This window comes from Corvus kubaryi, unplaced genomic scaffold (assembly GCF_017639235.1).
Source record: "Corvus kubaryi isolate FWS band 111438036 unplaced genomic scaffold, C.kubaryi_AGA036_p1.0 37398, whole genome shotgun sequence".
NCBI classification, from domain to species: Eukaryota; Metazoa; Chordata; class Aves; order Passeriformes; family Corvidae; genus Corvus; species Corvus kubaryi.
The window spans coordinates 41,156,107-41,217,102 of NW_024581137.1; the positions used below are offsets into that span (position 1 = coordinate 41,156,107).

A 60,996-nucleotide genomic window follows, 5' to 3' on the forward strand; every position below is an offset into this window, starting at 1 on the left:
CGGGGCCCCGGCGAGCGGCAGCGGGCGGCGGCAGCGGGGCTCTCCCGCCCGCCGGCCTGCGTTGCGCATGGAGGTCTCCAAGAGGGGGCCCGTCTGCCGGGCGCCCCCGCGGGCGAGGGCGGCGCCGCCCCTGTGCGGTGGCCGCGCCGGGGGGGGCCCAGGAGGGGGCCCCGCGAGGAGCCGTCGCGTCGCGCCACGGGGCCACGTCTGGCGGCGACCACGCCGGAAGGAGCGGGGCTCCCCCCGGACGGCCCCTGGGGCGGCGTCGCCGGCTCCGGAGGCAGCGCTCCACTCTCCGTCTGCGGGCGCAATGCCTGACCGGGCGGCCCGGAGCCGGCCCCCAGGGGACCCACGGGAGCGCCCGCCCCCTGCCTGCCCCGGTCCCCGCGTCCCCAGCCTCCGCCTGCCGCCCCGGATGGGCGCGGACCCCCGTTTTCCCCGTGCACCTGCTCTGCGCAACCTGGAACGCCGAGCGGCTTGGAGAAGGCAGGGGAGGCCCGGTCCCGCCGCGTCAGCCCCGCTGTGGCGCCCCGCAGGACAGCACCGGGGTGCCAAGAGGCTCTTCCCGGCCCAGCCCGGCCCCGCCCGGACGGACCACGGCCGCCCCGGGCCCTCTGATCCTCGCCGCCCCGGGATTTCCGGTTGGAACGGCGCGGCCCGAGCCTCCGGGTCCGCCTTCGGAGGGTGCCCGCTCCCCGAGGACTGGCAGCGTGGCGGGGTCGCACGGGGGGGGAGCATCCGCCGCCAGCGCCCCGCGCCCCGACGGGGCCTCGAGCCCTCTGCCGCCCCGGGGCGCGGTGAGAGGACCGGGCGGAGGGGACTCCTCGTCGGAGGAGTTCCGCACTGCCCGGGCGGACGAAGGCGGCTTCCCGTACTGGGGAATGTCTCCGCCGAGCGCCCCGACGGCTGCACAGGTCCCCAAGTTCACCGGGGGCCGGGACAGATTCAGAGCGGCCGCTCCTCGCCCCAGCCTCCCGCGGTCCGGCCCTGGACAGAAAGATGTCTCGGGCAAGAGCCACGGCTGGGACCCGGGCAGACGGCTCCCCAGCGGATGGCGGATGCCGGGCGCCCCCGGGGCGAGGTGGGCACCCCCGACGGCGCCGACCCCCACTCGGGCGAGACTACGGGGAACTGCCCCTTGCCGCTGAAGCGAGAAGTGGCCCGAGGCTCGTTGGGGCGAGTGGGGAGAGCCCCTGTGGTCTCAACTCGGCTCGGAGAGCCTCTCTGGTGCCTGATCGCCGCCGGTGGGCTCGGAAGGGTAGAGTTTTGGGAAAAGGGGGAAAACACGGTGCCTTCGGGACGTGTCTGGACCGATCGTGCCCTCCGGCGTGGGGAGCACGGAATCGGGGATGCGCGAAGCACTGTGGCCCCCCCCTCGGCGGAGCGCAGCCCGCGACACTGACCTTCCCGCGGGGGCGACCGGGACGCGCCTTTCACGGAATTAGCCGCGCAGACGTCTCGCTATAACTTTTGTTCCCCGCCACCGCCCGGACACACCGCACCCGCTCCGCCGCCAGGCCGTCCCGTCCCGTCCCCGACGGCTCTCCCCGTGCCCTGCCCCGACAATGCGTGAAATGCATCACTGTCACCGGTCGCGGGTGACAGATGAGGCGAAGGCGCGGACCCCTCGCCAAGGTCAAGTTGAAGATGCCGGTGGCGGTGCGGTCGCCGCCGGTTGAAGCTGAACAAGGCCCTCGCGGGGGCCCTTTCCGACGTTATATTTGCACCTCCCCCGCTTCCCCTTTGCCAGCCCTTTCTCCGGGGACCTGCGGGGCCGAGGCGCGGTCCGAGGGGCTCGGGTGCTGCTCGGTGCTGCGCGAGGGGGGGTGGTGGTGGCGCGGAATGCCGGAGCTCCGGGCCCTGCGGGTCCGGGTCGAGCCCAGCCGGGCCGTGCTGGACTGGGCCGGGGCGCGGAGCCCCGGTAGCCGTCACAAGCGCGGTCACCGCCTTGAAATAAACTGCAAAACGCTTCGGGGTGAGTTTTACCCCGCGTTCAGCAGAAGTTTTCCAAACGGAGTCTGGTTAAACAAACACTTCACCCTGCTCCCGGCTCCCTCTCTCCCTCGCCTTGTGATGATTGATATTTTTTATTCAGCCAACTTTTATTTACCTTGCAAAAATGTTAGGGACAAATGTGATAAATTACAGATATGCAAATTTCTTTGAATGGCGTTGTAAGTGTGTCTCGCTGGAGCTGAATAAGTCCTTGCAAGTCGGTCTGCGCGCACTCAGGACCCCAGGGAGCTGATCAAAGCACCCTTTCTCTTTCATCCCCAGTATTCTCCTCCAAACTATTTCGATACAATATGTTTCCATGATGCACTTAATGTGCTAGGGACACAGAACTCATTACAACCTAGCTAGTTCTGCCGACCCCTTTGTTCAGAGGCATAAAGTTAAAAAAAAAAGGAGGGGTGGAGGGAGGGTAGCGCTGCTAGTTGCCAGCTTTCTGAAATGTTAAAGCATGCGTCATTTTTCACCAGGTCTCGTCTTGATATCCTCAAAAGACAAACTATGAAACCGGCCTCAGCCCTTTCTGGCATTAATTACGCTGCTGTCCAGCCGATCTGTTTTTCCTATTATATGCATTTCTCAGCAGGGATTTTTTTTTTTTTTTTTTTTTTTTGCAAGACTAATGCAGCTGCAAGTCGAAGTATGAATACGTTGTATCGGTATAGAAAAAAAATAAGTGGAAAGGCTGAAAAAGGTGTCAAAATCAATGCTGATGTTTTTCTTGCTTGCCCCACGTTTGAGACAGTGGCTTTGGAAAAGGGTTTTGAATCGCCCTGTAATGTTAACTGGTTTTGCCTCGAATTATAAGCTTCTTAGAAGGGAACAATCTCAGCCGAGGGCTGCTGAAAGCAGGTTACATGTTTACTGAATGCCGATGCGCCCAACAAATCTTTTTCGCTGGAGAAACGCTTCAAAATATTTGGGGAAATCGCTGGAAATTAGAAACCCCGAGTTCAGGGCGATCCATTTCAAACCCATGGCGAGGTGGCGGCTGTTTGGGGAAATGACTCCAGCGGGATGACAGTAAGAAATAAACTCTATTTCAGCGGATGGCGCGTTTGTTTACGGGGTTGATTGGTTGACGGAAATGGCTGGCAGCCAGTTCTGGGAAAGATTCCAGACCTGACTCCGATTAACCCTCTCTGGTGAAACTCTGCTGGAAACCAACTCACCAGCAATTGCCATTAATCTACTTACTAATTAAGCCAATTCATTTCTAAAGGAGAAAAATTCCTTTCTTTGGCCAAACTGATGGGAGGAAATTTGAAAGAAGCGCCAAACTGTGTAACTGTAATTCAGCCAAGGACTGCTAAAACAAGGTGTTGATATATAGCTGGAGATTTAAAACAAGTTTCTAGGGCAACAATCCTTTGGAGACGGTGGTATATAGTGCATAGTAGATGAAGCTCGAATAATGGTGGACTGCAGTGTGCAATTGTACGGACATTGGTTGGAACCAGGACTGCTTTTCCCAATTAAGCCGCTCAAGGCTTTTACTCCTAATAATTTATCTGTCCCGTTCTAACGTTTCAGCCTTGGGTGACAGCTACAAAGAGCATGTGTGCCGGACCCAGAGAACATGGTCATAGAATCACAGAAAATACTGTACTGGAAGGGACCCACAAGGGTCATAGAAGTCCAGCTCCTGTTTCTGAACAGGGCAACCCCAAGAATCACACCATGTGCCTGACACCATTGTCCAAACGCTTTTTGAGCTCTGGCAGGCTTGGTGCCGTGACCACTTCCTTGGTTGCGGAACTTGACGTCCAACGTTCGCGTGGCGTTGGCGAGGACACTCCATCTCCCCTCGTCCCAGGGTCCGGGTCAGCCCAAGGAGACACAGGGACACCCTCTGCCCTCGCAGTACTCTGCGCCTGCGAGGGCCCGCCAGGGCTTCTCACGGCAACGTGGCGTCACGGCGGTGCCGCTCCGAGGCTCTCAGTGCTACTGAGGTATCACCTTTAGGCGAGCAAAGCTTAGCTCGGTCTGGGCGAGGGAAGAGAAGTCCCGGGGTGACTCGGCCGCTGGCCGCGGCCGCGGTGAGCTGGCTCGGGGGGCGGGGTGCTCTTTTCAGAGCAAGCCGCCAGCCCTTGCGCTGCTGGCAGCGGGGCACCTGCAAGGTGAGGGGGAGAGGTCATGAGGAGGAGCTTCACCCTTCGACTCGGCACCTGCAGGAGAAGGAGCAGCCCCCGGCTCCCTGTCCTGTTTGTCGGCCCTGCCGCCAGCATCCCTGCCCGCCCCCGCCCTCGGGGTCTGGCTCGACCACAGTCAAGGGCACCCGCCGCCCCGGGCAGACCCGGGGCCCCTTCATCCTTCGCTTTTGCCTCTCAAACAGCCGTGTCCCTCCGCTGTTCTCTCTCTTGCACCTTTCTCTGTCCCGCACCTCTCGCACAGCAGCTCCGCCACTGCCCCCCGTGTGGTCCCTTCTGTGCCCCCGGTGACGAGCAGCGCTGACATTCCCAAAGCAGTGCTGAGGGTGTGGGGCCTATGACGGGCACGCAGCGGGGAAGGGAAGGTGCCCAGCCCCAGGCCACGGCGCTCCTCCGGACCCGCGCCGCCGGCACTCCCAGCCGCCGGGCTGGGTGCATTAAGGGCGCAGCCCTCGGGGTGTATGGCGTAAGAGACGACACACTGAAGGAAGGATAGTTTAAAATCAGTGTAACCGATCCTTCCTTTTTCGTTGCTATTGTTGTTGGTTTACTTTGGTTTTGTTTCTTTTCAGGTGCGGGTAATCGCATGAGGAACAAATTCGGCGTTCGGCGGAGCCGTCTCCGGACAAGGAGGCGGTGGCCAAAGAGCTCGGCGGGAAGTAGGAGGATGCTGAGCCCTGGACGTGAACAAACCGCCCTCCCAGAAAGCAGCAGCTTCGTGTCATTGCACTAAAATGACAAGATCTCATGAAATACACGGTACCACCAAGTGATGACAGCAGAACTATGGACGCAAGCTGGAGACGAATGGGGAAACATTTCCTCCAGCAGCTGATGGCAAAACTTAGCAGGTGCTGTAGGTAGTGTGCTATGTCTTCGTATCTCAAGCAAACACTCAACTTCTTCATTTAAGTCTCTCTCTGAGATCATAAAAAATAGGATGCAAAAAGACTAATGACATTTCACAGGTAATGCAATTTAGAAAGAAACACTTCCATGTTTTCTTTTCCAACAATGTGCATTTTTGTAAACTGCTATAAATTGCAATTCAAAAGCCCTGATCTCGCCATCCCCAATCATTTTTTATACTGATCAAATGAATGCAGATACTCCCATTTGGGAGGGGCGACATGACATTTCACTTGGCAGTTCTAAACAGGTCACAGACCTTTCACAGACCCTAAGGCAGTGGGAGGGAGCTCTTTACGAAACCGTGTAACCAAATCAAACCAATGGTTACCCCTTTTCAATACCATTGGAATGGTTTGCACAATGCTATTCACATAGCAGCAGAGAAACTGAAAGGATGGTCATCCAATGGAAATTTCTTTTCTTTTGTTTAAACTTGTGGAGCTCCAAAAAAAAAAAAAAACAAAAAAACAAAAAAACCCCACCAAAACCCAAAACCAAACCCCAAAACCCCCCTGGAAAACAATTACTTTTTGTATGACAAAAAGCCAAACACTTCTACGTACAGACGTACGTGTACACCAGGGCCTTCAGTGCGCCTGGATGTTTATACAGATATAGTCACGCATCTGTGTGTGGGGATGTACATTTATTGGAGATGTTGCTTTGTTTGAAGCCATAGGCACAAAGACACAACATGGCTGCCCTGGAGATGACCTATTGCTTTCAAGTTGCTTGAACACATCAGAATTTCTATTGTTGAGGTTGATTAATTGTAACTGATAAGTTACCATGAATAAAGATTGTTTTTCTGTTTAATGTGGTGGGCCTGATTTGGTAAATGCTTCATTCATGTAGCCTTGCAGTGCAGCATATGGGCAAGATTCATTCAGTATCGCAAACATATACAATTTATTATGCCTGTATGGTCACAACCAAAAGGCCTTTCTATTTTAATGACAAAGTTTGAATGAAAAATTCCATTTAAAGAGTCACTAACATTAAGTGCGGCTTCGTAATTTATTCCTGTTGCCGGCTGCCGGGGAATTGAGCCCTTGGAAAAGCGAAGGCGCAGCGGGCAGGGCCGGCTCCGGGGCCAAGCAGCCGCTCCCCGCAGGCCTCGGCCGCCCCACGCGTGTCCAGGCCGCTCCTCGCGTCACGCGCTGCTGATAAACTCATCGCCCCCGGCCTCCAGCGCCTCCTCTCCGGCCAAAACCGCCCACGGGCCCACGAACGCCTCTGCCTGAAGCAGGAGGTGTCAGTGCCCACCCGGCGCTGCCCACGCCGCCGGAGGAGTCTCACGCCGAGGGCCGCGGTGCCCTCCCTGCGCTCGGGTGTCCCGAACCACGGCACGGGCGGGCGGCCGGAGCTCAGCGGGGGCTCTCCGCATCCCCGCGGAGCGCACCCCGGCCCCCGTGGCGGCAGGGAGGCGGCGGGATGCCCGTGCGTGCTGAGGGTCTCCCGCCGGGTGCCCTCCCCGGCCGTGGGTGCCACCCCGGGGGCGCTTACACGGCAAGGGCATGGGAGGAACAAAAGACTCCGTCTCCAGTATTGGCTCACCCAGGGCCTTGTGTTGATACTCAAGTGAAGTTAAGCACCACTGTGGCGCAGGGGATCTTTGCACCCTAACCTTTCTCCTTCCCCGTCTCTTTCTGGCTAATCACTGGTCTAAAAGTTTTCAACACAGGCGACTTTCAGCATTGGCCTCGCGTCTACTTAAAAAGCCCCTGTCGTTTTCTGCATTACCTATTCCCAAGGAAACAGGTCAAAACAACAACACAGCCTCACCCAGCAGGGGAAAAAGATCAAACTTGAAATGGAGATGTGATGAAGACATGTCACATCTAGGAACTTGGGTGTGGTGCAAATCACTACATTTCAGTCTACAGGTAGGGGGTTAGGTCCTGTTCCTGTCTATTTGAGGGGATTTGTAAAACAACATTTCACAAAATCAGCATGTTTGACAGATAAAGTAGAGCTTCTGCAATATCACAAATAAACATTTAAATATGGGGGTGAAATTTACGAAAAATCCCTTGAAAGAGCCCTTTCAAGCGTTTTTTAAAAAAATATGACCTCTTAACCTCTTCCTCCTCGATTGACAGAGTAATTTGAAACAGAAACAATGTAATCTATCAAAATAAGTTGTGTTACTTCTGTAAATCAGATATTTATGTTTGAGCTTTCCCCTACTGGCAAGCTGTAAAGACCCACTGTTATTCCAAGGCTTTATCTCTGAGATTCTTGTCTTTTCTGCTCATTAAGAGTCTGTCTATAGATTACAAAGTCAATAGATGCAAACACCAGACTGTGAGAAAACTCTCCCTGGGTACATAAAAATCAACAGCACTGGATGCTATACAATGGAAAGCATAGATGTTTGTAGGTGTTCGGTTTTATCATCTTTAAACAAGAAGGAAAGTAAATATTGTGGCAAAACTTCACCTTCCAGTGTTGCACACTTCCTTCTGCCATTTCTAAAGGTGGATCTCTGCAGCATCATTTCGAATTGGCAGATGTAAGTTTAGTTGAAAGACAGTTTACAGCTGTTTTGAGTTTTCTACCCCTATCTACAGTGCTAATTATGAATCCAAATAGCAGGTGGTGCACCTGGACGGGATGACTTTACAGCTACTTTTACGGATTATTCTGTAAAGGCATGACTGAACCTAGTGGAGCTCTTTCACATCATTAAAAGACTGAAGGATCCTGGGCCATGGACAGGCTCCTTCAGTTCTTTAGAGGTGCTTTGAGGTGCAGATTTTCAGTATTTCCTACAATATTGAGTCCAAGTTACTAGATGAACTTTTTTTCCTTTTTTTAATGCTGCAATGTGTGCATTCTCTATATTCCTCTGTGCTCGCATGCTAAAATGAGACTAAAGTAAAAAATATCCACAGACAAAACTCTCAGCTTCAACCCAATCCACACGAAGGGGAAATTATCTATGAGGAAGCTGATGCACACAGTCGGATGGATTTTGCCAAGCTTTTAATAATCGAGTATTACTGTCAATAACACTCTTTTAAATACCTACAAGTAGTGCTTGGGGTCACCTTTAAAAGCTGGCAAAAAAGCAAAGCGATTTCCCAAGCTTCCTGTGGGTACCAGGAGGTCTGCAGTGGGCGCTGCTGGAGAGGAGCCCGCCCGGCACTGCGGCTGCGGCACCGCCCGCGGGCGGGGGCGCGGAGCGGCTCCGCGGTGCTGAGCGGCCGTGCCGGGGGCGCGGGGCTGCGGCCCGGAGTGCGGGGGCGGCGGCTGGAAGCGGGGTTGGAGGTGGGTCGCAGCCCACGAGTGTCTCCTTCCCCCTGCTGCCAAGGGCTCCCATGGTACCTTCACGCCAGCTCACTGTTTCGTGTTGAAAGAGCAATTAAGTTTCAGACCTAGGCGCAATCAACATTCCCCGTTTCGCCCAGCAGCAGGGCAGACCCGGCATCTTCCCTCACGCGAAGTTAACTTTGGGAGGAAGGTAGGAAACTTTAAGTCAGTTTGTGTAACTGCCTAGGCCCGGTGCTTTACAGTTGGCACCTCATTTAATTCAGCTGAATTAACTTTTCCTGCCTACACTATTGCCATGCACTACCCACTCAGGTGCATGGTGCTTTTTCACTTCATGTGCTACACGGAGCAGTGACTGCCCAGAGCCCTGAAGGAGCCTCTTGCACAGCAGAAGCTTTACACCTGGGTACGTGTGGCCAGCAAGGCTGTGCTTACAGCTTATATTTGTAACTGCTTTACAAAAGTAGCAAAGAATTGAGAAAGGTCTATTTGAAAATAAGGAAAGTATATAGATGAGGTGGGGGCAGGTGTACAAGCTAGAACCTGTCCAAGATAAAGGGATTTAATATGTTTCCTAAGCATTTATAAAATATTTTTTTTTGCAGGATGTTAACCTAGCATAAGATTTCCTCCTTTACCTTTAAAAGGTTTAAGGTTCTACATACTACATTTTAGATAAAAATACATTTGTATGGGAATAAAGAACCTATATTGAAGCTGATAAAGTCACAATTATCTTTACTGTGAATCTATTGTATTATTAAACTTGTATGTGGAGGTAGACAAATGGGGGAAGTGATGCACCCATTGAATCCTAAATTCAGGAACTTCAGGAATAGATAAAAGAAACAGTTCACTTCCTAAGATGTACTTGATTTATATTATCATACATTCCTCAGCATCTGTTTTTTCATGTCTTTGCTTAAGTAATTATTTATTTCATTAAACATCAGCAAACTTATTCACAGAAAAAACCTATGCATTTAAACATTATGTTATTTTCCTGTTTTAAGAATAATTTCCCAAGCTGAAAAAAATTCCAAGCAATTAACATACCTGAGATTTACTGCAATTAATTCTACCTCAGTATACAGAGTTTTCTGGATTTATCCATGGGATTTATCTGGATACAACCAAGAGATGATTTCACTGGTGCTTTGACAGGGAGCACCAAAACTGTTCTCACTTCCATACTGTTTGCAAGTATAACCAAAGTGATGCATTTCACCCTTTTAGAAAGGAAATTTCACAATAATTGCACTAAGTGAAAATTTCTCAGTTGATGTTAATAATATTTCCATAAGCTGACAGCTTGCAATAAATCAATCATGGATATTTTAAAAAGGAATCATAAACCCGAAGCATTTCTTTATGTTTGCATCAGTTATGAGGGCTTTGGTACCTTGAAAAGAAATTCTAGTTTGTCATTCTTGACATAAAACTGATAATTTTAAAATCAAGTATGTTTGTACCATTCCTTTCTGAAATGGGCTAGCAATGTTCTAAGTATATTTCTCTGGAAAGCTTGACCATGCCATTTTCAATTTGAAGCTTTTCAGAGTTTTCTTCCCTGAGCATATGATCAGATGTTTTGAAGCAAATTCCTTCTGTTATTGGAAGAATAAATCCTTGCCTGTTTTTGGACCATCTACTGTGCTTAGTAGTTTAAAAATCTTATTTTAATAACCTCTATTTTCTGTCTGGTATTTATTTATTACTGCTGGTTTTTAGGGTAGGTTGTGTCTCTGTTACTGTAGGTACACAAACCCATGAATTCAAGACTGGAAATGCTGAGAAGCCTTTTCCTCATCCTCAGCTGACACTTATCACACACAGTTCCTGATAACTTGCTTCTTTTGGTGTGTGCTTATGTATACATTCATCTGGTGTGTGACTCCTAAACCTCCATGTCCCCAGGGAAAGCTCCTGCAGTCAATACTGAATTAAGGGCTCTGGGACTGTGTTCCCATATGCAGCATCACATGACAAGACATCAGCATTGACAGAGGTAGAAATGAGAGATTTTGCAAAGAAACCCCTTTGAGCACTTGAATTCTACCCATACATACTATTATAGCTGAATGTTCAAAATCTTCACAGAAAGCCTGTGGCAATAAACTCATGAGCGGGGAAAGGCAGAGTATTTTGCAAGTGTATCTTGTGATTAATGCTAGGTAGGTAAATACTTAAACTTGGGAAGAAGTGAGAAAGAGGGCTTTTTCTTCTTTAAAAATTGTTCATTTTCTTAGTATTTTTTGTTCATTCCATCATACATGACAAGAGGGTGTAGGGGTACAAAACAGAAAATCCATATGTCCAGATAGATTGGATGCCTTCTGATAATTTACTTGAATATGGAAGCAGGGATGAGGTTGGTTACTACAGAGTATTCAAACCAGTTTATCAGCAGTTAAGAAGAGACTTTTCAGGGCAAAAGAGTTATTGAAAATATCAAGGATTCCTTCAAAATATCCCATATGCTCCTTGAGGAGAAACTGTAGGGCAGACATCAGCCAGTGGTACAGGTCTCTAACTGGAATGATGCTATATAGCACTGGTAATTAGATCAATTATTTCTGTACAGCTTCAATTATGCATGCAGACATTGTACTCTACAGCCTAATCAACTATTCATGAGAATGTTATCAATCCCTGTGCAGAAGCCAAAACATCACTATGTGTTGGAGGAGTCTTTTGCTGGGTCACAGTTTGCAATATACTCCTTCACATAGCTGAAATGATGAATTTTTTGTAGCTGCTTTTCAATAATATTAAAGTATCAAGGTTAGGCTGGCTTTAAAGGAAATTAATAATGAATTTATTTCTAAGAATTTTCTCTAGTTAGGGGAATGTTTTCCTTTCTGTTAGTGATAATGCAGTGAACACTCTTTTTTGCCTAACTAACACTTTTTTTTTCTTTCCAAAGTTCTGAAAACAAGACATATTACACGTATGTACCCGACAAGCTGATCTTTCTATGGAAACAACTGCTGAAGTATTTCAGAAATAGTATTCCCACATTATTTTCCTTTGTGCTCCACATTGCCCCAGTGAAGGTAGTAAAAATTCTTTCAAATCATCAGAACAACATGACACTCTTGTTGCTGAAAGCGTAGTTTCTTTTTATTTTAACACAGTCTAGCTGATAGTCTTTCAGTATCTAAAAAACGCCAAAACAAACAAAAAAAAACCCCAAACACAAAATTTTTCTTAATTCAGCCAATATTCAGTGTTCAGTAAGAGTGATAGGTATAAAGAAATAAAAGAAGTACATACAACTATTTTGTAATCTGAAATGTGCTTCTGGCTTGCTAAAAGAGAATGGAGAACATCTTCCACGCATTTTTGGTCATAGTGAAATGCAGTTGCATTTCAGTTTCTCTATGCTTTGTTTGGAGCCCTACAGCTTCTCTCTGCCCTTTGGACTTTGGTGAGCAGGACTCTGAAGAATGCTAAATGAAATTTGGCACCTAGATATGGGATGGAATCACAGATTGCACTTGGAAAACCAAGGAATCATAGGCTGTGTTATGCCTGGTTTTGTTCCATTCATCATCTGTGAAAAATTCCGGTGGAAATTACTGTAGACATGGTGGTAGAAAGAAGGCAATGGCCAGTCAAGACTCAATCCAGATCAGCCCCAAAAGATGAGCAGCTTGCTAAATGTATTAGAGGTTGATGAAGGGAGAAAAAGAAGGAAGACAGTTCAGAAATCCTTTCATATAGATGAGAGAACAAATGATACATTTGCCTCAAATTCCCAGAACCATTAGCAATTACCAAGACATGCTAGTGAAAGTGTCTAACTGGACAAGTTAGTACATAGTAGGTATTTGCAAGGCTTATGCATTTATTAGAGAGTCTTCGTAGAGTGAAGGAAACTAGTGTGAAACCTCCAGTCACTGAAGCAATCAGACTTTTGTGTATCACAAACAGAACCCACCTCATTCACAATGAGTCATAAACACTCACACATCCCAAGCATCCCTTCTTAGCTAGCCAAAATAAAATGTTCTCTGAGAGGCTACCTCCAAACCTTCTGATCCTGTGTCCTGAAGAACAGAATTTTGCCTGAGACAACTATTCTTTAACTCAAAATGTGGAATTAAAGAGCTCTTTCGCTTGCTCCCCAAAATCTCCTTTGCTTGGATTTTGGGTCAGATAAAATAGCCACTGACAGCACAAATGCCACCAGATGTAATAGATTCAAGTCCTTTTGAATGTAACCATCTCTTATCTTTTTAAAAACCACCATACCCATGCTATTTTTGCACTCCAAAATTGTATGACTGCAACATGCTAAAGTTAAAAATACTTCAACTTCAGAGTATGTTACTATGAATCAAAAATTTCAGATTGACTGTCCTCAAACACTGTCCATTTTTGTTGCACTTGGAAGTCTAAGAAATTAATCTTTGTCTTCTTTTTTTCTGCTCTTCTGTAGTCTGGATATTCTGTGGTAGATCTATGGCTAGAGGAGAAATATTTCTTTATCAAGGTTGATTAGAAATTATTGTTGGCAATAACAAAATAAAAAAAGCCAAGTTATAGTAAAGTTTATCTGAAACTCAGGAAAAAGATGTAAAATTAAAACTGTTCTTAAAGAAAGACTAAAACACTTTAAAATACAGAAATGAGACTTACATGAACAATTCTCCTGCTTAGCTTAGTAATGTAACTAAGTAACTTAGCTGAATGCTTAAAGAAAACCTTCTGAGAAATAGTTGAACTATAAGCATGTAAGCCAAATTTAATTCTTGAGGGACTCTTCTAGGCCCTAACTCATCAAAATAAGCATAAATACTTTCACTGAGTTATGAGAACTGGAATTATTTCTTACATGCCTTTTTTCCAGGCTATAAAATGAAGAATTTAATATTTGCATTTCTGTATAAATATCTGAATCTATGTATGTAGCTATGTAACCTATATCTGTGTCTGTATCATCTATATTTATACTAACATTTATTTCTGACTAACAGCTTGTTATTACATGAATAAGGCACATTTCCATCATCTTGGTTAAGAACCCAGCTTTATCCAGTTCAATAATTTAAAGCAGGTCACTCACTCATAGATGCAGTGAATCAGACTACTGTTAGACACACCAGCGTACCATGTAGTCTGTTAATAGCCATAATTTTAAGCACTTAAGCAACTAATATTCCTTTTAAATAATTTCACTTCTCTTAAAGAATTGCTAAGATATTTTCATGTTCTCTTCTGAGAGAAGCACCTGAAAGTCAATTAATCCATTGCTATTTTGAGACTTGTTTAGAGAATTGAAAAGACACACTTCAAGATGATTTTCACTGAAAATTGTCCTTTTTTCACTTTATCTGAATTGATGGTTAAAATGGAAAGCTCATTATTTTTGTAACTTTGTAGCTTTTCTGTAATTACCTATAGCATCCTGAACAGTATCTTATTCCTCACTAGCCCTTACTTCAATGTAATTTTTTCCTACCTGAATATTTTCTGTCTCTATATTGATCCCTGGATCCCCACCATCTTCTGTCATAAATAATCATATCATAAAGGTCTTTATATATCAGAATTTCAAACTCTCAGTTGAGTGACATGTATTTCTCACAAAAATTCTACCTGTGTTCACAAACTGGGTTTAGAACTTTCCATCCCCTCATGATCTACCCACTGAGATCAAGGTTTATGAGGTAGCAAGACAAATTAAATTCTCACTGGTTCGGCAACTGGTGGTATTCATAGCATTAGAAACTCACTCATTTCTCATTAAATAATTCTGGTCTTCCCATTTATTTTAGAACTGGAGGAATCAGGGTCACACTGGCCTTGCTACCCACTGAGACAATACTATTTCAGTTCATATGCAGATGGTTACAATTGCAGCCACATTTATTTAAAACAGAAGTTGGGAATTAATTGTTATTGTATACATTTGGAAAAAACCCCAAACCCTTAGAAAATCTGAATATGTTAAATATTTAAAAAATAAAAAGCAACACAAAATAACTGCAAGTAATATTGCATATTGCAGAGAAAAGGGAAATTCCATTTATGTCCATAAACAAAAGATTTTAAAAAGGATGTAGCATTTTGTTGACTCTAATTGAATATGGGATCATCACTGTATAATCATTCTTAAATCAGGGGAATATGTTTTAACTTGACTGTTAAATTGAATTGTTTATCTTTTCCATTGAGTATGAATGTATTTGCAAGCAAATTTTAAATATTACTTTAACCAAGAAAAAAGTCAACGGCAAGTACTATTGTAATGCAACTCTGTGTTTGAACATTCACATGCTGGTGATGGTAAACTCAAAATGTTTCCAATTTGACAAGTTCCATCCTTGTTCATTTTCCCTGAAATTCTTGCTATGATGTCAGAACAGCACTAAGGGGGACAAAACACATACAACTCTGCATGAAGGACATGAAAGTAATTATTTTAAGATTGACTGTGATGCAATAAATGAATTTTAATCCATTTATACCTCCCAATTCTGTTTTGCCAAAATAATTTTCTTAAATCCCTCCAAGGCCAGTGTAGTGTATTTCTAACTGAACAGACAGGGACAATATGGATTTGTGCTGACCCATGGCCATCCAAAGGATTGACTGAAGAACCTTCTGAACTCTAGAGCATTTAAATCAAATCCCAAAGGGCTCAATCATTATGGATTCCTCTGCCCTGTTCCTGAGAGGAAACCAGACTGTGCTAATCCTGCATCTAGTTGAGAAAGTATCATCCTATATTTAACATCCCTGGGAAAAAACAGGCCCCTGATTTCAATCAGGTCTGCTGTGATGTATCCACCTGCAAAACAGAAGGACAGATGGCTTTTTAGGGGTGGCTCTCCCTGCTGTGTCAGGACTTGAAATGTGAGTAGCCAACAGAGAGTAACATGCCAAACCTCATAGTCCTGATCTCCCTACCTTCTGGCAGGTGGCTACAAGGGGCAACCTACAGTCTGAGTCTGAGTTCAGAAAGTGGCTGAAAGAGTTACCATTGTGGTTCACTGTGAAACCCCACCTGGGTGGGGTCTGGTCCTCAGCACAGGAGAACCATGGTCCTGTTAGGTTGGGTCCAGAGGAGGACTGTGAAGATGATCAGAGGGCTGGAGCTCCTCTCCTACAATGACTGGGTGAGAGAGGTGGGGTTGTTCAGCCTGGAGAGGAGAAGACTCTGGCCTTCTTCACTGCAGCCTTTCAAGTACACAGAGGGGGCTTTTAAAAAAGGGAGATTTACACAGGCAGATATAGGAAAAGGAAGGAATGGTTTTAAACTAAACCAGGGGAGATTAAATTAAATATTAGAAAGAAACTCTTTACTCAGAAAGTGGTGAGACACTGGAGCAGGTTGCCCAGAGAACCTGTGGCTGCCCTATTCCTGGAAGTGTTCAAGGCCAAGTTGGATGGGTCTTTGGGCAACCTGGGCTAGTGGAGGGTGTCCTTGCCCACGACAGGGTGGGTGGGTGGAACTAGATGATCTCTAAAGTCTGTTCCAAGACAAACCATTCTATGATTCATCCATGTACTGCAGAAGGATGTCTTGTTTACACAGTCAAGGCACAATTCCTGTGCTATTTGAACACACAAATTATGTACACAATATTTCACTGCATGCAGCTGAGCATACCCAGCTTTGACAATCTGCCTTTGTTGGACTTACTGTTTTATAATTTCCACTGTCACATGGCATGAGCAGGCTTCTATGTCTTGATGTATTAGAAAGGTTTCTTTTGATAGAAATGAAGCATTAAATAAAACAAACCAGTTGCCTTGTCTTTACTTACTGTCTCACTGAGAGATGCACATTTAAGTGCTTAGTAACTGGTGTTGCAGTTTTTTTTCCAAGAAACCTGTCATCCTTAACCAATGCAGACAGAAAAGATTTTCATATTAAAGTAACCTATATAAGCTTGTTGTCATTCTTAAGATTTACAGTACATAATTAAAACCATACTGAAATAGAATTCCCAAAATATCAAAGTAACTGTAATGAAATGGACATTTGATTTTGAGAGATCTAAATATAAGAGACTTTTAAATATAGATGGAGCATCTCAGTTCTGGGTAGCCACAACCTCTGTAATATGAGAAGTGACTGTGGTCAAAAAATTCTGCAGCTGAATTTCTCTTAGTGAAAGAAATCAGTTGGTGTATGAATTATTATCCACTGCTCTGCCCAATTAATATTTACATTCATTAAAATTTTGAAAATGAGAAACTTACCTAATTCCATCATTAATGAGTGTGAGGTTTGGCTTTTCCCCCTCCTCACTTTATTCACTAATATTTGCCTCGTCCCTGACATATTTTCTACAGACTCCTGCATATTTCCTCTGCATATAATTTCTATAGGGTATCAGGTACCAGAAGTCTTAAGTTCTGTTCATTCTACAGTGACTCTTGCCAAAGAGTTTCTTAAGAATTTATACAAAGGTTGCAGTGATAATAATGTATTATAGCAATGAACACCAGGTATGTTTGTGAATATGGTATTTCTTTTGCTATGTGAATGTACGCTACATTTCTTAGGTACAAAGTAACAGAGCAAGAATTTAAAAATACACTCAATTTTTAGTCTGGTTCCATACTACTAAAATGACTGTGATAGAAACAAATAAAAATATTGGAAACCAGAAATTAAATGCCAGAATAAACCAGAAAAATACAAACAGATGCATTGACCATTTGCATTTCTTGACCATAAATATAAATATACCTATGTAATAAATATATAATTGTACACAAGTACCATAAACACTGTGATACAGAAGAAGATTTAGGTATTGCAACCAATACTCTCCAGTAGAACTTTAAAACAGCCAGTTACAACAAACTGTTTTGGTCTCTTTTCAGGCCTCAGGAGAAATAACTAAGCAAATGCTATTGATCAGCAGAATTAAAACAAATAATCAGTAAACGTTCAGCAATCCACAAGACACATATACATAAAAATGACATTATTATATTGCATTAAATATTTGAATACAGTAACAGACCTTATGTAGTGGAAAAATCTGTGAGGAGTAGAACACAGAGCTTGAATTTAAAATACCATCCCTTTTCTCTCCTATAACTTTAATCACAGAGTGCTGATATTTTATCTAATCCATGAAAATTACTACCTAATTTCTCAAGGCCCAGCTCATGAATTAATTTGAACAGCTGTAAAATTTTTCCTCTTTCTTTCCAAAGAAATGCATGACACAGCAGAAACAGGTCTTTTTAATGAAAGGAAGCAAAATCCCCTCAAAAATATGAAAAATCTTGTATCAGGTGATAAGAATTTTTCTTTAAAAAGATTATGTAGTTTGGATGGTTTGGAATATTTTTTCTTGAATTCATGAGGGAAGAGTGATAAGTGGCAATGAAATAAACTCTCTTCCACCTCAGAGCAGCTCCAGTTCAGTAATAACTAAAAGACAGCTCTGACTGATGGTCATATTTGGTCCTATATGATTGAAATAATTGATATATATGAAGACTTTAAAGTAAAAACATCTGTTACAAAACCAGAAGTTCCTGGACATTTTAGCTACAAATAGTAAATTAAGAAAAATATAAAAGAAAAATTAAATGGATTTCATTGTTATCAAAAATGAAAGAGAACTGACACTAGAAGTATTAACTAAAGAAATGTACACTTAGTGTTCTCTTGATAGTTTCCAGCAGTTACTTCACCAGGCCACATAGTTTTTGATGATTTCATAAGACACATAGAAGATATTCCGGCCACAAGAGGGCTCACATATTTTATAGATTTTTTTTTTTTTTTTTTTTTTTTTTAATGTGTATAATAAAATTATAACAATATACAAGCTAAATTCAAGGGGAATATCTGCTGCCCAGATAGTCACACTGTCAGGAAAAAAATAATTTGTCTGGTTCTTTAACAAACTATTGGAATAAAGTGAAGAAAAAATAAGGCAGTTCCTACAGGCACCAGTTTTCATGGATTATTATTAGTCTATTAATTGGCTTTTCATCAAAATTATTTTATTACATTACACGTTAGCTATGGTTAAAATGACACATTCATATTTTAATTAAACAAAAATTTTTATGGTCTGTGTTAAAAAATATCTTCCAGCACCTACCTATTCAGGTAAGTGTATACTCATTAAAACAGACTTGGCAAGAATATTAGAACTTTATTTTTCTAAAGAGACCTGCATAGTTACTAAAAACACTGATAACATTGTCATTATATAATCAACAACATAGTGTATTCTCACCATTTTCAGATGAGAAGATAGCTTGGGGCCGATTTCAGTGAATACTGAATTTACTGAGAAACTATCCATTGATCTTAGAGATACTGGATCAAGCTAATTAAGCATGAAGTACAATACAGAGAGTTTGCTGTGCAATGGATGTGTCTTCATTGCAGTTCACCATTTGTAGAACAGGAATTGCTGCATTTCCATGCCTTTGGTTTGTGTTGTGGAGATAAAAAAATACAGGAAAAGAACTGTCTGAAAGACAGCAAAATGTGCAGTTCATGGGAAATATTGTTCAGTAAAGTTCGGTATCAGTCCAGATAAATTTGAAATGAACTTAAATTTCTGAAAAAAAGTAGTCTTGGAAAGAACAAAATGTGATGTTTACATGATTAAATAGATTTTTCAGGACTCCATAAATCTGAAGTTAATATTTGTCTGATTCATCCCTACAACAGTGGAAAAGACACCACCAAGAACATATTGAATTAACTAATTTGGTATTTACTCAGGTTCTCCTATTCTGCTATTCCCAACACCACTCACATGTAAACTACCTCTGGCTGTAAACCATACAACTTCCACATCTTGTCCCAGAGCTTTCAGACTCTAGTTCCTAAGTTCATAGTAGGGACCCTAGAAGCTCTGAGAGCCCTTGTTAGAATAGAGGCTCCTGAGCCTTTCCACCCTACTTTTGTGCTGTGGAGTTCTGTCTTAGTAAATCCTGCACATTTCACAGACAATAAAGATGCTGCATGCACTACATAAGACATACACCACTAAAATGCTTTGCTGCAGGGAGGAAATCATAGCTCTAAGATATGCCACATGACTTGTTAACCACACTGATGAGTACCAGTGACCTCCTGAGTGGACTGGTTGCATTCATACTGTGATAGGTTGGGTCCCATGGGACACACGTGTGGATTTCAGGTATTCTTAGTCTGTAGTTTCCCACCTAAGATTGCACTGGCTCAGTCATGTCCTGTGAGAGAGGTGTTTCTATAGCATGGTGCTAAACACATCCTTTGCATGTTCTGAGATGTGGCCTGATGTTACATGGGCTGTGTCTTGTCTGTTCTGACCATAGGGAGCAAACCAGCACTACGGTTTTGCCTTGAGAATCTGGCTGATCTATTCGAAAACAAAATACGAATGAAGCAATAGAGACACTCTGAGGCTGGCAGAGAACAAAGACCCAAGGATGAAGGCAAGCATCCAAACCACTAAAAATTGATGGTACAGATGTAATCCTAGCCCACCTGACTGTCCAAGTGCTACTTGCCTAAGGAGTGGCATAAAGCTTTTTCAACAGGCAAGACTTACACTGGCACCAGTTTTAGACCAAGGGAATTCATGGCTGTACAAGGTTTTCAGTCTTCACAGCAAATCAGAGAGCTGTGTCCTCAGTAGTTGTGCTGGAGCTCTGTGACCTAGAAGCACTGCATTTCTCAATCAGTCTCTGCAATGATTAGAGGGAATTCCTGGGTTTTGACAACCAGCAATTTTCAGCCAAAATGTTTCACAACATAGGGAGTGAAGATTTTAGAGAGGCTGGATAGAGAAAAAGTGGTTGAGTAAAAAGTATGCAAATAGGAGAATAGTCATCACATGAAAAACAGAAGAAAGCACTGAGATTCGGGGAAAGAGAAAGTGCAGTGACAGAAAATGGTGATGTATGGAACAAGGGAGATGAAAAAGAATTCAATGAAAGAGAGCCATTAGAAGGAAAGACAAAGAGAAATAAATAAGGTGAAAAAGCATAATCAGATTAAAAGCTCATTCAAGACTGATATAAGAAAGACATAAAAAAGATGCAGTCTAACAGCACACAAAACAAGTTCTGTTTTTAAGAACTCTGAGTACTATTAGCACAGTCTACAGAATTACCCATCTGAAGTGCTTATCATTGTTAGAAGCAGTTTAACAGTATGCTATTCAGCACATTAATATTTAATTCCAATCTTTTAAAGCTAGCTATTGCATCCTCAAAAGCTAATGACTAGGTAACTGTATAATGTATATCATTACCTTAATTTTCACAAATATAATTTGTACAATCTATAGGCTTGAGGTATTTTATCAATGCAATTATGCAACAATACTAAACCTGTTCTATAAAATCTGGATTTTCTTTTTAATACTGTGTTATTTTGCTCAGATTCCGAAGATAGAAAAGTGCAAAGAGAAGAAGTTAAATCATCTCAGAGACTTCTTATATATCTTTGAAACACAGCTTAGACTTTTGGCCACTACCTTTCTGTGGTTTGCCTTTCCTGACCTTTATGTTTCTTGAGTTTCTCTGTTTCAGCAGTCAGGCTTGTCTTACCAGCTTGCTGCTCAGGTACCATGCATGTTATCTGAAAGTAAGTAAAACTGATTATTTTCCTTGCCAACTATACAAAAACAAATAGGAAATTTTGTTCATATACAGTGCTATTCTTGGAAAAAGTATTCCCTTTTTGGGGTTGTTAGATTTTTCCAATATCCTGCTAAAAATTGAAAGGTTTTGTAACCTAAGTGAGTCGTTGGAAGTTGAAATTTTTTTTGTTTGTTTTTGTTTTTCTTTTCTTTTCTGTTTTGTTTTGTTTTTATGGATTTCAACAGGGAACATTTTGGCAACTATAAGAAAAACAGCGTTGTGGATAATTAAATGCAATCTTGTTACTGCTATCCATGGTAAGATTGCTATTGCTTTAAATGGATGAGAACTGAAGACCTATTGTTACAAATTCTCACTGGCAAAACCAGTACTTTAAGGAAGGTGTATGGCCATGTGAACCAAAGAAAGAAATGAACTCTTGACTCAGAGCTAACTCTGATTTTCACAATTATGTCTATACTTGGAGGCCATGAACCCTACCTAATCTTGGTTTTGTGGGGATGCTCTGACTCAGATCAGTCTCAAGTCAGAACTAGGAAAATCCAGGTCCACAGACTAGAAGGGAGCTGTGGCACATTTCCAGTCTGGGTGGTTAGATGGGCTGATGCCCACGGAACATCCTGTCATATAACTTACACACATCCTGTGTGACTTTGGATCTTCACTCTCCTTTCCTGGAAGCTGATTCCTATTTCAGAGAAATGGCATGAGGATTTCTGAAGGGTCCTGGGATAAAGCTGCTACGTAAATGACTACTACTACTTTAGCAATAAAAATGTTAAAGATGCCGTAGTTCTGTGAGATCCCTAGACTTTAGAAAGGTCCACATGTAAATGTATATAAAGTATATATCTAAACAGAATCACAGAAAGGTTGGGCTTGGAAGCAACCTCTGGAGCTACAGCAGTTTCACCTAGAACAGCTGCTCAGGATTGCATCCAGGTGGGTTTTGAATATCTCCAGTAAGGAAGACTCCACAACCTCTCTGGGCAACATGTTCCTGTACTCTGCCACCCTCACAGTACAGCAGTTTCTCCCCACATGCAGATGGAACTTCCTGTGTTTCAATTTGTGACCACTGTCCCTTATCCTGTTGCTGGGCACCAATGAGAAAAGCCTGGCTCCATCCTCTTGGCAGCTCATCTTAGCTTGTAATAATTCAAAGATCACCTTGACAGTAAGTTTTTCCATCTATTTTTAAGGTATTTCTGTCTCACAAGGTGTTTCTTTTCCAATTTTCTTTTCTCCTTGGGCATTATAGTTTCAGTTTCACTTTGCATTGGCAAATTGGTCATTATAACTTACTTGCAGTGGTGAAAACTGACAAATAAGGCTTAATAAGCACACAAACCTGTTTTAATTTCCTGTAGTATTTTTATTATTTGAGAAAAGAGAGGACCATTGATGAGGCACACTATCAAAAATCTTTATGCAACCAATCAATCTCAAATCTTCCATTTTCTCTCTGCAGGGTGTAATATATATTACTTTTCCAACTGAAAACTATATTCTATACAGAACAGATAAAATCTGAAAAAAACTAAGATGAAATGCTTGTTCTGTCCTCTCCCCAGCTATCTCCTTCTTCACATCTCGCACAAACACACATTCCCTCCCCTGTTACATTTCCACAGGTCTCCACACATGAACATGGACATGAACCTGGTAAATCAAATACACCATGGACCCACCTGTTTGAACAGAACTTCCAAGTTTTCAGTCATGTTTTGTATGAAGCCCTAGTCCTATTCAGATCAGGTCCTCATTTTGTTTTTTCAGCTGTAGATGCATTCCACTTTCTCTCACATACACGTGCTGGTAGCTATGGGGCTCATTCAGAGGTGTAAACACCAGACTTAAAGAACAGATAATATTGCAGATACATTGCAGTATCAGGGCTTTTAAAATAAAAAAAGAAATCTGCAAATGAAATTCACTGTAAATATTCGTTATTACTAAATGACTGCAAAACCAATCACAAGGTCAAATTCTCCTTACAACAGAGGGATTTCATACTGATGTAGCACCCTGGATTTCAGTGTCAATATAGCTGGGTAAATGGAGGGTTTGCAAAAGCAGAATCAGGCCTATTGCAGCTGTACACAAAACGGGCTAGAATTCAAGCCACGCGATAACGGTCCAAAGCAGCTCCAAAGCCACAAGATTTGATTCCCACCTGCTTGAAATAGAAGCATAAAAGGGTTTCTGTAGCTCTTACTGGTATCCTCACTGACTGCTAAGACACAACAGAGTAGAAAAGACCATGTCTAGAGACTTTGCACAGTTTGAAGACCCTCAGCTCTTGGGATGGTTCTGTGAGGAAGCAGTGGCACTTCTGAACTCCAGCTCGCTATGACAGTCAATAGGAGTGAAGGACAGTTGCACTTGTGCTTTGTATAATATTTATTGTGAAAAAATGGTAAAAAAGCCCACCTTCAAAACTAGTGCTAAGGACAGCTACATCAAATTTAAACATATAAATGTTTTAAATATATAATTCCCTCCACTATGTTTTTTCATTTCACTTCTTTTCCTCATTGCAAATCGTTATCATGTTTCTCATTAGATCACTTCGGTCACTCCTGCGTTTTGATATTCTTTCTACTCTGCTTTTGTTTACTCCTCTGAAGTTTCTGTCACCACATCTGTCTCTCAAAACTGTGCTTTGCCTGCCTGAAAAGAAGAGTAAAATATCTTTGCAGATGTGGAAAGCAACTATAAACTGGATTAAAATTAAACTTTTGAAGACAAGTGAGACTCCTGCCCCTTTTCAAGGGTCTTCAGTGTATTCTTAATACAGAAGGAGCCTTGATCAATCTCTTGATCCAAAAAGGCCTTGCTGTTTAAACTGTATCCTTCAGCTTTAAAATCATAGTCAGGCCTAAATAAGATTTGATTCAAATTTATATATAAAAGTGAAAAGAAACACTAAACATCAATGTAAAAACCATTAGGGTATTCAAATTTTTTTTCAGAAGTTTGGAACATATCATTCTAAATGTGTTTATTACTGTCACTCATTCTGCTCAGTGCAGAATGGTGAACTAAAATTTAGGCACTCCTGCAGCTGACTGAAGCTAACAAAACAGGTTTCTGCCTACTCCTGATGTATCAACAAACCTGGGTGAAGGGCTATGAAACTATTGCCTTCTTCCTTACATTTGATTTAAGCTCTGATGCCTTCGTTTTTTTTACATAATGCTGCTTAGAGTAGGACACCCCACAAGCACAAGCCTACTGAGTATTTTCCACTGTGAGCTTCAGCTCTCAGCAGCCACCCTTGGTACATGTGCATGGTCTTTGGGCTGCCTCAACACATGGCCATCTGTCAGGACTGCATGGTGCCTCCCCACAACTGGGTCGGACCCTTGCCTGAGGGCATTTGGTTCCAGACAATGCTGGTTTAGATGAACACTTTGGCTGACACTACAAGTGCCATCTGTTCTACAGGAAATCCTTTCTCTGTGTCATTAATGAAGTGTTTACAGCACATAACTATATATTCTTCTCCTTATATAAGGTTTTATGTAGTAGGGATTATGAGAACATGTTACTTGCAAATGAATAGTTTGCAAAAATACCAAATTTCATTACATAAAGTTGCTTGATACTCTCAGTACAGATGAGCCCTACCCACCTCTTTGGCAAAGGAAGCAATTGCTTAGATGGTGTTTCAGCGTGGTGACAGCACCTCAGAACCTCAGGCAATGTAAAAGAGCTGAACCTTGATCTAAACCTTGCTTCCTCAAAACCAAAATATGAATCCTGTTAGACAGATTCCAAAACTTAAGTAAGGAAGGTGAGCTCCTCTAGCATAAGTTAGGATGTTCTGTATTAGTATGATGATTATAAGAGTTATATTTCAGGGAAGATCTTTAATATATTTCAGATATATGATCAAATATGAAATTAAGTTTTGAAAAAATAAGTATGGCCAGAATCTAATAACTACAGCTTTTCATGTTCACTAAGCTTTTCATCCATTCAGATGCTGGAGCTTTAACTTTCTGGGTAGGAAAGGGCATTGGCAACCAGTCTTTTAGTAACATCTCCCCCTCCTTCCAAACTAATTTTCATCTTCAAAGGTGAAAGTTTGGAAAACAACATATGCTGCTTGACTCAGCACAAAAAGCTACTCATAGTTATGTAACAGAAATATTATTACTGCATTTCACAAATATTAGATTTCCTTCTCAACAAGACTTCTAATTGCCTGAAGAGTTTTAAAGTGAAACCCTTTTGGCTGAAAGGCCACAAGGGCTGGAGAGGGGTGAAGATACCATGGCTTTATAGACAGGATCAGAGATAGACTTTCCCTTTACACCTAATGAAGAGGAGTGTCATAAATATCAGATGCAGTAACCTACTGGAAATCTTCAGTTTTGGGAAATTTCAGGAATATTCTTTCCTCTCTAGAGTCCTGGAAGTACAACTACTGAAAAAAAAAAAAAAGGAACACTTTTATAGGTCATTGTTCTCTTTTTTTGAAGTAGTTACAGTTTCTACTACTTGCAATTCAAATTCACTCAATCTACTTAAGTTCAGAAAGATTTGCAAACTTGTGCCAAACTATGAGCATCAACAGTATTATGACAAGATTTCAATAATAATAAATATTATTTTCCATTACTTATTGTATTATTATAAGGTTTTATGATGACAAAGAGAAAACCTTGAAGAATATAAATACTAAGGAAGGAAGCCATTCAGTATGTACTAAATATTAGGAGCTGAGGGTTGAATTTAAGGAAGTTAGAAAATAGAATGAAACCAAGAAATTGAACTACAAATATAACAAGTGAGCCTATGAAACAGATTTTGGGACAAATGTGGCAATTTCATTACTTGTGACACTATATCTGTTCTACTCTTACACCGTTCCCATCATTATATTGCTTGGATATGAACTGTTGCTCTAATGAAAACCCCACACTAAGAAAAGCCTTCCCTTTGATGGGACTAGCTAGAATAATCTAGTATATATTTCCATCTCTAGTCTCCTGGTTCCGTAATAAACACTATTTCTTATTGCTTATGTCTCCCTTTTTATCAACAGTACATTATGCAGTCATCAGTTACCACTGAAACAGAGGATAAACAGATATCCTATTATTTTCAAAATCTTAATCTATACCAAAATGGATTTTCCAGTGTAAATAAAATCCCTATCTAGATACATAAAAATGTATAGAGGTGAATGCAGGTGTCTCTATCTGCAAAAAAAATTACACAACCAAACCTGCAACAGTACAAACACAGTGTAAAAGATCAGCTAACACTGTATGTGTACTTAATAGTAATTGAATAGTAATTGAAAAGTAGTTGCACGTTATTGAATGTGTTATTGTGTACTCCTTCAAACCCACATTCAAAAATTAAAACCCCCAAACTATAGAGCAAAACCTCATCATATCATTTAGTGTTTCACCCATAAAGAGCAGATTGTATCTTGAAAGCCCTTCAGGCCATGCCAAAGTGTACTCAGTGTCTGAGAGGCACCATCCCCCAGGACTGCAGGGCTGTGGGCAGGGAGTGGTGTATGGACACCCCCACATCCCCGTGTGATGGCCAGTCAGGAGTGGTCAGGTCTGGGCCTTTATCCTTTGCTAACAGCCTGAAGGGAATAATTATGCTTTGTACTTTTTAAAGGGTGTGTGGAGGATGAGGACTCATCTTCTCTCTTGAAGAACCACTGTTGTTGTTCAATGTCAATACAAAGCCATACAGCTTTAAAAAGAGCATCTGCAACCACAAAAATGATACCTAACAGAAAACTGGAAAAACTGTAATTCTTACTTCATCAAATTGCACTAGAATCAAAGTGGCCATCTGAAGACCAGTCCTTAAAAAGGACTGAAAAACATTTTAGAGGTGGTGTGGGGGCTGATTTTTTGTCAAAATTTTGTGTTGTTTCTATTGAGATTGAAACATTATGTTTCTGCTGTGATTTTACTGTATGAATATAGCATTAGGGCAAGTAGAGGTCTGGGTAAGTGTCAAAGCAGTACTTAATTGATACTGAATCCATTAAATAAGAACATGAATTAATTTTTTTCAATAATGTGTATTTCACTGTGCCTATTTTGTGCCTGTTTTGAGCCACAAGTCTAAGTAACAAATAGATAATCACTAACAGTATACAAACTTTTTGTTTTAATATAATTAAGTACCACTTTCCAAGATCACACATACTTCAACTAACCTAGATGTGCTCTAGTTCAGTTTATCTCAGCATATGGCTTGTTCTCACCACATGCCATAGATTTCCAAATCTAACTGTAATTAATAGGTTATGTCAAATAACTATTGAAGGAAATCCAGCCTCAAAAAGTGAGGCTGATTAACACATTGATTGAGATAGCAACTTCTAAGCATTGCCTTAGTTGGTTTTGTTCCTATTATTTGAAGTTTCAGGAAGATCGGGGATATTAATAACCCTTTACTCAAATAAAGGCATTGTGAAATATAAATTCAATGTAACTTTAAGGATAATACAAACAATTAAAAAACCTTTTGTTTTTATAATGGTTCACTACTTGTATTCTGATATAATAAAAATATTTTGAAACAGTTAGAAGAAGTCCACAAATATATCTATACACACACATATATGTATATATATATGTATATATACAAACACATTTCCAGGCAAATGCTTTCTAAAATGATTAAAATATAATTCATAGCAGAAGGGAGATCCAAACAGTTTCACTGTCCCCACACCTTTGGCAAATGACAGGATGTAGTAGTATGAATAGATGACAAATTATATTTTTATTTGATTATAATCACATTGAGAAACCTCATAGTAGAGTGAGTTTTTAAATAGCTGAAATAATTAATGGAAATCGTTATAGATCTGTCATTCTTACGAAGGGAGAAAGAGCATTTTTTAAAGGAAAACATACAAATGCTATTTAAATGGTACAAGATCTTTCCTTATTTCTTTCACATGTTCTTTACTTGAAGGATTCCAAAATTGGGAAGTGTACAGAAGGACTTATATGAGCAAGGATTTGGAAAGGGAATATGACTTATGTAAAGCAGATCACACTTTCTCTCAATAAAGCAAAGAAGTGTTTTTGATTATTCAGCATGAAAAAAAGCAAACCATAAATGGAGATTTAATCCCTAAATGTCAAGAATAACTCAAAGAGATATAATTTTATTATAAAACCCTTTAGACCACTGCTGCTGGGATCCCCTTCCATGCCATTTTAAATGAAACTAGAATGCAATACAGGACAAATGAATTTCCTAAATGAACTGCTCTGTGGGCATATTTTGAAGTGTTTCAGTGATAGATTATGATAGGCTTTTAAAAATTACACTAAACATTGCAACCACCTTAAAAACTAATTATGTATCCATGTAGACTTTACTTGCAGACTCTTCTGTATTCCAAAAACATTTCTTGCAATAATTTTGCAATAATCTTTATTTTCAAGAGAGTTCAATGATTTCTTAATATCCTGAATACTGACAGCCACAACATAGTAAGATCACTTTATATATATATATATATATATCTGTTTGTCAGATTTCTTTCAGTTGTATATATTCATTACATATGTGTTATTGTGCCTTGAAGGCTAGAATACGTGAAGTGCAAGAGTAAGGAACCATACCTCACATCAGGTATAAAAACAGAGCAACTAGAGGACCTCCATGCAGGTATCCGTAATTCCTCAAGAACCTCCTGGCACCACTTAGGGCCCACACAGGTTTTTTTCTGGTAGTTACTCGCTCAGATGCCAGCTGTACCCAAATCCCCTAGCAGCATTTTAAATGCTGCTTCTTTCTCCATGGTCCCTACAGGATCTGTTCCTACTCAGTTAATCTCAATGAAGTAGAGGAAATATTTTTCACATGAGGACAAATATGATTCTCAGCTTAAGATTCAGAAAGAAAAAACTATTCAACACCTGGACTACTTTTTCCTAAAATTTGCTGTATGAAGGCACTACTGCAGCTCTGTAAGCTGTTGGTCTTCTGCAATACTATGGCATTAAGGTAGGATTTGTGCTGCTTTTGGAAATACGTAGGTGTAATGGCAAACAGCAACCATCTTGGTTTTCTGTCTCTGTGATTCATGTAGTTGTGTATTTTTGGTAAAGCATTGTTTCTGGTGGAAAACCTAGGATTTGAGGGTTGTTTAATATTTTCCAGTATTTTTAGCTATCTGTGAGGTATAGTGATAATAAAGGGATTTCTTCCATCAGACTCCTACCCTGTAAGTTGAACTGATTTCAGACAAACAACCCCAGAGTGACACTTACCCAATAACTGTAGCTGTCAAACACCATGACCATCACCAGACCACCACCCTGTGGTCTGCCATGCTCTTCTCTCTAGATTGAAGAGCAAGGATCAGTGAGTACCTGTTCAAAGAGGTAGAAGGTAAGGACCTAGTTTAGTAGTGATGTTACTCAACTCCATTTGAGTTAAATGGAAAAAAAGGCTGTTTAAAAAAGCATAGTTGTAAAGAAAGCAGACTGCTTTAAAGAAAGTAGACTGCTTTTGGTGTAAGGAAAGTATTTAATTACTTACATAATACTCATACTCACATACTTACAAAACACAAACATAGGCTTAAGAGAAACTGGTGGAAAAAGAAAAACTGGACTAAGACAAATTTAAACAGAGGTATAACACAGTAACAGCACTTCACAATATTAAGTAATAAAATTTGTATTTGCCTTATGAGTTAATGGCATTCTTCTTTCTGCCACACCCAGGACACTTCACAGTTTTCTCTTGTTGTCTTCTCCTACTGCTGCTGAAAAAAACCACCAAGAAATATGAACAAGACTATGGCCAGAAATCTTTGCAAAAAATCTAATATTAACCAGTGTTATGGTTTATCTAATAATTACATTAAAATTAGTTACAAAGAAGTCATCTGTGAATAGTGTATTCAAAAGCCATAGAACTTTTTTTCAGATATAAAGCTAATTGTATTAGCACTTTGATCTATGCCAGTGGAAAACTGTTTTTCAGTTCACCATCTGGGAACATAATAATAACTAGAGCAAAAATATGCATTCTTTTTCTTTGAAAATGCTGTTGAATATGAGCTGGGACTGTCAACAACATTAGAAAGTGACAGCAGCTCTAGCTTGTACTGAGTTGTAACAAAGCCAGCTATTTCTGTGTACTGCTCAGCATTGCTCATGGATTTGTACTACCCAGATGATGGGAAACCAATAATATTGTCTATAGGCAATTAAATGGAACAGAATATTGATAGAATCATTAAAGATGACAAAAGGGGAACATTTAATCAATTGATATTTTTCTCCATAAGATTTTTCCAGGATTTTACTACTGATTGAATATTCAGTACTTTGTTCCTGATTCTATTTTGTAATTGTTCATTTTTTAATGTTAGTCTAACATTGTTACATTTTCCAGGATTTAAGATAATGTCATTTAAATGACATTAGGGAATGTCATTTTCTAACATTTTTATTTGTTAAAATAAAGTAAAATATATGAAGAATTGTATAGTAATAAAGAAAACATTACATTTATGTAATAATCTTTATGAAATTTCTTTAAGAACATGTTAAAACTGAGAGCAGATCTTTTGAGAGCACAAATGCTTTATTCCAATCACACGTTTTAGGATTTATATTTCCAGATTCAGCCTTACTGACATATTAATTTTTACATTCCAACTTCATCCCACACAAGCACTATGTACACTGAGAGTGTGTTTATTCTCTTTCTTGTCCATCTTTCTTTTCCACATTTGTATGCACTCAGAGTACCAATGAGAAGTCCCAGAGAGGAAAGCTTTTAAGTTCTCACTGAGTCTCCTCCTTCCTCGCTGCTTTCCAGAGGAGCAGCATTCCACGCTCAATGTTATTTCCCATCCACTGTGCACATTACTGCTCTGAATTACTTGATTTAGCTGCATTACTGCTGTATTTCTTTTGTGCTTAATATTGACCTGTTTGATAATATGCAATGACAAGACAAGGTCCCAAAAACTTTCATGCTAAATAAGGTTAGGGGTTGCAATCAGTCAAGGTATGTTCATCACTTTTCACTATCAATTGTGAACGCTCTCTGTGTTTTGGAGACCTCAAAAGCAGACTCCAAAGTATGTCCTAGATATTTGACAACTGTGTGCTTGATTTTAGAATTAGGAGGAGAGAGAAAATTAGGAGGAGAGAAAAGAGTGAGACCAAAGCTCACTCAACAGCCTTTGCAAAGGCCGGACCCCTGCGCACTCAGACTATTGCTACACCTGTGCATGGAAAGGTTTGCCCAATTCATCCAAGAACATTCCCTTAGAAGAAGCATTTTTAGACAAAATTTTGAACTATCTCTGGATTAATAATAAACTAGAAGTATAGGTGTCTAATAAAAAATATGTATTTTAAGAACCATTTTTATTCTGAGAACATATTTTTCTCCTGAGTTAATAAAAGCTTCCTAATATCTAGATTATATCAAATCTGACTGCTTAAGCTTTGATGTTAAAGGTCCCACTGTGATTTCTAGAATTATCACAACTCAATTTATGACTTAAAATTATTTTTCTAGGTGCCTCAGAGATGATCCAGAAATGTGTCAGAGCTGTTTTCATGTTACATACCACTTTCGAAACAGATGATGAAGCCAAATCAACCCTCAGTTACAGCATCTTACACCTTCCAGTGCTTTTGGTAAATATACCAGTCAGACTGTAATTTTTAGCACTAACTAGGATTCTATGTGGGCAGATTCTTATCCCAAAAGATTTTCCCTGAAAGAGCAAAGTCTATACTCTGGCCTGACTTTAGACAAAAAAAAATTAAAATATTTTATTTATTATTTCCAATTTAATGCAGTCCTGCTTACACCTTCAAGTCAAAGAAATTTTCTTAAAATGTGATGAGAATTATAAACTAGTTTCATTTTGAAGGTGCTTACTAGAATTTATTTAATATGCAACTTATTTGGTAGGATTTTTTAACCTTCACAAATTGTTTTGAAAGACCTACTCTACATTATACTTTGGGTTTTTTCCCCCTAATTAAAAAAAAAAATGCAGTCCTACAGTACTTACCCAGACTCACTGAACTGAAAACTGAGTAAGTACTGCAGGATTGGTCCTCTATTAAAAAAGCCCAAGACACATGGTGGTGAGATTAACAAAACAAAGTAAAGCAGCTATGACTTGGCACAAAGTTTGACAAGCTGCAGAAAAGCAAATGTTTAAATAACTGAAGTGGTACTGTTTTTCTATTCACAACCTTTTCTCTTCTAAACAGTATCATATTCTTTTCCAGCACATTTAGATTGCAAGTCAAGCTGTGTTTTATTTTTTATTATAATAAACCCAGTCAGTTTACTGTAACAAAGACGTACTAGCAGTGATCAGTGTGAAAGCCAGTACGAAATCAGGCTGGGGAAAAAAAAAAGTCAAATGGCAAAATAAAGGACCAGCCGTCTGGAAAGTTCCTGGATCATGTAAAAAGAAAATAAAAGGCAGTGTTCTTATGAGACTAATGCAGAATACAAAAATATTTTAAGACAAAACTCTGTATCATTCCCTATGACATTTGCAAACAGCAGCAGCAAATCTTTTCAAATAAGGTTGCATTTATTAAATATTTTCCAAGTCCTCCTAAATCAAAATAGTAGTGTTTTTTTTTAAAAAAAATATTTCTAGTAACAATGTTTACCTCTGTTCCTTTCAAAATATAGTAAGAACAAAATAGAACAGTAACGTATGTTTGCTGTCTTTTTTCACATGTAAAATAACTTTCCTACTTTTAAAACAAAATTATTCAATCTATGGGCTACCAAAAGACTTTTGCATATTTTATTAGACTTGCAATAATAAATGATGGTTACAAACAACTGTGTACACACCAGTATCTCACCAGATTTTTAGCCGATGGTCTTTCATTGTCAAGTTCTGCCTTGAATTTTGATCAACTAAAATACATATCTGGGAGAAACAGAGTTGGATTTCTTACTACAAACAGGCATAAATTTCTAAAAACCCTTTCAAAGGGTCAGTCTCCCTGATAAAGAGACTACAGATACCTAGCTTCTGGCTGGGTTTAAACCTTGACACACATACATTCATTTGTGTGATAACTGCTAACAGATAGATATCTTCACTTAGAGCTACATACTTTAATGTGAAGTTTAATAACGTCACAAGAGCCACACATATAAAGCAGAGTAGAGTGTGATGTCACAGGAGGCAGGAAAAGGATGAAATCATCAGAAACAGAGACTTCAGTGACCTAAGCCCTCAGAAAAGTGGGTACTTGTGGAAACCTGTTCCAGGCAGACAGCAAAGGCAGTTTGGAACTGCAGGAGCAGTTCCACTGTTGTGTTGTACACGTGTAGAAAGATCAGCAGATGTCTGTATCATCTGCAGCAAGTTCTAACATGTCCCTGAGAGACAAACATTGTCAGGAAAATTACACATCTCTTCTCACCCAGGACAAAGGATTGTGCCAAAGGAGCAATTTAGGCAAAATTCTTTATGAATTCTTTAGAAGTTCCAGAATCAAACTCCTTTAAACAGTTACACCGCATGGCAAAGCTTCCTCAGTTCTGCTGGACTGGAGCTGTCTGTCAAAGCTACTGTCATTTGGGAGTTAAACATCATTATTTCCCAGTGTCACCAGGAGCATAGTTTGTTACTTACTGAATTTGCATTTTGAACATATTTAAAACTAGACAATGTTGAGTACAACACTGACATTCATTTTCTTTCATAAAAATGGAGAAATGCTCCCCTTCAGCATAATAACCTAGGAGCTAGAATGCTCGGCCACAAATCAGGGCAGCTGACATTGTATGCCACTGGGAGTTTTATGGGGCTTGATTACAATATCCCAAGTCATGGAAAAGTAGCCTAACTACCCCTCTATGATGAGAATAAGCCACCAGTTCTGTTCAAGCTGTGCCATTGGACACAAAGAATATGAAATTCATGAGACTAGATATAGAATACTCATGCATGAGCTTGATGACATACCAAAGCTGTGACTGCATGAGAAAGGGACAACCCTGTGTTTTGGCTTGATAGATTATTTATGCATTTTACGTTAGACTATGAATTACAAGAAGACAATATACAAAACATGCCCCCTTCCCCCACTCTGCAACCCAACCCAAGCAAAAATACTCAGCAAAAATACAAAGAAAGAAAAAACAGATCTATAGATATAAAGTCTTTTCCTCTATGCTGAGTATCCCAACCTGCATCCTAGAGATTATGGCTCTCCTGTGCTTGTTCCCCCTGTATTCAGTTTTAAGAGGCACATGGTATAACCTAGAGTTAATTCATTGGTATATGGAGCTACAGGTTCAAAGGTCCTCAAGTTCAATGATCAGAGCCCTGGGCAAATGCTCCAGTCCTTGTGAGAAATTCAGTCCTTGCCATTTCTTATGATGCTCTTATGATGAGAGAAATAAGAGAGGCAGTGCTACCAGACAGTGCACAGCTCGGCTGCCTGGGAACAGGAGGAAGATCAAGACTCCAAGTCCCACCTACAAGAAATTTATCAGTAATTTCTAGTTAGTCCAAGTGCTTCCAACAGGTTTCATTGCCACTTATGACTGGCTGTGTCTGCTTGGATCCCATTTTTAAGTCTTATCTTTTCCTTATACTGTGTATACTGGATACTGGTGCCTGTATCAACTTTGTGAATTCCCTTTCTGGAGTAAAATATCCAACTGCTGGGTACTACAGCAGTGTGTGCCTTCATACCCAGCTCCTCTTTTTTAAGATCAAAGCTTCATAACCAAAGAAGAATTTATGCACATTCTGGTTATCTGGAGGACATTGATCAAAGGATATGTAGTTGATCTCTAAGAATTGTGGTTTTCCTTTTAAGAATTGAAATATAATTAGATTCATTATCAGAATTATAATGAGGACTGCCCCAAAGATTTCTCACAGAACTTCACCTACCTGTCACCTGACAGACTGTGCCATGACTCTGAAGGGCCTCCCGTACAGGCAGCTGTGCTGGAGGCAATTGGGAGGAGGGTGTGTGGTCCAAATTTACACAGATATGTGCTTGCAGATCATATGAGTGGCACACAGAAAAGAGTACCTATGCTGCTGCTCAAACCCACAGACTGAGGTGACACCTATGGGAAGATACTAAATATTAGACAACACTCTCCTTTGTACGGACATGAAGGGAAGAGAAGGAAAACAGAGTAAGTTTCAGGAAAAATTTTCTGTGAGTGAAGGGGTGAAAAAATGTACTTTAAAAATACTCTTTGAACTTTGAAAATGAACAAAGAAGGAACATTCAGTATAGGAACAGATGATTGGCCTTTTCTTTTGAGCATGAATCTTCAAACCTAAGCTGGATTCCTGAGCACTGCCACAACTATAAAGAAGATAAAAGATAACAGTAGACACATCCCTCCCTTAACAGACTATTGCATTAGATAGACCAATTAATACTCCAATTTTGATTTTGGATTTCATGTACAAAATCCTAATGAATTTATCCTTTCAATGCTCCTGTAAAGATAAATAGGTATCACTATTATAGGAGTGGGAAATGTGGTCATAGAAGGGATATTCATCCAAAGCACAATAAAAGGCAACAAAAGGGATGATTTTAGAAATCCAATGCCTCAATCACCACAAAAATATATCTATACTTTTAAAATATGAATTTGTATGAGAATTGAGTAATAGTGGGATTTGAATATAGAAGTACCACTATTTCCCTTATGTTTCATCACAGGGAAGTGAGTAATCTACAAAACGTTTTGGAAATGTGTCACAGAAGAAATGTTTTTTATAGGAAGAAGTCCTGTGTCTATTCCTTAATTTTCAGAATGAGAACTATACACTGTAGAAAATAGTCCTTTGAGAACTATCACAAGATAGGAAGTCCACTGGGAAGATACCTAGATGTTATACCAGGAAAACACTGAGTGCTGTCAACCTTTTACTGATATCAATTGTTAATTAATAAATATTGGCATTGAAGGTTTTCTTTAAAAGTTGGCTTTTACATCTTGTTCAGATAGTGTTTTGGTCAGATATTATATAAATAATAATTCACACGTAGTAATAGATCTATTTAGGAATAGTGGAATATTTAACAAGTCACAGGTTACAAAAACTATTCATTTTCTTTTTTGAAGTTTCTAGCTATTCACCTATACAAATCTTCTTTCCTTACCTTCAAAAACTTACTGAATGTGTTACTTTTTAAAATAAAGTGTTCAATCCTTTTACTGTAGCGTATTGAGGTTTAGAATATTCATAGTTTTTTCAAGTAATTTTCATTCAAGGAATACCAATTCATTATTACCCTACAATGAGTTACACTACCATAACCCGAAATGTAACATAACTTAAAGTCAGCTTTCTAACATTATTTGGACTGTACATTGCCTACACTCCAAGCTCGTTACTGTTCTACCAAGAGTGTAACTTACAGAAATTAAAATACTTTGAACCTTTTGAAGTGCTTGCACATCTCTTTCCATTTTTAATTGCACTGTTTGAACTTGCTTATCTGAAAACAAGAGGGGAAAGAGAAAACCCATGAAATCACTTGCCTACATTAATTTATTCAAAATGTTTGCTTCAGGTCAGTGTCCGAAGCCAGCAGAACGCACTGGGATGAGAGTCCTGGCAGAATTGTGACCTTCACCGCCGCCCTTGACATTCACAGCCTCCTCCCTGCTGTTCTGCTGGCTGGGCAGAGAGATAGGAAGAATGAAGTTCAAGTGTGACTGAGTGCCCACAGCTTTTCACTAATATTGGTTCTGGACATCCTTGCTGCTTGTCACACCCAATACAAAGTGTTTTAGCAGGTGGTTCTTTGTGTCTCATCTAAAACTACCAAAAGATAAGAGGTAAGATAGGATCAGATGATAAACAGGAATGAGGAATATTGTCTGTATCAAATAAATCTTGCCACTATTAAAGGTGATACTGGGTCTAACCTTTGTAGACGTAACAAAGCTAAACAGCCAAATTTGATTCTGTTGCCATAGTTTCTAGTCCTCCACTAAATGTTTCACTCTGGCAATATGTGAGAAGTACCCTGCAGGTAAGGACTGTACATTGCATCTGGAAAAACACCTTTTTTTAAAGAACTATAATAAAGCACAGGTATCAAAAGTAGCACCAGCTTATTTGAGAGAAAATGATTCTGTTATAAACTTTCCCAAAACCACAAAACTAATTATATGAAGAAATGTGCATTTTGCAGAAGCTCAAAAACTACTCTAGGGAGAGAGTAGATTTTAATATTTTTAAGATAAAATAGTAGACCATTATTTAAAAACATAACTATCTACAAATGACACTTTTCTGTATCAGTAACTTCACAGTATATATCTGTCACAAAATAAGAAGTCTAGTCACATTGCTAGGCAATATTAGAAGTCTCAAAAGCCACAGCAAATATTCCTTTGTCATAAACTAAAAATATGTAAATATATGCATTAGAATTAGAATAAGTATGTATGAATTTTGCTGCAAATACATACAAAATTAGCATTTGATACCAGAAAAAGACAACAGTCCAGAAACAAGTTCTGAAGCATAAACAATTCCAACTTAATGACATTTCTTACACGTTTTTAAACTAATCATCTTGATCTGATATCAGTTTAAAGTTTTACCTAATAAATACTTTTCTTTTTCAGCATGTTCCAGAGCATTTTCGAGTTGAGAAGTCTCATTGTGCAATTTAAAAGCCTCATTCTCTTTTTCAAGCATTTTTTTTCATGGTCATCGTCTTCAAAGACAACCTGAAAGATTGTGACGCCTTGAATTTATAAGGAAGGAATCAGGGATTTAAATATGCTGCACTGGTGTAATATTATACAACACAGTATCATATAATTTCTGAATTCTATTACAGAGTCATAATATGAATAGAAAAAAGTCGAGACTCTAAATAGGTCCCTGCTAGAAGAAAGGCTGCAGTACATTATATACAAAGCCCATAACACATGGGGACATTTTATTGACAGGAATAATGCATATCATACTGTTTGTGTGCCCTCATCATTCAGGTCAATTTATTATGGAGGCTGTGTCCAGGAAGGCAGCTGGGGCCTATCCACCCACACTTCCCCCCGTGTTTATTAAGTGCTGTCCGTAACTAGGCAGGCAGGAGGGACTGTGGACAGGCAACACCAGGGGGTTGCAAAGTGCATGGCTAAGGAGGGGGGCTTGTTGCCTTTGTGTCATTTCTCAGTGACAGTGCTGCCAGTGTCATGAGGAGCACATCACATGTCAAAGCGGTGAAGTTTTCAGGCTGGGAGCCGCATGGAGTCCATCAGGCCTTCTGATATCAACACAGTTGGTTTTCTACTTGGTGTCGGAGCCACCCAGAGGCAATTCATATTCTGAACATTAACATGGCTTTGCATGCCTGTCACACATAGACCGTGCAGGGGTTTAATGCTATTGAAGACTACGGTTTAAATCTCTATGCAAACAGTGATTACCTTGTAAGAAGGTTCCAGGATAACATGCAACAAAAGACTTTAAAGTTATAGTTTTAGTAAAGCAATCTCATTTACATTTTTATTATGCGTGTCCTTTGTTTAAATCTTGCCACGTCCATTATGGAAAAGACTTCTTATGCAACTGAAGCTTATTGGGACAGCTACTCTTTTTTTCTTGTTGGTTTCAAAGCTATTGAAAACATTTGAATATATTGTCTTATGGCTGTCTAGTTTTTACTGCCACATATTTCTTTTAAAATTATAGAAAAGCTTTCAGAGCTGGCACAGAACTTTATAGTAATACCAGAATATTAACTAACTCCTGAAACCATTTAAAATATTAACACAAAAGAGAAGACTCACACAACAGTTGCTTTGCTTGCTAAAAAAACCTCAGGATATTATTTGCATTGCTTGGTAAAAATATGAACTTTAAAAAAAAATTACTCCAAACAAAAAATCTTAAAGACCTTAAAAAATTAAATTTCAAGGTTTTGAAATGGCATGTAAACTTAAACTATAGTGTAATGAGTGATAAAATATAGTCCATAACGATTTGTTTTTCTTTGAAAAAGACATTTTTTGTCTCAAATTTACCAGAAGAAATTACTAACGTACATAAAGTTTTGGCTGCAAAGTTTTCATTGATTTTATAAGAAATTGTGTAAATAAAATGTCAAGTGCTTTGCAAATTAATTCATATTAGTTTGTGGTTTCCCTTCCTGTACTGAAGAAACAGTAGCAGCTTACATAAAGACCACTTGTGAGTAACAAAAATGTTATTTTTAATAATGCAATATTTTAAATAAATTCTAGTGAAATATTTCATCAATATTTCATTTTAAACAGTGTTTATGCAGTATCAGATTTAAAATTATTCCTCTGAGATAACTGTGAGTGTGCATGCTTTCACTGAAAACTTTTACCAGATCTTGTAGACAGCCGAACACCCTGCAGGGAAAGCAGTAGTGTTAAGAAAACAGCACAAGAGACATTTAGGTAATTAGCTAACACTCTACTCTGGCAGTGGTCAGCTCTAAACCACCGCAAAACAACCTCAGAATTTCAAAAGACCTTTTAAGTAACTGTTACAGCTCTTAATAGGCTTAAGTATTTGTTCCTCTGCTCTGGCTGTGTTTAAGCATCAACAGCAGATGCTCGAAGAAGAACCTTCACACAAAATAAAGAAAAAAAGATTTAGATGACTCCTATGAGTAAGTCTGAAATGGCATCTCAGTGTAATCATGATCTTGTCCTGTTTCAAAGAAAGGATACGAAAGGCTTTCCTGGCCGAGCTGCCCTCTGCTATACCCGGACAGCCTTTAGCTCGAGCGCCACCGGCTGCCGCGGCCGAGAACTGCAGCTCATTAACTATTCCGTCTCCTGCTGCAATGAGGACACTCATTAGCAAAATGAACAAAGGGACAATTTTCTGTAGCTACAGTCATCTGTTACACTTTGAGTGGCAGGTTTTGTAGCAATGTTCTCCCTACCATCTGCCCGCAGCGGTAGCGTTTGGCTTGCTTAAACTGGGGAACTTTTAAGTTGTAAGAAAAAAGGGCTAGAGGTTGCATGGCTTATACAACATGGCTCAGACAGGAGACTTTCTAGATTTCCCACCTTTTCTGATGTACTGCCTTCATTCTAACAATCTATTACTTTAAATTAAAAAAAAAATAAAAGAAAATCAGCATATTTCAGCCTTAATAATGCTACTCCATATTTGCTAAGGTTTTGTACAGTGAACTTACAATAGCTTTTCTAATAACACTAGACAGATATGCACACATAGTTGTGGAGCACAACGAGCTTCAACTAGATTCATTCACCTATACTTATAGTATTCTAGACAAACAGGTAAAGGGGAGAGAACATAGCTACTCACTATGCAATTGAGAAATACGCACTTCAGTTTTGGTGCCTGGCAGTATTTAACACACACTCAAAATAATAATTCGGCCTTTTGAATAACCGCTATGACTTTTGCACTCCTATTGCAAAGAAATGTGATGCAAATTACTGATGTTATCCTATGACATGAAAGAAGAATGTATTTGAATATATTCCAGTTAAAATTATAAACTAAAGTTGTTACTGTTGTAGATACATTGGTAATTTTCCTTGAAAACAAATCCATTCTCGAGAATCTGTCACCCAAATGATCATGTACCTCTGTTTCAAGCTCGACTTTAGGTATTTACAGGCCATGCTGTGTGCACACCAGAGGGTGCAATTGCCCAGGCTGTCATTAAAAACACTCCTTTACAAACACACCCAGTTCTGAGTTGCAAGGGAAATGATAATTTCACTATTAATTTTTATTTATTTTTATTATCCATAACATCTTACATTCCCATGATTATAATTTTAAATCTTTCACAATTTATAACTGTATATTTCAAAGAAATACAGTTTAAGGTTTAACATGGGAACGTGCAGTATGGGCATTGGTTGGATACAAGCCTTTACTTTACAGTCAGCCATCCTGTTACTAAATCCGTATCTTCAACTCAGCTAATGGATATATTTTATTAGGGCTTCCAAGGTCTTGAAGGAGATCAAAATGTCATAATTCCTTTGACAACATGCTCTAATCAGCAACCATTCTCATAGTGGTTTCATCTTGTAGCCACTGCATCCTGTCATCTATGGAGGCCTTTTAAATGAAACAAAACAGGCACTGCCCAGGGAAGGATTAACAAGTGGCTACTGGCCCAGATACCTCCATTTACCTCATCTATGGGGGCCTTTTAAATGAAACAAATCGCAGACACCGACCAGGGAGGGATTAACAAGTGGCTACTGGCCCAGATAGCTCTACTTACCTTCTAGTGTCATGTCAGAGCTGGAAATACTAAAGACAGCATAGCTTGGGAGGGAAAATAGGGTTTTAGTTGCCAATTCTTTGACATAAGAAAATAGTGAACTTTTCTTGTTCCTGTTTTGTATGAGAATGCAGAATTCTCAGAGAAGCTGGTGATCACAAACGTTTGCTGTATGGATTAGCTAAAGATTGCATAGATCCTGAAGTAATCCTGACAGCGCCGCCTAAGGATGAGGAGTCGGCCATCCAATTTGACACTAAATGTTTACTGCAACCAACTGTTTTCATCCATTCAGAGGCTTGTTTGGGATGAAAATCAACTAGCAAAGTTTTGTAAACTGTTGTTAGAATACTGCATGTGACCTGGAGAGAGATTAAGCATTCTCTTAAGAGAGAGATTCCAAACACTATGCAAAGATCTCCAAGTCTTCTCTTTGGCAAGGTATTCAGATTCTGTAATCAAGTAATCTCGAACTATATGATAAACAGATTTAAGATGAGTTTTTCAACTTAGGGCACTTTCTCCAGTTTTGACTGGAGAAATGTTTTGACTTTTTCTTGTTCACTTCCCTATCTATGCAGGCTAGAACTAGTACTAGTTCTCAAAGACTTTAGAGATCTAGTACCTCTTTACACTTATCTGGCGCCTGTTCCAGTACCCAACCAGCCTTTGAGTGAAGCACATTTTTCTAATATCCAACCAAAACCTTCCCTGACACAGCTTTAGGCCATTCCCTGTCACTGGTCACTAGAGAGAGTGCCTGCCACTCCACTTTCCCTCACAAAGAAGCTGCAGACTTCCCCTCAGTCTCCTCCAGGCTGAGCAGACCAAGTGACCTCAGAAGTTCCTCACACGGCTCCCCTCCAGGCCCTTCACCATTCTCGTAGCCCTCCTTTTGACATTCTCCAATAGCTTTTTGTCTTTCTTATATTGTGACATCCAAAACTGCACACAGGACTTGAGGTGAAGCCGCACAGAATAGAGCAGGACAATCTCCTCCCTGGTCAGCTAGCTGTACTGTGCTTGTCCCAAGGATTTTCATTTTATTAACAATTCCACAATTTTTACTTAAGAGTAAAGCCATACAATTGCACTCATGTCCCTTGCTTCCAATAAATTGATTATTTTGTCCTTAATTGTGCCATTTATAGTTCTTTCATTGATATGTTGTCCATTTTATGGACAGGTCTTTAGTAAAAGCAGTTCTCTCCTTTAGTAAGGGCCTATACCTTATTTGCCACATACTACTTCCTTTTTTAGGAATTTCAGCTTTTTTGTTCATATTATTGTGTTCAGATTTTAACTAGTTAGTCAGTTTTTCTCATCAATATATATCAAGCTTTGGAAATATTGCATGTATGTGCGCCAAAACTCACTTGCATACATAGATGTGCTCATATATTTATGGCATAAATATATATTAGCATCTCATTCACCTTGGCCTCACCTTGAGCCCTGTGTCTGGTTCTGGGCCCCACAATTTCAGAAGGATGTGAAGATCCTTCAACATGCCCAGAGGAGGGCAACAAAGCTGGTGAAAGGGCTGGGAGGAAAGTCCTATGAAGAGCAGTGAGGACTTTGGGCTCATCTAGTTTGGAGAAAAGGAGAATGAGGGGTGACCTCATTGCTCTGTGCAGCTTCCCAAGGAGAGGAAGCGGAGAGGAAGGCGCTGATCACTTCTCCCTGGTGTCCAGTGCTAGGACACATGGGGATGCTTCAAGGTAGTGCCAGGGAGGCTTAGACTGGATATTAGGAAGTATTTCTTTACTGAGAGTGCCGTCATACACCTGAAGAGGTTTCCTAGAGAGATGGTCAATGCCCCCAGCCTGTGTCTTTACAGTGGGTTCACACGTATGACAGTGGTAATACAAGTGCCCTGGGGTTAAGAGGCAGAGTCCAAAAACGCTATCAAGATCCCTGATGATCCACTAAATAATGCAGCATTACAGCACTAAAATCTACAACTAACTGGCCTAGTACCACTAAAAGCTGTGAGGCAGTTCAGGTATTGCTGCCTAACTATTTTGAACCGCAATAGCAATGAAAGGTTTAACATCTGAATTCCAGTGAAGTTACAAACGTCTCTACAGGCTTTCTGATCCAGCTGGATGTTCTAATAGTACTCCCACCAACTCAGAACTTTTAAAAGATAGTGAGGAGATGATTTTTTACCCCTAGAATTTCACATACCGTCTACCTTAGGGGGCTGCCAGCACAGTTAGATGGCATTTTCAGATCTCGTTAGTACTACACATCTCAATGAAACATAAAGAGCAGGGATGAAAAAGCAATAGAGTTACAGGCTTAGCTGGCACTGTGGAACCTCTTTAGAGCCTGAGACTGCTTTTACCAGCCTAAAGCATATGTGAAGTTTTGAAAAAGTGTTACAGATTTGTCACATTTCAGTGAAATCCAGATGAATACAGTGAATTTGGATAGAAGGACATGTTTATGTTGCGGAAGGGATAAAAAGATGCATGGGCAAATGAGACAATCATGTCTTCCATTTGAAGACTACAGACTGAATAAGCAGGAGAGTTCTTTGGCTTTATAACTACCTATTTATGTCTGCATTTGCATGGGGGAAAAGATTAATAATTGAAAAGAGGTTCTCATATTTATGAATGGTTGTACCCAAGCAGCTGTCATACACCATGAACTCCTACTGCAGGTGTTAAGAAAACTCAAATGAGGGATTTTGTATTACATCTTTATATTTCAAATGAAGTTATATCTTCACTGTATATTTGAAATGCTGATTTAAATGATTAACAACCCAATTCTGAATGCAAAAAGAAAATACTTATTTTAGAATTCCCAGAAGCAGTGTTTCACTACCTAATTGTAAATGGGAACATAGACTATTCTTCAAATTGTCTGTCTAGTCTACAGCTCTTTTAGATTATCTCTGCCTAGAACATTAAAAGTAATTGCTAGAAGATTCCTCAATGCTCACAAAAACCCCTATTTTAAACTTGGTTTTGGAGCAGAATTTCTTTTTTCAACTGATAGTGCTACAGACTATTATCCAGGAATGAAGAACAAAAGTAAAAAATGAATATCTTTACACTCTGTGAAGTTTTAAAAAATCTTGCAGTTTCTTTCTTTACACAAGCCACCATTTCCTTCACTGCTAAAGCCTTGGATTTGCTTTCTAATCACCCACTTTAAGCTATGCAACATTCTTGAACTGCGTATCATCTTCTGTCACTCGGTCACTGTTTTCCGCATTCTGATTTCCTCTCACATCTTCTCAAAATTCCTCAGCCTCACAGCTCCCTGTATCTTTTCTGTGAACTTTTCTCCTTTGCTTCACATTTCTCTATCCTATTCTGTGAAACATCCACATGATTAATGCTGGCTTAAACCCATTCAGAAGTGCACCTGTTCTCCTGTCCCTGCACATGTCTAGGAGATCATTCATGCTGTAAAAACACATTCTTTTCTCCTTCCAGGATTCTCTATGATTTTTTAATATACTGTATTACACAGTAGACGCTGTTAATATACTGGACACACTTCCCGCTATATATCTCCACTTGACTGTGCTATGTATAAACAGGAGAGTAATTTTAGCTAAATATTTTACTCACTACGTATCCCAACTACCCACATAAGTGAAGTAATTTAATAATCCTTTTATTTAATACTGACTTTGTTTTGTCAAGAAGTACAACTGTGCATGCTCTGTTTGCATGCAGGGAAAGAAAGATTCCATACTTCCTAATGTGGATTCTTTTTGCTGTTCCAGTTATATGCTGAAATTAGTCACCATGAAGGTTTGTGCACAGACCCTAGAGGGCACTAGGAAGCCACCTGGAGTGCCCACGATTGGTCATCATGGGCTACTTGGGAGCCTAAGAGTTCAACTACCAAACTCATCAAAATATTTTTTTTTTTTTTTTAATTGAACCAGTCTCCATTTTCTATGGTTACTATGTTTCTGCCTCCTAACAGACCCAATCACAGACTGGCAATAAAGCAGGTTCCCTTCATTTGCTGTGAATTAAAGTATGTTCATCCTTCATGATTTGACTATCCTGAGTAACATGGAAAAGTAAGCACTGACTGCATATTTGGGTCTAATTCTACACTGCTTGAATATTTTGTGGTCAATCTTCACCAGTCAAGAAACTAAAATCTGCACTTTTTGCATTCTTCCACTGGTATCTACTAACATACCTCATTCATGCTGTATTAACTATGGTGTTACTCACCTAAAACTGTATTCAAGAATGCTAAACTGCCTAGGGAAAAACAGTACTTGTAAAAGGAAATTTTGTGTTGATTTTTTTCTATTAAATATAGTTTAAATGCCTAGTGCTCACAAAAAAATCAAATACCTTCTCCAGGTTTTGAAGAGCAAAGTTATACTCTGTAACTAGTTTACGACACATTAATACTCAGATCAGCAGTCTACTATCACACTAATGACTAAAACCCACCTCAAAAATGGCCCTGAAAACAGCCAGTACATCACATACCTGTTGTTGGTGTTTTGTTGAATTTGGACCTCTTTCTGTAATTCAATTTGTAATACATTACTGAGAATTTTGAGGTTCAGTAAAAGGACAGGAACAATTACAAAACTGAACCAACTACTTTTATTTTTTCTTCTTTTTTGTTTAAGAAAGTTAAATCCAAGATCTTCTACTTAAATAATAGGCTCATGTTCCTTTTCTGTAATTTTTTCTGCATTGGCTATTAAAATATTTTTTATTAATGTTCATATCAGAAACCTGAATCTGAGGCTTTATGTATATTTCTCTCTTGTAATGAGGGTTCACTGATTGCAACATGATAGCCAAGGAGTGTTAATGCTGGCATGGGCTGTGATTTACTACCTAACAGTCACTGACGGTATTTTGTCAAATAAATATGTGGGAAAAGAACTGTAAATAAATTATACACACAGAGAGTGTGGTACTTTTCTTGCCCATTAAAATACTGCTATAAAGTATTTTACCAGAAATACCACAAGAAAATTTAAGAATATTTTTCTAATTATGGTTGTTAATATGCCAAGTACACTGTAATTCATGTTCTGCTCATCGCAAATTTGCAAAAGGCACCTTACACAGTAATTTTCTAATCTATATTAGTACTATTCTTTGCTTCCTTATTTCCAGTACTTCCATGGATTATTTTTCATTAAGGAAAGTATTGTTTTATCTGCACAAAAAGGACATATGAATGAATCCCAGTATCTAGTGAAGATGAACATATAAGTAAAAAAGAATTTTTTCTTTACCCATTTATGTAAAAAGTCAATGTCTGTCAGTGGGTCATTTATGTATTTACAAAGGTTTGGAGCCTGCTCTTCAAAATTTTCTTCATATTGTGCTTGACTGATGCTTTTGCAAATGAACAAATCTGGCTAGAGGGAGCAACTGAGCTAAAAATCAAAACCTTAAAATTATTTATTTTTATATAGAAGGCAAGCTGGTCGAAAGAGAAGTATGGCTATTCCATTACTCTGTTCAAGATGCTGATGACTAGAGTCAGTCACCTAAACACATTTCTATGTCCTACTGTTCACCTGGGCAGGGTCTCTACACCTGTCAGAGCTCACAGCTTCATATGAACACTTTGGACATCTCAGGCTGCCAGCTGAAATGACATCTGCAGAACAAAAGACCTAAATTTAAGTGTCTACCTAAGAACTTGGGGAGTTTCAGCCACACGCATAAGGGAAATGAAACCTGACTCATGAACACATGGTTTAGTGTCAGAAGAAGTGAGGTATGAAAGACATCTCATGCAGGGCTGGCTGACAAGGCACAGGGCTGAAGGAAACCTCTCCCTTTCTGAAACCAAAGGCAGAGGCCAGGTAGAATATCTTTAGACATCTCCACTGAACAGAAAGATCTGCATTGACTATTTGGGAAGACACTCTCATAAGACACCTAAATGTATGTTTCTTAATCTGTGAACTGATTCTCAACCCAAACTAACAAATTTGACTGTTAAATAAAGTATCAGGGAGCCTTCTGTAAAGAAAATAAGAAATATTGCACTGTAATGTTGTTTCATAAAATTAAAAAGTAATGACATGAAGAAAATTCTAGTTTGATTTTGCAGAATAAATTGTAAAAATGTGCCCAAATTAACATATATTGCCAAGTCAGAAGTATCAATGACACCTTTTTAATGCTTGTTGTAAGCATTGCTCCATTGCATCACTCCTGGGGATGTAAAATTTAAAACTAACACTAACATCAGGAAAACTGTAACTCATTAAATGGAAGATCTGAATATACAAAATTGAACACATATCTCATTAGTCCCATGCAAGGAAAGCACGAGACCTGACCCTCAATATAAATATACTTGGTATACTGGTGTACAAAGTGTTCTCTGTTAAACTAAAGACTCCCCCTCCAAACCTTCAGTACTGCATATTTGGAAGATACTTGGACTCACTATTTGACAGGCAGAGAATATTTATGCAGGAAGGATATTCAGCTTTCTCAAAAAAATAACTAACTTAGGAACACTCAAGTATCTGCCAGATGGTAACTAGTCAGATTCTGCAAATGAGACCCACACATATGTATTAATACAGATATCAAAATGTAAGCCCAGTAAGTGGCCAAAGCTTGTTTACAAATCCTAATTCAACATCCTGCAAAGTATTTTTTTGATAAAAAGAATTGAAAAATCAGCATTTTAGCAAGTAACAGGCGAAGGGTTAAAGGAAATACATTCTGCTTGCCCCTGGTTCAGATGAGCAAAATACGCTGGAGTCTTCCAGGGATTAGAGGCAGAATGAGATACTGCTTCTAAAAATAGTACTCGAAGCATTTAATTTTAGTACTTATCTCTGTATATCGAGAACTAAAAAGAAAAGCTTATTCTAAGAATTTTGTGCGCATAATTATTTTATAACCCTAAGCACCTTCCTCTGAAATTTCTTACACAGTAAAGGGACAGCTAGAAACCCCTCATTTTGGAGGAACACATCTCCCTCTGCAGGTCTCTAGAGGCAACTTCTTCCCGCACAAATTGCTAAGGCACTTACGTTAAGCAGACTGCACTGTGCCTCCTTTAGGACTGCACCCTCCCTCCCAAGTCTAAGCATTACATTCCAGTGACACACTGCTTAGGATACACGTAACTGCGCAAGACAAGAGTAGACTATATTATTTGGATCTTCTTCCCAGTTTGCTTTTGTATGTGATTTGCCAAAGCACTGCACTGTTTCATTTAATCTCCTTAGATGTGTGAGATCAGCGAAGCCAAACTTGTAACTCACACAGGGCAAGTGTCAGGGGAACTGCCAGGGCCGCATTTATCTCCCTGCTCTTAGCCACTATTCTAAACTTTCAGAATTTTCACTTATCTTTTTTGTACCTAAAGCCATGTTAACCCCTGTGTAATTTTCTCTGATTCAGATAGCCGAGCCATCCAGTCTCTAATTAAGCTATTAATACTTGCATATTAATCTATTCTAAAAACAGAAATCTATATGATTTAGCTAAAATTGGTATATGAAAACAGAACAAAAGCCAAACCAGATTCCTTAAGGATTACACAATACAGAGATGACAGTGACAGAAGTATTTTTTATACCACAAGGAAGACTCTGACATTTTCCTAATTACCTTGACTAAAGCTTGCACAGCAATAGATAGCTCCTTTATTCTGGTATTTCTCTGACACCTGCTTGTGTCGCATGATGCGTCATTTTTAAGTCACCTGAAATGCAAGGGATACAAAACTTAAAAGGTTTGAAAAAACCCCACTTGCAATATTACAGTACTTGCATTATTAATCGATCCTCTGTTAGTAATGGAAAATCAGAGGCAGTGCCTGTATTTCTTGTATCATTTCACTTGAATCACTTTTTTAAGATAGACGGCGGTATTGGGTTTGCATGGCCAGGTTTCGGTAGCAGGGGGGCTGCAGGGGGACTGCTGTGGTAAATTGCCAGAGACTTCCTCCATGTCCGACAGGGCCAATTCCAGCCAGCTCCAGGACTGACCCAACGCTGGCCAGGGCTGAGCCCATCACTAACGGTGGCAGCACCTCTCCGGTAAGAGATTTAAGAAGGAAAAAAAGTTATTGTGCAAATGTGATTGTGCTCGGACAGGAGTGAGAATATGGGAGAGCAGCAACTCTGCAGACACCAAGGTCAGTGATGAAGGAGGGGGAGGAGGTGCTCCAGCCGGAGCGGAGATTCCCCTGCAGCCCATGGAGAAACACAGGGATGTAGCGATCCACCTGCAGCCCGTGGAGGAGCCCCACGCCGGAGCAGGTGGATGCCTGAGAGAAGGCTGTGACCAGAATCAGGAAAAAGAAGGCCGAGTCCCGTCAACAGCATCACCCGTATCACGGGATGAGGGTCCGGGAGCCGCCCTCGGCCCTGGAGCTGTAGAGCCCGGCGGGACTGCCCCGGAGCGCAGCCGAACCCCGAAAGTCCCGGCCCGGCAGCGCAGGAAGTGACGCGGGCCCGGTGCCGGGGCGGCGCTGGGCTCGGGCCGGGCCCGCTCCGCTCGTCCGGTGCCGCCGCTGAGGCCCCGCCCCGCCGGGCCCGCCCCGCGGCCTCCGCGCTCCGCATGGGCCCTGCTGCCCCGGGCCACCGAGCAGAGCCCGCCCCGTGGCTGGGCCGCCCTGCAAAGCCTTCCCGAGCGGGGAAAATCGCTGCAGCCCGACCGGCCCATCTCCCCGGAGGCGGAACGCGCTTCATGGGTTTCTCCTATTTGCTACCAGTCAGCTGTTGCTCCGCAAATACCCTCACTCCTTCTGCACGTTTTTCTCATCTGACACGTTTAAATCTCATTCCGTAGCCTCTTCCCCACCTTAAGCCAACCTCCTCGCTGTTGGAGCATCTGGTCAACTGGACACTTCCTATTTAAGCTAGAAGTGCTGTTAAGTTGTAAATATCAGTGGTTAGATCCTCACTGGAGAGCGTCTGATGAGAGTTCATGCACTCCAGGCAAACAAGGTCAAGAAACATTCTCCCCACATGATGGCATTTTTCAGACAATATTGCACATAACGTGGCACCAATGCAATGACTCCCACCACACATAGAACTTCTCACCTCTGTTTACAAACAGACTGGAGGAGGGACAGGTGGATGAAGTTTACATGGGTTTTTAAAGCTGCATAAGAAGGAGAAGAAAATGTGGAAGAAATACAGAATAGTGGCTTAGGTGTTGAAGGTAGAAGAAGAAGACGAAAAAATCTGGGCAGTTGATGGCTGCAGGCTAGAGGAAGGTGGTGTCAAACATGAGTATAAGCCATTATGAATGGCCAGTTTTCTTCCATTGTAATAACAAACGTAGACTTTGACATTCTAATTTTCATGTGGTTAGGAGACAATAGTGTGATGGCCCAGAGCTAGGCATAATTTTCTCCCTTGATAGAAGTCAGTCAGAAAGTAAGGGCTAGCTGAAAAAGCTATAAAGGTATTAATGTGAGTTTGAATACACTCTTGGATCTATAGTGCTCTTTGACCAAAATAGCTATTAGCATCTGCATTAAAAATTCCTTAAACTTTCTTTGAACTCAAATTACATCTAAAGAGATATCAAATATTTAATATCAAACATCTCATTGATGCCTTAGGCATCATCATCAACATGGCACAACTATACAAATATAGAAGCAAATAATGACTTATAGATGATGCAAGGAGTTTTAAGCAGGATGATTTCTTCTAATGGAGTTGAATTTTGCAAGTTCAATGTGACACACAATCTTTATGGCTCATAACTCACCATGATCAGATGAATAAGACTATTTCAAATTCTTAAATTCCACAGAAGTGCCAGGGAATCATATGGCTTTTAGAAAAAATGTGCCTTTTTTTTTCAAGAATGAAAATAATTTTACTAATTGTACCTTTCCTGCAAGTGCCAGGCATTATCTCACATCGTCTACAGAAGAAAGATGGAAAGTGATACCAACTGCCAACATACAATTAAATGCTAGATTTTTTTCTCTGAGCTCAAGCTGAAAAAGGGATAAACAAGTGATCCCTATTATAATAGTAAAAAAAGAGAAATTTAAGAAGTTACATATAGTACAGGAGGTAAGTCATGAGTACATTGACAAATGTTACTTAAATGAATATAAAGGAGGGAGATTTCATTATTAAGTCAGATGTGCTGAGTAATACTTTAAATTGATACTTGTAACTTAACTATTCTTCTCAGAGGTTTTCTTCCGGTTAGAAAAATAAAGATAACTGAGTGGCAGAAATTATTACTTGGCTTCAAAAGACCTTTTGTAAAGCCTGTCTTTTAGGTCACCTTTCAACACTAATAATACAGGGAAGAGTGCATTTTGATTTGGAAAAAGCCTCATGAGCCATTTGAAACAGATCAAAAATTTATTAAGAAAAAGCTGCTGAAAATTGCATCAAAGTTTTTATGACATGTAGGAATCAGGTCACAGATTAGGAAAACTTATTTCTTTATCCTATATATTGCTTTGATCCATATGAAAGGAGCAAGTTTTATCCATTAGAAGTTCTGATCAGAAAATTCACATGTATTTATGAACTGAAAAACTCAACACTTTGTTTATGATATATTTCATCCTCTGTTCGTTCTTTTCTTATTTTTGATTACTGTTGGTCTTAACTATTCTAACTAATGTCTTTATGTTAAGCAACTCAATGCTGCACACCCTAATTACCTACTGCACTCATAATAATCTTGTTTATTTAGAAATGTCTTTGCTCTTTAGCCTGGGCAAGGACAGCTATTGATTCTCTTAGATAATAATCAAAAGCTGTTTGTTTATATTCTTCATTCTCCAAATTCCCTGAAATGAATTTTTATGATAATTTTAACCCAGTTAGAAGCTGCTGAAAATGGATTTGGAATGGTACTGATGCCAAATCTAAAAGAATAATACTTCTGGCATAATAAAACACTGCTTTTAACGTTGAAAAATGGGTTCAGTTGTAATCTTTGAAAATGAGATTCTACTTGCCTCTGGTTTGTGTCCCAGCCTGGCTAGGTATTCTGCTTTCTGTGCAGGGAACACTGTGGCACCACAAAAAAACCCAGGAAAAGAAAAGCAAACCAGGAAACAGAGAGAAATGGAACAAAGATGTGGCATAAGATTTGACTGCACATTAAGATCAAAATCTTTACCAAGCTATAGTCTTCTGTTATAATTCAACTATAATGGTCCTCACATTCATAGGCCACCCTGGTTTCACCATGCTGCTGCAAGTATTTTGTTACCAGGATCCTTTCATAAAATTATTTGCAGTTATGTCATATCTGAAAACCAAGGCTGTGAGTCAGGACTAAATTTATTCATTGCCAGTTTGTATCCATTTCTTTTTGGCCAACATTACCTTTAACCTAAGGAGCTCTTCTTACTCCCTAGTATTTAATTTGTGATGTATTTGTAGGGATCCCTTCTCAAACTCTGTTAGGTAATGCAAGCCAAGAACAGTTGTCTCCTTGTACTAGTTTGAAAACAAACCAGTGGGAGGCACTAAGTCAGAATAACAATTTAATGGAAATTAAAGAAAAGGGGAAAAAAAAGGTAAAAGAAAACACTGTCAAACTGACAGAGTCAAGGTACAACCTGACACCCTGTTAGGCAGGGTGGTGGTAGCAGTCTGGTAGAATGGTGGCTGCAGTCCTCTGAAGCGGTGATCCTGTAGTAAAACAGTCTGCTCTTCCTCAGGAAGTCCAATGGTGGCTGTGTAGCTCCTGTCCTCTGGAAATCCAGTGGGAAGCCCGGTGTCTCTGGTGTTCAGCCTCAGCTTATATCCACGATGGGATGCTTGGTTCCTCCCTCTGGGTGGAGCATCTCACAATGGGGTAACGAGTCATGAGGCAGAGTGTTGATTAGGCTCATTAACAGAAGATAGTCCGGAGGGAGTTATCTCTGAGTCAGGCGGCAGGACAATGATGGGCAATTAACAGCAAGATAGTCTGGGGGGAAGGAGGCAAGGAAACACTGCCCCACCTGATTTTAACAGCTGATGGGGATGGTAATAGAATACACTGCAACCCAGGACACTCCTCTTGTTACACAGCCACCAGTGCCCTGATCATTCTAATTCCCCCTTGCTCTCCTGCCAGTCAACATCCTTAAGCAACAGTGAACAGAAATGTATACAGTATCCCAGATTAAGTTTCACAAGTCCTTTCTAAAAGAAATATTTATTTTGGATACGTACTCACCTGCTGTGTTCTAAGATACTATTTATCCTTTTGAAAGTTACATCACATCAGAAACTACAGTGATTCTGCCTCTAAATAGCATTTGTGCGTCTTCTGTCCTGATGGTTTCTCACAGCTGAGATTCTGCTAATAACAGAAATACTGACCTGCCACCAGGTGGATGTCCTTTCATTTTGCACTGTTCAATTTCAGATAATCACATAAGAAATTCTGTCTCTAGTCTTCAGATGTTTCCCACATGACACTTAAAAAATCTTCTTTAAATGCTGCTCAGCTCTGAATCTTTAATTCAGTAGCACACCTAGTGCTGGTGTAATTAATGAAACTATTAAAGTCGGTCTCAAGATGGAGCTTGGAAGAACTCCACTAGCAAGTTTCTTTCAGTATAACAGTTTCTTTAAATCATTTTCAGTTGTCTCTTCCCATCACCACCTTTTATTTCTTGTTCTAATCCTTGTCTTCATTGGGTTGGTAATGACTCATACCATGCAGTATCAGAAACTTTATTTAGATACTGCAAGATTAGGTGTACTAAATTTCCTATAGTGACTTTATATTCAGATAGACAGATATAAATTCAGATAGACATGAGCTAAACCCTCTATGTCCAGGTCTGATATTGTAATCTGACTGTATTTGGGATTCTATCTGTGAATTACTAATTGATTAATGCTTAAGTGCTTACCTATAAATCACAACTTGAAGAATGTTTATTTTCATGTATGGATAATGTAGCTTTTACAATTAGTGCTTCTTTGTAACAATGTTAATGTTTCTGTTACACTTGAACAAATACTGAAACTCTCAAATTGCCAAAATCCTACTTTAAAGTCTTTGTAGATACTCACTGGAAGCCTCAGGAATACTAATTTATATTTCAGGCCAAATAAAGATTCCATCCTGATCGGAGTTACCAGTATAAGTCTACTAACTGGAGAGTATCTGTCCCTGATTTCTTCCAGTGAAAAATATTTCAGATTCAGGCTCATTATATATGCTATATATATAGTTATAAATGCTTTTTAAAAACTGTCTCTTGTTATATTAGAACTTTTAAAATTCAGATCAGAAAAAATAATTCCATATTGTACACTTAGGTATGGTAAAGTGTGTTAAAGAAAGGTTTAATTATTTACACAGAGTAGGACATCAATCAGGATGAATTGATGTCATCCTCCCTCTCTAATGGCTCTACCTGTGTTATTTTGTCATGTTAAGACAGTGGAGTTAAATAGCTGTGATCCAACCTTGCCATAACAGTTAACTCTGTGATACATAAATGGAAACAGAGCAGGTTTTTAATTGTGATGAGGTAAGCTTCTCCCTACATTTCATCAGGGATTTGACATGACTTGCTGAGCTGGTTATGTAGCACATAAGCACAGCCCTTTCCCACAGGAAGGACTTGGCAGTGGAACAACAAAGCTGGTTAATGTAATTACGTGCTATTCCGTGACTCTCAAAGCATGAATGATGAAATGTGGTTTTCTGTGACACTCACTTCTCACTGATTCCTCCTTTTGCTGCTTATTGATGGCAGAAAGGCAGGGAAAAGTGTACGTTGCAAGGTTGTGGAGGATAGAGGGCATGACACTTGCCATGGAATCAGTCTGTTTCCAAAGTCTTTCGGTTGTGAGGCCACACATGGTAGTGCTGGCTGCTTGCTACTTCACTGGAATATTTTTTCACTTCAAGAGTAGACAGTATTGCACCTTCTTTTCTACCACAGTTATTTTATGCTTCCAGTTTTTATCAAGATTAATCTATTAATAGTATTTCCTGTAATTGTGAGTGGTGATTTCCTGCTTCTGGTATTTCTGTATTGCCCATTTTCCCTACCTCCTTCACAGTCTGTCCTTGTCAGAACTGTGTTCTGCTCTTAGTCTTAGCCGAAGTATCTACTTTCCTTGACCCTAAATTGCCATTAACCAACATGACAGGGAGAGAAGGTGACTGACCTCCTGTAACTGACAAAAAAATAGACATTGTGAACACTTTTATATCTCATAAGGTTTATAAAAACAGAGAAGATAACCTTTCCAAACATCATACACATTATAAAGTTTGTCTATGTAACATTATTACCACATTATTATAATTTTTTTTCAGAGGAAGCAGCATTGTAGATCTTCCGCCTTCCCCCCCTTTTTTTTTTCCTGGTATCATCTTAAGGCCCTGTGCACAATGATCACTGCAAATGCCATTTACACTTCTGAGCAGAAATGTGAGGCTTGACCTGCGTCATCGCTCACATTTAGAGACTCAGTTATCGAGTGGGATACCAACTGAGCCCTTGAGACATGAGCAAATATCTATATTTATCACCAACAGCCCTTTTTCCACAAACTCTTGCCACATGATGTCATAGCACTGCATCTCTAATGCCTGGTGCATCCATACAGTGAATAAAATTTGAATATATGCAGAAGCTGAACAACAAATTGTGAGGCAAAGCTCTCTGAGACACAGTCCTTGTTTTATGCAACTTTTTCACACCTCAGTGTAAGTGTGGATACACTTTTCCTCCTTTTTATGTTAGCATTTAGGGTGATATGCAGTAGGTACACCAGTTAATACTAACACTTAGGCCATCACAAAGCAGCTGGCATCAGGAGTAGACAAAAGAGATGGGGAATGGGAAAGAGCAGAACTGGTTCTTTTGGCAGTGCTGTTGCCTTGTGACAGCTTTATAGATTCACTGACTATACCCTGAATAAGTTACCTGTAACTGGTAATTTTATGAAAGATAAGATATGATATGATATGATAGATATGATCATCTGCAGGCAACAGAGGATAAAATTGATGTTTTGTCAGTACGTTCCTTCTAATTGAAGTGTATATGCATTTCTTCCCTGTATTGGAAGATCCTTGATACATTTTTCTATTTTCTATTATTTTCCACATTTTGTCCTTGGTATACTGCTTCAGATTATTAGTATAAATTCAACATTTCATTTTCCAGTTACATACAGAAAGTTATTAATTCATTAAATACATCAGTCAGAAATACCTTTGTCTGAAGGGCTGTTATTTCAGCACAAAAAAAAATCAAAACAAAAAACCAAGCAATGGAAATGCTCATTCAGTGTCATTCAATACATAATTTTAGCGAACTTCTTGTTTCTTCACTAGCAAATGTTCCTGGTGATGTAATTAATTTGTTTCTTCTATGTCAATCATGTATCTACTACATATTAAAGTTAAAAGTAGTTCTACTCTCATGCATTTTGGTTTACGTCAGTGAATACCACTGTTATTCCACAGCTGTTTTTGTGATTGTGGTTTGCCTTCCAAACAATCTAAACTATTCCTGGAATGTGCAGGGTAACCAGTGATAACAGTAATGTCAAGAGAAACTTTAACCACGGAAGATGTTTATGCTTTATTACTACAGAGCTTGTTTTGAGATCTATTTTGTAAGAGCAAAGGACTGCACATAACCCTGTAACGAGTGAACCAGAAGCTCAGGAACATTACTCTGTGGAAAACAGTGAAGGGCATATCCATGCTGTGTTGTCCTCACTTTTCAAATCCCTCTAGTGCTTGTGAGGCCACAACAGGTAGGCAAAAGTGGATAGAAGTTGGAAATACAGGAGTATTCTGGAAGCAATCAATACATGCGTTGTGTTTTAGCCAGGTCATCTTAAAGAAAAATTTAGTTTTCCCTTGGAATTAACAGCAGTTCTATATGTAGCTGAAAGAAATGTTGAAGACCAATATTCTGGTAGTAAAAGGCACTAGAGGCAGAACCACATGCCCCTGGCTTTTATAGATACCGTTGCATTAAAGGATTCAAATATTTCTTTGAAATTTCTATTTCACCAGAATTGTACTCATAGCATTTGATCATTCCAGGTCCTGCACCTGGTGGTGGTGGATGTCCCACCCATGGAAGTGTTCAAGGCCAGGTTGGATGGAGTTTTGTACAACCTGGTCTAGCAGAAGGTGACCAGGAGCTAGATGATTTTTAAGATTCCTTCCAATCCAGGCTGTTCTATGATTACTCCCTGGTGCAGGATGTTATTGTTAAAACCTGTCAGATATCTAAGAAAATTACCTTTAGGAAGTGGTGATTCCTGGTAACTCCTAGTATGATAGTTGAAAACTAAACATGAGATATCTTGTGTGGCAGAAGATCAATGGGATTTTTGTCATTGGTCATCCTAAGAGACTGGATTCCCCTCAGGCCAAGTATGTGTGACTAACTCTGGCTGCTCAGTTATGAAAAATGTTGGTTGCATTACATTGTCAGTATTTAATAACAACACAGGTAAAACACACCAAGGTGAGCTTCTCTTTCCATTTACTTCACACAGGACATACTAAGGATATCAAAAGTAGTATACTATTAACACCAAGACAGTGGTTACAATGTTTGTTTTGTCTCTCAGTTACCTAGCAACAGATTTTGATTATATTTTAACCTTTATTAGAGAGCTTATTATGTGCTTTTTAACTGAAAATATAGGAAAGACATTATATCTGCTTATAAGCAGAAAGAGAAAAAAAAGAACAATCTATCTGCTACCATTACAAAAACCTGCTGGCGTATTTAGCGTGTATTTCAGGATATTCACTGGATTTCTGTTCAGATAAACAAGTTTTCTTGTTGAGAATATGCTACATTAGAGCATTAGAATACTAGCACAAGGGTAATTTGGGCATACAAAAATCTGTTTCTCTCCTCAAATGAAGCACCACAAGCTTTAAGCTGTACTTCATTGTAACTAACAATCAGATATAAACAGCTGCCCATCCATTAATGTACCACTGTTCCAAATAATCTATGGTTTTGGAGAGGCAAAAAGTCATTAGCAGGAGCTTTTGTAATATCCTAGAAGAAAGAGATTTGCAGTACTGAGTATTCAAAATGCAGCACTTTCTCCTGCCAGAAGTGCTCTTACTCTGCTGCATCCATTTACTGTTCTCTAACAGAAAGAGCTGCCTCTTTCCCTCCCCTCTCTCTGTTACCAGACCTTTGAAGACTTTGAACTGCCATCCTGTACTCAGCTCTCACATTTACTAGTAGACAGAACATTCACTAAACCAAACCACAGATACCTGTGAAAAAAAGTAGCAGAAGAACTGGTGAGCTTTAAGTAACATAAGTAACATACATCTTTATAAATGACCAAAGCCACAATGAAGAGCAACTGGCATATTTTAAACCCACTTGGAAGGGGAAATTTCCAGTAGTTTTACATTAAATCTCCTATCAGTATATATATAAACATATACATGTTAACTTGGAAATAGACATTGTCAAGTTTTGACTAAGAAATAAAACTAGGCGGGAATCTTTTCTTTGCTCCAAGCAACCATTTCAAGGAGGGAAGGTTTCAATTTACTACTATTTGATCAATATATATTCCTCTCTAAGTAATGATTAGTCCAGAAATAAAGACTCACTGACTGGGCTCACAAGCTATATTTAAAACAAAGTTCTGAACATTCTGAAATACAAGAGTCACTCTGTAATTTCAGAGCAGTTGTAATATCTTATCCCCCTGTAACAGGCTGCCAGAAATTCTCCTGGATAAGGCCCTGATATCACCATTTGTTCTAAAGATATCAACTTTTTGGCTGGCTCTGGCAGGTAAGTGAGGACATTTGGGCTTTGATTCACATCTGATATACTTCTTACATTTCAGCTTCGAAGGCAAAAATTTTGGATATATGTTTAGTCTGTAAATTTTTATTGAAAGGCTCCCAATATTGCATGCAATAAACTGCTGTGTTTTATCCAGAATAAAAAAGATGGGAAAGCTTTTTCCATAAATATCCACATTACATTGTATGAAGGGTTTCAGCATTTTTTCTTAAACATGCAATTTAGTCAAGTGAATCATAGTATGTTTTCTGTGTGAAGAGGATGAAATTCCATATTGTTAATTATTCATACTGGTAGCCCTTGAATCAGCTGCAGAGACTGAGGATAGGAAGTATATCCCTAAACATGGATACAAAATACAACCAAGGCTCCAAAGAAACAATTATTTTTGACATTGCAGTATATTGCAAGTGATCCTCTTATTCTGTCTTTTTAATTAATGTAAGTGGAATGAGGAAAATAATTTTTTCAGAATATTCAAATAAAGAGTTTTCTGTTTGTTTGTCTGTTTGTTTTTAAAGTTCTGCAATCTGCTTGGGTTACTAAAACTTTCCTGAAGATATTTGAGGCTGTGGGATGGAATCCAGAATTGTTTTAAAATATCACTTTGAACTTGCCTATGTCAATACCTTTCCCCCCCATTTTTTAGGAACGACTGTCTGTGTTAATATTTGATCATAGTGTAAACTGGTGTTTCTCAGTCAGCATGCCTGTCAGAACGTCATCAAATCGAGTGTGTAGAGATCACATCGTCATCCATGGACAAAGGCTTAGGTATGACTTTATTTATACCGCACTGAGGCTAGAAGACATGGCTTAATTTCAAGGTGCTACAGGTATTAATAAACCAATTATCAATGATCTTGATGAGACCCCTATTTCAGACCGCATCTCTCCTGTTAATGTGTGCTGGTTTATATCACACGTGTTTGTATGCATGCACTGCATTTCCCAGAGTGGGACTACAGATGGACACACACCAGCTTGTGCCTGCGACTGTCCAAAACCGAATGGATAAAATGATTATTATTCCTGCCCGAGCTGCAAGTTAGGAACCGTGACACCGATCACACGTAGGCAGGAGCTGGGCGGTGCTCGCTGACGTGCCGGGCAGCCCCGCCCCCCTCCCGCGCTCCCGCAGCTTCCAGAAGGGCCGGAGCCCGCGGGGGGGCAGGGCCGGTGGCGCAGTCGGAATTGCCGCGGCCGCGGGGCCCGGGCGGGGCGGGGCAGGCAGTGATGCCCTTGTTTATTTTTACCCAGGCGGTTCATCCTCCTCGGCAGCCCCAGCGCGGCCCCCGCTGCCGCTCCCCGCCCCAGCTCCGACGGCGGCGCCGCCTATAAAGCGCCGCCCGCGGGGAGCCGAGGATGCAGCTCTACAGCTCCGTGATCACCCACTACCCGGCGGGCGCGACCGCAGCAGCCGCCGCGGCCTCGCCGAGCTCCGCCGCCGTCTTCAAGGTCTCCTTGTCGCCGGGACCCTCCGCCGCGGAGGCACCGAGCGCCGCCGACGCCGCGGGCCCGAACGCGGCCGCTGAGAGCTCCGGCAAGGACAGCTTCGTTCCCGCGGGGGGCAGCAGCAGCGCCGCCGCCATGCCCGCCTTCTCATCCTGCCTGGAGGTGATGCCGAGCGGCCCCGCGGCGGGCCCGGCCGGGCGACCGGCGGGCGGCCCGCAGTTCAGCTCCTGCGCGCAGGTCACCGTCAGCCGCCGGCGGCCGCTGGAGCGGATCGTGCCCATCCGCATCGTGCAGCGCGCCGAGGCCGCCGGAGAGCTGGTGCCGGGCTCGCCGCGCAGCCGCGCCTGGCTGGAGGGCATCCTGGAGAGCGTGCGGCAGGCCGGGGGCGACGGCGAGGTCGCCGCCGAGGAGCCCAGCAACCGTAGCCTGCGGCTCAGCGAGCACTGCCAGGCGCTGCAGGCGGCGGCCGCCGGCGCCCAGCCCGGGCAGCTCTCCGGCGGCCTCGGCGCGCTGCACGATGCGGATGGGCACGA

General features: G+C 40.3%; 1 protein-coding gene and 1 long non-coding RNA gene across 2 annotated transcripts in view; one reads left to right on the plus strand and one right to left on the minus strand.

Annotated features, from left to right (window-relative positions):
• Nucleotides 1-11,381: 11,381 nt before the first annotated feature.
• On the minus strand, nt 11,382-29,381 carry LOC121671923. Its single transcript, XR_006018671.1, has 3 exons — nt 29,225-29,381; nt 19,889-25,380; nt 11,382-12,822 (listed from the first exon to the last, which is right to left on the minus strand). It is a non-coding gene; the product is annotated as an uncharacterized LOC121671923 (long non-coding RNA).
• Nucleotides 29,382-60,138: 30,757 nt separating this feature from the next.
• The window catches only part of OTUD1 (OTU deubiquitinase 1), a 3,195-nt gene continuing 2,337 nt past the window's right edge, over nt 60,139-60,996 (plus strand). The window contains 1 exon segment of the mRNA XM_042043708.1: nt 60,139-60,935. Within this exon segment, the coding sequence (XP_041899642.1) occupies nt 60,374-60,935 (562 nt within the window). The 5' untranslated portion in view covers nt 60,139-60,373.